The sequence below is a fragment of the Gopherus evgoodei genome, chromosome 5 (assembly GCF_007399415.2).
Source record: "Gopherus evgoodei ecotype Sinaloan lineage chromosome 5, rGopEvg1_v1.p, whole genome shotgun sequence".
NCBI classification, from domain to species: Eukaryota; Metazoa; Chordata; order Testudines; family Testudinidae; genus Gopherus; species Gopherus evgoodei.
The window spans coordinates 37,757,169-37,829,257 of NC_044326.1; positions in this window are offsets into that span (position 1 = coordinate 37,757,169).

The window sequence follows — 72,089 nt, forward strand, 5'->3', positions numbered from 1 at the left end:
TTTTACATTGAAGAATAGATTTCAACTTGCAGGCCCAGAATCTGGGTCACTAGCACCTGTGTAAATCACTGATGTCCACTGAAGACATTGCAGCTACATGATGAGATTAAAACTCACTCTACAGTTCAGGAAAAAATTTTAAAACAATATTTTTTTTTCTTATAGCTTGCACTTACATTACCTTGCTGTCCATATCTTATTCCTGCATTGTGGCACATACCATACACAGTCAACTCTCAATCAAGGTTAATCAGGAAAATGTACAGATATTTTGATATTTCAGCTTATGTTTGCATTTAGGCCCTATATCATCAACATCATCTGAAATCTGGATGATTACAAAGTGGAGAAAATTGACTATTTATGGGCAGTTTAAGACTCACTTCAAATGTAATTATAGCGTAATTATTACATTTTGCTTTCTATTCTTCCTGCTTTAAAGCACTGACATACACAAAAATACCTTCAAAATAATATTTTCCATTTTTTTTCTCTGAACCTTATTAAAGGAAAGCTGCTTGTTTCACAATAAAAAATTAACTGAATTGGCTAGTCCCAGAAGCATAAGGATAGATTATGAGAGGAATGACTTTTCAAGAAAGGGGAAACTTTAAAGTAAATTAAAGTCCTCCGCATTAAGTTTACTAGAGTAATCCAAATTACCTGGTGTTACAAGAGCTTGAAGAGTTCTATAGAAAAGATAGATCATATAATGTGAAATTATTTAAACAGATAGCTAGTTACTATAAAGAGCACCATCTAATGGCATGTAAGAATATATAGCATTGTTTAGAAATGTGTGTGTTCAAAAAATACGTTGTTATGTAGGGCAAATGGCTTCCTAATTGCAGTTTTCAACAAATAGTGTAGAGCTGCGCATACTGCTAACATTCAACAAATTAATCATAACTCAGCTACTCACTGGGAACCTTACTGTTAATAGACTGCCCCACGTTCAGAGCACCTAAGTCTTTAGAACTCTCTAATATCTTGTCCAGACCGTTATTGTGTTTGCTACAGTCAGTTGCTATATCTTTTGGAATACTCACATGATTTAATTCATGTCGGTTCATTAGCAGTGAAGGCTGTGGAGAGTTAAATGTGCAATTCCTGTTGACAACAGCAAGATTTGTACAACTTCTTTCCTGTATACCTTGCTAAAATGTGCCTTTTACGGTAAAAATTAAAATGACCATAAAAAGACAATTAGGAGAGGTGACAGGTGTTCACTTGGGGCAGCCAATTTATTTTTTTGAAAGCAAGAAGCAGGCACAGTGCTAAGTCATTCAGAGAAGATAAAAAGCTGAAGAACAGGGATGATATGGAAAATTTACTATTATGTGTGAAGGCTTTCTGGACATTTGCCATAATGTAGTTATCATCGGGGCAATGAATGGAGAACTTGACCCATATGCATTAAGGGATTATTAGAATGGCCCTTATTATCATCCAAATTACTTCACTGTGGCTCATTGCAAGAATGGGTCTTTTTTATAAATGTGAAAAATTTACATAAAGAAACTCAATTTGGCCTCATCAATATATAAAACCACTTTTTGACTTTTATATTAATCACTGAAGTAACGTGGAATAAATTGCCCAAGTATAGCTATCTATATTTTGAAGGGTTTTATTGAAAACCATATGCAGGTCTGGAAAATGTATTTGTTAAATCTGTTGACAGTCAACAGAATACTCAACAGTATATGAGACAGAAAAGAAAACATTGTTCATGATCCAAAGAGTTTACAGGCTAGCCAGATAAAACATAAGAAGAATTGTAGAATCTCAATCACGCATAGCTTTACCACTAATTTACTTGGATAGTTTTCTCTTTTGCTGATTTGAAACCTATTCAATATAATCCACAATATAGCTCAGGGACTTCCGTTCACCTATTCTCATAATAAAAGGACAAGGGGACATTCAATTAAACGTCAAGGGGGAAAATTTAAAACTGATAAACAGAAATATTTTTATATAACACTCAATTAACCTCTGGAACTCATTGCCATGCGATGGCATGAAGCCAAAATCTTAGTCGGATTCAAAAAAAGAACTAGACAATTACATTAACAGCAAGAATATCCTGAGTTATAATAGTAATTATTAAAAAAATGAAAGAGCTACTTGGCTGTAATATAATCCCCTATTCTTCAGACCATAAACCAACCTTTGATTTATGAGGCTTAGGAAGAAATATTTCTTGTGGACAGGTTAATCCATAGCTGCCATCTGAAAGGTTTCCTGCAGTTTCTTCTGAAATAGCTGGCCCTGGCAGAATACTTGACTGGTTGGATATAACAATTATCCTAGCTGTGTTATTTGTGGGGGTTGAAATGCACAGGTCTGACTGAATATGGCAATTCCCATATTTCCTATCTTGTAAGTTAGAAAAGCCTAACATTGGTTTAGTTGAGGAAAATGAGATTTGTGGATGCTGAGCAATCCCTAGGAAGTGCTGAACTCAAGGAACTAGACCATGATGAGGATGATTTTCATTAAGCACAGTGCAGTAGCATTCGGTAAATTCTGTGTCCTTAAATATAACAAAGATATCATGTGCCACAGCTTACCAGAAAACTATCTATAACTCATAGATTTCAAATCACAGTATGAAAAGCAATGTATGAACTCAATCTTTTCTTGTTGTTTAAGTCCTTAATGATGCACACTGATGCACACCCCAACCTTCTAGGAGGTCAGTAATTTTGTTTTCTTGATGTAGACTGAGAACATTGACATTGTTAAATTTCTAAATTTTTAAAATTTCTCTTCAGTAATGCTACAGTATGAGCTTCTGACTTCCCACACTCACTCTCTCATTTACAGAATTGGAGTGTACAACAATGTTAACGTGCTTATTTATTCACCAGCCATAGATTAGGTAGCCACGATCAACCAATACGAAGGAACCATAACACTATTTATTTTGTAATGCACCTTTAAATGTAAAGTGGGCCTGTGTGGGCAGGGTACTCCCTGTAATTTAGGAGTTAGTCCCAGGGGGCTCCTTTTACAAAATGAGTCTCTCATAAGTACTTTATTTTTGTACTTTCTTTGCTGTTTCCTTTAATTTACAATAAAAGGTATCCAGCCTGAAAGATATTTGCTCTTTGTCTCTGGGAAAACAGAACTCATTTAAAAAGTGATATTCTCCTATGTGGCTCGACAGTGTGTCAACAACAGTGTTTACACATCAAGGGACTAAAATAGAAAGACTCTTATTTTTTTTTCTTTAAGGCTGTTTGTCTTAGGAGGGATGTGGAAAGGAAGATCTGATGTTTTTGTGAAAAGGTTGGCTATGTGGAATATGGTTGTGAGTTTTACCAAGGCAACTAACTGCCTCAGAGGCACCTTTAGTAAACTATGGAATCAGAATTTGTGAAAAACGTTCACAGCTGCTATACTAAAAAATTGGCAGAAGCTTCTCAAGAAAAACAGCTAGCTGTGCTGCATATACCCTCTATTGTAACCCTGAATGTACCTAGGCTGGCCACATACTGGAAACAGTAACAAAGAGCATGGGATTTCTTCTGATGGTTTACATTCAATCTAAAGATCTCTAAATTGCTAAGTATTTGCCTGCTTCATTGGCTAGATTCATCAAGGATCGTTAGGATTTTAATGTACATTCCTTTCCTATTATATCTTATTCATACACCAATCTGGCCATTTTTATTCTTTACATAGTTCTCAGAAATATAATACATACCATGAAAAATATTCTGTAAATTGAAGTAGTTATTGTAAAGGTTAGTAAAATATAATACATATATATTTTTACTGTGGCTGACATGTTATATTGATATAGGAGGAAATCTGTCTATTACAGAGACAGATGGGGGAGCTCTGAGACTCTTAGTCTAACATGGTTGCAGCTACTGCTGCTGCTGCTACTGAATACTGACAATAGCTACAGTCTGGAAAGCAGAGTTTACATGCCTGAAATAAATTGTTTTGATTAGAACCTTTAGGAGAGAAAGTCATAAGGTACAGTTTTATTGACTATTTGCCAAACAGCACAGACCCATGCTCTGTAAGCTTGTTTTGCTCTTGTAAGTCAAGCACCAACTGGGTTTTTATTTTCTAAGGTTATGGACTTACAACATAATACATTATTATTTGCTCCAAATGATTACATAGATTGTATACTTGGAAAAACAATACTCTTTTAGTTTTAAATTTAATTCACCTTAGGAAAAATATTTTTAATGTTACCACGTATTTTTTCTATAATTTAAATGATTAAAAAAACAAGAATTCATTTTTTATTTTTATAGATGCTTTCAGAATCAAAGAGAAAAATATGTAAATAAACCAGATACAAAGAGAAGATAAAGGAAAGAAGAATACTAACATGGAGAGAGAACCTTTGCTAGTAACTAGCCATTTTGTCAGGGTTATATGAGAGTGGAGTCATTTCTTTTTATTTTATAGGGTGTGAATCAGTTGCTGCTATAGTCATGTCAGAATGCAGTTGCAATCAACTAAATAGAATTTAGAATGATTGCTGTGAAAGACAAAATGAGGACCTTTTTCCCTCCCAAAGCAAGATCTATATAATGCATTGCCCCTAAAGGGATCATTTATTATGATGTCCTTTTAAAAATTATGTGCAGGTACGGTTTGTCTATTTATCATTTGTCTGTTCTGGTCTAATGCATTTAAATATTTAGTTTTGTAGCTAAAACTGAGCCCATCAAATTTTCTATTATGTTTTACCCACTCTAATGATAGTGTTGTGGCTTGTTTATTGCCACTTAGTTTTTAAAATCAGCATCTTCCATTGGAGATAGCATTCAAAAAGTAAAATAAGTTTTTTTTCTAAAGTGCAATGATTTGAATGGGAATAAAAGAGGCGGGGTCATTTAACTGAATTTTCCATAAACAACAATCTATTTTCAGAATTTCCAAGGCTTGATGCAATATGAAGCTTCTGCCTCATGCCCAGTTACTTTAGCATATTGATTTATATTATTGGATGTAAAAAGCCATATTGCAAATGTTCTTTTGTATTTTATTTCCCACTGGGTTGATTCAGATTGTAGGAAGCTTGTTATTTCGATGCAAACCACTCGTACTAATGAAAAGTAGGCATCATAATACATATATACCTTTTCTTGGCTATTATAGAATTTGATTGGTATCTACATAACAAATACAGCAAAACCTATATAAGAGATCATGTTTATTAATAATATTGCTTAGTACGCATGGATCACTTTAAAGTCTGTGTGGCACTTTGGACACACAACTAATTGTGCCATCTCTCCTCACTCTGAGTAAGTCCTCAATTCCCTTGATTTCAATGCAAATACTTATTTTGTAAGGTAATCATCAAGAATAAGGGTGCCACAGTTAGGCACATAATTATTAGACAACCTCCTCTTTCAGGAGACAGCCTCAAACTCTCCCTAAAGTACTGAGTATTAGAGCTGGTCACAGAAACTTTGATGGAACCATACATCCCATTTCAACATTTTTGGGATGAAATGTTGAATTTTTTTTTAATTTTGAAAAGGCTTTTTGCTTTGTATTACGTTACAATGAAAAACACAATATAAAACAGCCAAAGTCAAAAGAGAATTGTTTCAAATGACCCTAAACTACAGTTAAAAAACATCCTTCACAGAGAGTTTTGAAATTTTTGGTGTTTGCTCCAATTCATACCTAAGCCAAATTGCAAAATCTTGAAATCCTTGTGAAACAAAACTTCCATCCTCAGTACAGCTCTACCAAGCATAATTCCCTATATATTAAAATACCATCTCTGCTAAGCAGCTGATTTTTGTCATGCACTCTGTGCTGCTGGGTATTTTACATGTGAGTGACGGCCGTGTGTGAGGCAGTTGGATGCAACATGTTCGAGGGGCTGTCTAATTTGCAGCTGTGGGTGTGAATGGCAGCTGGTGTACCTCTAGCTAGCTGTATTTCTAAAAATAGAAATGAGGACACTGACTGCATGGGCTTTAGTGTGGAGTGCACAAAACTACCTGACCTCCCGCCACTCCTGTTATGTGCAGCTGGTGCTAAAGCCCACAACACAGCATCCTTACTTCTAGTTTTTAGTGAGCTAGCTACCATACAGCTAGGTTTGGTACATCTACATAAGCTGCAAGTAACACTGTTGGCTGAAATGTAGATGTACCCATTGAAGAGACACACACACATTGGGCTGTCTCATAGAGACTGCTTTTATTCTCTTGTTGTTTTTCTAACTCTACATAAAACTAGTTCAGATTGCAAGTATGAGTTTGTAAAAGCAGCAAAGAGTCCTGTGGCACCTGATAGACTAACAGACGTTTTGGAGCATGAGCTTTCGTGGGTGAATACCCACTTCGTCAGATGCATGTAGTGGAAATTTCCAGGGGCAGGAAACACTACATGCATCCGACAAAGTGGGTATTCACCCATGAAAGCTCATGCTCCAAAATGTCTGTTAGTCTATCAGGTGCCACAGGACTCTTTGCTGCTTTTACAGATCCAGACTAACACGGCTACCCCTCTGATACTTGACAAGTATGAGTTTGTTCTTTGTATATGGGAAATGTGACACTCTGTGCCTGGAGTGGTCACTCCTGAGAGGCTGTACTGTGTTCTCTCTATCGGCCAGATCGTGCTCAGGCACAGTAGGCAGTAGATAAGTGTTATTGTGAAGCAAACACACATCATTAAGGCAACCACTTATTCCAAATATAATGCACTGCTAAGCTGGAGAGTAGCCCAGAGATGAAAAGGCCAGCTATAACGTGCCAGGAGTGAGGAGCAAAGTACATGGTCTGAATAAGGACAATGCAATCAAAGCTTTATCTAAATTGTCCAGTCATATACAAACACATTTAAGGATATGAGAGACAATGCCCTGAATTTAGGCATCATTTATTTCCCTTTCGTCTATCTTTTCCTAAAGGTAAAAAAGAGAAAGGCCATGTGACATTGCAAAACCCTCATTTCACAGTTATCAATGTACCTCTGGAGGAAGCAAAGACTGGCAATGGGAAGGAAGGGAAGTAGAGCATGAGGCATGTATCTTTGTCCTCCTGGAACATTCCCACATGCAATGACCTCAATCTCTAGCTGTTTCTCAGAGATATAATGTAGGGACAGAGAGCAAGGCAGATCTATATGCCATCTCTTACTCTAGGCTGAACTCACTGGCTCAGTCTGGCCTTGCTTATTCCACATACTTCACAATTAAGGCAGAAATATATTTTTAGCTCAGTCATGGCTACTTGCCCTGATTTTAATTTGTAACCTAGCTCCTTTTATCTAATGAGAGCAAGGTCAGGCCCTCAGTGAAGGTCTGTTTTACAGGAGTCCAGCTCTGGGCATGTCCTATATTTGTCTATTGCTTTTTAAAACTACTCCTTGAGTTTACAATGTGGCAGAAAAGGCTGGGGGTAGTGGGTTATTCCCTTACAGAAATTTAGAGCTGGATGTTTGCCACATGTGACTAGACTAGATTTCTAACTAAAGCACTCTAGTTCAGCAAATTGTGTAAATATACATGCAGACAAAATTGTACATAAGATAAACAGGGTGTGGGAGAGGCTGTGAATGATACCTATGGAAATCATGGGTCAGATTAAATGTTGCTTGACTATCAATAAACCCTGTACATTGAGTTATAAGATGCAGAGTATGGCCTTGATGATATGGAAACTGTGGGTTGCATGTCCTTAGGGTTACCAGAAGTGGCGATATTGAGATTCTTCAAATATGAGCTTGCAGATTTCCATTTGCTAGGAGGATCATTAGCTTCTCCGGACTGTGCTGGTGTTACCTGGGGTTCTTTCAACCCAAAACTCTTGTTAACTTTATTCTGTGCGAGGAGGTGTCAGGAAATAAATCAGGGGAGACACGGCCGTCCGACTGATAGATGGCTGGCACAAACAGGACAAAACAAGGGTGCTTTCACTTAAAGCTAAACTTTACTTAGACTCAAGCACTTATACAGGTCCGCAACAAGTTAGTAAAACACCTCAACCCTTGATAATTACCAAAGCTAAGTGTGGCTTTCGAGTGATACAGCAGCAGCCCGTCTACCGCTAGGGAACACAAGATGCATCCAGAGGGAGAGGTCAGTCCCGAAATGAGTCCCACCTGTCTCAAGCTTTTTCCCCTTATTTATACATTAGTAATTAAAGTAACCTTGTTAAGTAAGCAGTTTCAAGGAAGAGGTTCCTTCTGATTATTGATTAACCAAGTGTGGGTCTTTCCAGAACTTGCAGCCTTGAGACCTCAATAGACATTCCTGGAGCATATCCTACTCTTTGAAAACACATGTATCAGCAATTTTAACTCAATTCTTATCAGGAAGGACGCGGGGTCAAGCCACCCTTTCGGTGGCACCCTAAATCCCCCCTCTCCTTCTGCCTTGGTCAAGCTGAGACTTGCTTTTAACAGCTTGCTGACTAGGCTGTCTTTAACAACAAGCCACAGTGGTTTCAGGCACTTTACTGGTTTGCCAAAGTCTCCCCGTACACTGGGTACTGACAGGTGGCACGACAAGAATGCTGATCCATTGCTGCCCTTTCACAGTTCCAGAGCTCAACAGAGTTTTTAATAGAGCCATAACTCGGCATTTTGGCACCTAAGGCAAGCAAACATATTTGCGCCCCCTATCAGAGGCAAGACAGAGAGAGGACATGTGGCACCACCTGGCTTTGACAACCTCCTTTCAGAGTTCCCAAAACATCTTGGGCCACCAGCCTGATCTTGTTTGCCTCAATTCTTCACAAGAGTCACCAATAAAAGAAGACTGCTGAAAATCTAGTGCATGTCAAAAGTTATCGGCCTTCCAAAACCTGGTAAAGACCCAAACCAGGCATCAAGCTAACATCCACTACCACTGCCTTCTGTGTATTTCAAGGGATTAGAGCACCAAATAACATCAGTGGTGAAGAACATCTTGAATGTTGAGCACAAGGTTGAATCACATGCAATCAAGTACTTGCACTAACCACATTAATCAAGAACAGTTTTCAAAGAAACTTGAAAACAAGTGCTATTTTCCTTGACCTCACCTCAGTGTATGATACGGTGTGGCAAATGAGTCTACTTGTTAAAGTATCAAGAGTCCTCCCATCATGGATTACTGATGTTGTCCATCTGCTACTCTGAGTCAGATGGTTCAGGGTGCACATGGATGAGAAAACTACTGTTTGGAAAAATACAGATGAACGGGTTATCCTTGTGGTCTGTCCTAGCCCAACTTTGTTCAATCTATACATCAGTGACGTGCCACCGACCCAGTCACAGAAGTTCATCTATGCAGACAACATCTGCTGTAGGCTACAGGCTCCAGCTTTCTCTGAGTTGGCAAACATCCTGACTGATGATGCTGCAAACCTGGCTGATTTACTGCAAGACATGGCGCCTTCAGTCTAGCACCAGTAAGCACATTCCATCTCCACCATGCCAATGCTAAACGGGAACTAACCATCATAATGACAGGCCAGAGTCAGAAATATGAAGCATATTCAGTTTACTTAAGTGTGACCCTTGACTGAAAACTGACAAGCCTGCACATTATCTTATCCTTACAGTTATGCTAATTGAAGGGTTTATTCATACCCATCAACCTCACTGAGTTTTTTTAAAACTCAGACCATGATAAGGGTTCACCCAACTCATTGCAGTACTTCTACACCATGATCAAGTCACCTCTCAGTCTCCTTTTTTAATAACCTAAACACAGTGAGATTTAAATTCTCTCATTATAAGGCATTTTCTCCAGGCTTCAAATCATTTCTGTAATTTTCTCTTGCATCCTAATTGTTCAAAATCCCTTTTAAAATGTTAACACCAGAACTGGAAAGAATATTCCAGCATTTGTCACTAATGCCATATACAGCCATAAAGTCACCTCCATACTCCTACTCATTATTCCCTCCTTTGTATATCCAATAATCACATTAGCTCTTTTCCCCCAACGTATCATACTGGGAGCCCATGCTGAGCTGCTTTTTTTGCATTATGACTCCCCCACACCCACCCACATCTTTTCAGAATCATTGCTTTCCACTATTCAATTTCCCATTCTGTAGGTGTGGCTTGCATTCCTGTTGTACAATATATTGAACAGAAAAATTTCTCCCAGCACAATCTGAAAATAGGCTCCTGTAGTATAGAGATAAAGGACAGATTTTCCATAATTAGCAGCACTAGTCATTCAGAAAGTAGGTAAGCAGAGCTAATATTCCCTCCCTCCCCCCTTTCTACTCCAGAAACATTAAGTCCTGGTGACCTGCCACACTACACCTTGCTCACTCCATGTGGGGCACCATCCCCAGTGAGAGCTGAAGTCTTCCAGTATCGGCCTCTCAGAAGCAACAGCTCTCCTGGAAGGCCCTCCACCGTATCCGGAGAAGTGCATCATCATAGCCTCTGGAAACAACAGCTGCTGCATTTTACTCCCGTCTCTAATGCCATTCTCATTTGCACCCTTCCCAATTCATCTTCACAGAACTAGAGCTCTAAAGGATCAAAACCATTCCACAGGTCCTGCTGGGAAGGCTGCAACCTTCTTCTCATCCAGCACAAGATGCATCCCTAATATTAAATCCCTAATATTAAATCATTCTAGTAAATGTCTGAGAGACAGATCCAAAGCTCATCTAAGTCAATGGGAACTTCTCCATTGATTTCAAAGGACATTGGATCAGGCTGTAACAAAGAACCAAGCTTTGCTCATTTTACTTAGGGTGGAGACAATAAGAGTCAGGGACCACTATGACTAAGATGAGCAAAATTTGGCCCTGACAAAATATAATAGCATAGTACTGTAGTCAAACCATTTATTAATAGCTGGCTGTTTTTGGTGATGTCCTGCTGTTTCAATAGAGACAATTTATTTGAAAAATATCTTTTATTGTATCTTATGAGTAAATTCATTTTGTTTTAGTTTATATAAAATGTTGTTTTAATTAATGTTAATTAAAATGTGATACTGGCAAAGTCTTTAATATTTCTCTAGTGATCCTATTCAGCTGCTCTGAGGGCATAGAGAGAAATCAGATTTTTTTAATTGCTGTTTAATGTGTTTTTCATGTACAATGGAACACTCTTTTACTGAAGTACTTTTGTAGAACAATCTCATTAGCAAGTGATCTGATCCTGCAAAGTGTGCAATGCCAATCCAAAGGGCCATGCATTATGGACTAAGCACTAGGCAGGACATTGCTTTCAGAACTGCCTTTAGAAGTATAACCTGGACATTGTAATGCCCTGAAACAATATGAAACTTTTATTCTAATTCACTATATCTGTATGACTGGGTCTGTAGAATGTGTGCACAGGATAACAAAAATGCTACTGAGATACTGTAAAAGTCTAGCAAATAAATTCAATTTTAAATGCACAAAAATGCAATGTTTTGGAGCCAGATTATCTTCTCTGTTTGAGTTGTGATTGCCACTGGGAGCTACTCAGATGCCAACAGCTGCAAGGTACTATTCTGGCAGTTTTAATGGACTTGAGAATCATAAAAACATTAGAATGGCAGTACTGGATCAGTCCAATGGTCCATCTAGCCTAGTATCCTTGTCTTCTGACAGTGGCCATTACCAGATGCTTTAGAGGGAGTGAACAGAACAGGGCACTTTATCAAGTGATCGAGTGTTACACATTCATGAAATGTGCTATTTATGCCATAACTCATACATGAAAAATGTGTGATTTCTCAACAGTGTTTCTCAAACTGGGAGTCCCCACTCAAATTGGGGTTTCTAGCCTATCTTATGGGGGTTGCAGTATTACCACTCTTACATATGCATTGCCTTCTGTGATGGGGGGGCCAGAGAGCAGTGGCTGATGGCTGGGTGCCCAGATCTGAAGGCAGTGCTACCACCAGCAGCAGTGCAGAAGTAAGGGTGGCAATTTGGATGCCCACATCTGAAGGCAGTGCCGCCGCCAGCAGCAGCGCAGAAGTCAGAGTGCCATGGGATGGTATTTCCACCCTTACTTCTGTGCTGCTGGTGGTAGCTGCACTCCCTTCAGAACTGGGCGGCTGGCCAGAAACCACTGCTCTCCACTCTGCCTTCAGAGCTGGATGGACCGAGACTAGATTTCATGGGGGAGACCAGATTTCTTGACCATGATGCAATTTTCACTGCCATTAATTTGGTAGATCCCCTACCCATGACTGCTTTCTTTGCTTAAGTGCCTTTGGTGAGGGGCCTTGTTAAAGGCTTTCTGAAAGTCCAAGTACACTATACCTACTGAATCACCTTTGCCCTCACGTTTGTTGATACCCTCAAAAAGTCTAATAGATTAACAAGGCCTGATTTCCCTGTATAAAAGCAATGTCAACTCTTCCCCCAAGACATTATGTTTATCTATGAATATGATAATTCTGCTCTTTACAACAGTTTCAACCAATTTCCCTGATACTGATGTTAGGCTTATCAGCTTGTAATTGAAAGGATTGCGTCTGGAACATTTTTTTTTTTTAAATAGGCATCACATTAGCTACCCACCTGTCATCTGGCACAAAAGCTGATTTAAATGATAAGTTACATACCACAGTTAGTTTTTCTTGAAATTTCATATATGCATTCCTTCAGAACTCTAGAATGATCATCTGATCATGGTGACTTATTACTATTTAATTTATCACTTTGTTTGAAAACCTCCTCTATTGACACCTAAATTAGGGACAGTTCCTCATATCTGTAACCTAAAAAGAATGGCTCACATGTAGGAATCTCCCTCACATCCTCTGCAGTAAAGACCAAGGCAAATAATTCATTTAGTTCTCCACAACGATCTTGTTTTCATTGAGTGCTCTTTTAGCACCTTGATCATTCAGTGGCCCCAGTGACTATTTCGCAGGGTTCCTGCTTCTGCTGGACGTAAAAAAAAAAAAAATGCTGTTAATTTTTTTGCTAGTGGCTTTTCAAATTCTTTTCTAGCCTGCCAAATTATACTTTTGCACTTCAATTGCCAGAGTTTATGCTCCTTTCTATTTTCCTCAGTAGGATTTGACTTCCAATTCTTAAAAGGATCAAGACCTATATGTTCCCAAAGCAAACATATTTTGGCTCCACTTCATTCATATATATATATATATATATATAAAGCAAAACACTGGTCAGAAATTTTTATTGTAGCATTTTTTTTAATGAAAATTGGGGTTTTGAGCAAAAAAAAATAATTGTGGTAACTTTTCAGTTTGCTCAGAATTTTCCAGTGAAAACTGGGAACCAAAAAAAGGTGTTTTATTTTTTCATTTTTCTGTAAAAATGTTGGGTTAAAGGTTTGGGGGTTTGGGTTGGTTTTCATTAACATGGTATTTTGTTTTCTGAAACAAAGTTTTTTCACAAAAAAAATTAAATTTTGTTTTGATTTTTTTTTAAATGGAACATTTTTCCATTTTCATGTCAGTTTTTCATTCATGGGAAATTTTGGGATAAAACAAAAATGCTTTAGAATTTCTATGAAAAATTGGCATTTTAATGCTTTATTAAATAAATACACTATGCACTGTGTGGCTGAATCACTATTAATTATTTGTATTATTGTAGCACCTGTGAGCCCTAGTCATGGACCAAGACTCCATTATGCTAGATGCCATATAAACAGACAACAAAAAAATGCAGTTCCTGCCCCAAAGAGATTACAATTTAATTATAAAACAAGAGACCACAGATGGGGAGAGATTAATTGATAGATTGGGGGAGTACAAGGAAACAATGAGACAATGTTGGTCAGGATGATAGACAATTATCTCAGCACCATGGTGGCCTAATCACTGTCAACTGTTCTGTTGGCATCACAGCAAAGGATAGTTTTAAGATGGGATTTGAAGATGGGTAATGAGATAGCTTTGCAGATGTTTATGGAGAGCTTCTACCAAGTGCGTGGGGCAGAATGGGAGAAAGCACAAAGATTCTTGCTTGAAAATGTAACAAGCGGACAAGTGGTATCATTGGCTGATCAAAAGTGGGAGTCGACATCTCAATAGTGAATGAGAGAAGATGAGGTAGGGATACACTGTGAAGGCTTTTAAAAGTGAAACCAAATAGCTTATGTTTGATGCCATGGAGAAATGGGAGCCAGTAGAGGGATGCAAAGAGAAGGATGAGATGATCAAAGTGTCAGACTATGAAAACAGACATTGCAGAAGCATTCTGAATGGATATGAGTGAAGCAAAATTGCACTTGTTCAGGCCACCAAAGAGTGTATTTCAGTCATTCAGACACACTGTGATGAAAGTTTATCTGTGTGAATGGATAGGAAAGGCTATATTTTAGAGAGATTATGCAGAAAAAACTGGCAAGATTTAGCTAGCCTGACTATGAGGATGTTGAAGAGTAGTCTGTGTAGAAGAGGATACAAAGATTATGACTCTGAGTGAGTTGCAAGATGGTGCTGTTTTCCAGTGTAATAGAGAAAGGAGATGGGGGAAGGGAAGGTTAAAATCTCTGTCTTATCCAGGCTGAGCTTATGTCTAGACAACCACAAGAAGATGTTAAACAGACAGGCCAATATTTTAGTTTCAACAAAAAGCAGCAGGTCTGAAGTAGAGAGGTAGATTTCTGAGTCATCAGCGTAAAGACTGTAGTTTAATGTGTTTACAAATTATGTTTGCTGTGATGTTTCTTTTGTGTATTTTGAATTTAAAATATACCTGTGCATTAAAACATATTTTATTCTTTAACTTTGTTTAAAAGAGGAGGAAGAGAACTTTGACAGTACAATCAAAAATACACACTGAATATGCAATATCAGTTTAAAATAAACACTGTTGTGGACCTGATTTGACCTCACTCAGAGTCTCTTACACTGGTATAATTCCATTGATTTCAGCTGGGTTACTTTTTATTTACACTGAAATAAGAGGACAGACTCTCAGTGTTTGTATTTAAATATTTTCCCATCTGCAATATATGATTTCACATGCTGAATAGCCTTGTTTATTCTTTCCCAGCAGGTGCTGAATATTCATTAATCATGATTCTTGCCAAGACAGTTTGGCTTGTATAATTTTTAAACTAACTCACTGACCCATAAGAAGAAGTGTAATAGAAACTAATTATTGACAGATGTATGAACTCGCCACCAATATTTTACTTAGAGTATGGAGCTAGATCGGCTCTCCTTTAAATGCATGCAACCCCTTCTGAAGCCAAAGGGTTGGATTCTCTTCCTGTGTAGAGCAGGAATGATCCATTACATTCACTGTACAGGTGTAAAACAGGTGTAAGTGAGAGGAGTATATGTATTTACTGATTTAAGCAGAATTTAGTTCTATAAATATATATATATATATATCTTAAATTTTATGTGTCTTTTCTTTACCACTGGATAGGTACATTGCCTTTTAGACGTGATCATTAATAAATCCAAAATTTCTTGCATGGACTGGATAACTAGTAACTGGCAGACTTTAGCTGAATTCATATGGGAAAATGGATTTCTTTAAATAGGGACAAAAGAATCCTGCAGTATCTGCTTTTAGAGGACACCTCACTGATCCTGTTCTAATCCCAGATATAAAAGATGTACATAGTTTCCATTGCTAGGGAAAGCCATTAGTGTACGTGTGTGCTATGCACTGATCCAATGTATGCTCATGCACTTCACTCTAGATTGAAATCTCTTGTGTGCCAATTCTGCTTTGAAAGTTTTTGTTTTTTTTTGTGGAAGTATAAAAATAGTTTGTCACCACATAGCATTTAGAATCAGTTAATCTCACATCACACAGGAGAACTACCTTAATAATGGAACTAGGCAGACTTGGGGAAGGCCATTTGGGTGCAAGCTATACATACATTAAAAAAAAAATTCATTTTGTCAGGCTAATGAGGCCCTAGGATTATTACAATGAAAGTCAACTAAGGGAAATATCTAGGAACTGAAATGGCTGTTTTGGATCTGAGGGAGCTTGAAGGAGTAAATTATTACTTTTGAGGCTTGTTCTGCATACAGAACACAGGCCTCATTCCTCTTTCCCACCCTATCACTCCCAAATTCTTAGAAGTGATTCTTGTATACCACTATCTATCTAGCTATCTGCTGTACATGTCAGTCTATGTCATTTCTAAGGTACCTATCATTTCACTATAGAAGTGCCATGTCTCTTAACTGGTATCAGTGCCCAGATACTGCAGCATGTGACACTATATAACTATATACCTAGATGATAAATAAATCTTTCTTCACTGCTTCCCATTTTTCTCAATCTCTAAAGTCAATTCTAGGGGTGAAAGCATTTTTATTAAGACCTGGCTGAAGACCATAAAACTCGACAATTAAATTTGACAGACAGCATTTGACCACTTCTAATGTTAACTGAGAACAGTTTATGCTCCTCTTTTATTCTCTAATTAAGTCTCCAGTTGGACATCAAACTTGCCTAACACTCTAAAAGGATTCAAATGGAGTTTTTGATGTAGTGATGGTTTTGAGAATAATATCTTAAATGTAAGCAGCTGTTCTTCACTGCAACTGGCTAATCATTCTAGATTTTCAGAGTTTACAATACTTGTACTGGGGTGTTCCAATGGTTATAAACCAGGATTCAGTATAATAAACACACGGCCACTCCAAGTAATTTTATGCATCAGTTTTTAATCTATCTGGAAGCTACTGAAGCTCTATTCCTTTCTGTTCATACTGCTAAGAATCTGGTCCATGATTTTTGCTTCTGAACAGCTACCTTTGACATACTGATTCACCTGAAAATCCAATGAAAATCTGATCCATCAATGATCGTTTATCATTTTTACCAACCCTGAAAAAGACTGCAGTGGAGAGTCCAACAACTGCTCTACTGCCAGAAGACTAAACATGTCCAAATTAGGGGCTTAATTTTGATTTCAGATATGTGCGCACAACTGCCACTGTACTCCACTGGAGTTGCACCAGCTTGCCTGAGGGCAGAGTTTGGCCTCCTATGATTAATGTTTTCTGGCAAATTAAATTGGTTTTAAAATCATTCACTTGTTTTCTTGCTTCTAGTGATCAGATTCCTGAACGTGTCACTCGTATTGAGGAACTTTCCTCCCAGTTCTAATGCATAAAAATTGGTTGGATATCTATGTTATATGGAGTTAATTGCTACATACTTATTCATGTAAATATAATATATTAATCAGCTTATAATAATGGCACATTTTTGCCCCATTCAGTTCAATAGTGAGGTTGAGAGCAGAAAAAAACATAATAAATTAAGTTTAACAAGAAAAATACAAGGGAAAGCTCACCATGCAATATTACCAACATATCAGCCCCCTTGCAAGTTTGTATTTGATAGCATAAAAAGGGGTGTGTGACCTCCAGGACACATATTCCTTGCAGGAGCTGGGAAACATCCTCTATCCTTGGTATGCATCCATCAGCAAAATATTAAAAATAAAAAAGAATAAAGAAAACTTGTGATGAGTTACTGCTGCTCTGAGCAGCTGCTCTTGTTCACATCACAATAATTACCATGTGAAATGTATGCCAAAGTCTAGTCTTATTAAAGTCAAGAGGAGTTTCATTTACAAGGAACAGGATTTGCCTTTATGTGAACAGCCACTGGGAGCTCATTGTCAACATGGCATGGGACACAGCCATGTGGGTTGCACTGGGTGTCCTTTAGGTGAGTGGAGGCAGGCATTCTGAACATGTAAGTGCCAGAGTACGCCGTGTTTGGGCCAGATTTAATGCAGATCCTCTCGTTATGTATGGTGAGCAGTCCATGCCTGGTGTGTAATCATGGTATGACACAGGAGTATCTATAAGGGATTAATCTATATCTCTTGGCACAAGCTGCCTGACATGAGTCAGGGGTTACAGCTACACTTCTTCTGGGAACAAGCCCCCCAGCCTAGAGCTACAGAGTTGTGTTAGCGGCACTCTAAAAGTAGCTGTGTAGATGTTGCAGCTCAGGCTCAAGTGCAGGCTCTGAAGCCTGGTGAGGAAAAGAGGTGGGCTTCAGAGCCTGAGCCACAACATCAAAGCACCATTAGCATGATCCTGCTACAACATCTCTGTAGACTCAGAATCAGGATCATGCCCAAGACGTGGGCAGCCAGGCCTAAGGTTGGAGCCAAGGGGGTGGCCAGGCCTGCGGGTGTGAATGCACTTGAACCAAACCAGAGTCAAAAACTGGGGCCATGGGATATCCGTGGGTGTGGCTGGGAGTACAGCCTAAGGTCAGAGCCAATGGGCAAGCTGAAGTTACGGTCAGGAAGCAAAGCTTTGGGTAGCAGCCAGAGGTGTCAAGGATGGAAAAGGGCAGAACTGAAGCAGGGACAAGAGCAGACTGGGCAGGAGCAGGCACAGGAAACAGGATCAAGCACAGCTGTCATGTGGAATGTATTGGGCAGCCAGCATGTTCTGGCTGCTACTGGGTCAAATAGGAGCTTAGCTCCCGCCTCTCCACCACTCAGGAAGTATGGTCAATCAAGCAGCCAGTGCCAGGATCAGGTATGCCCACTGTGTTGCTAGGAGAGTGATGCTATGTAGACACACCCAAGAATACAGAAGATTAATATTCCTGTCACAAAACAGGGGTCAGTATTCACTGACTCTAGTGGCTAATGGCCTCAGCTGCAGAGGGAACCAAAGAAACTGTGGCTTCTTTGGGAATAATGCTCCATTCCACGTGCTTTTACACTGAAAAAGGACAACATGAGATGCACTAATATTTGTAGTTCATCATGTTCAATTTCCCACCTCTAACAAACAGAATCTTACAACAACAACAAAAAAACACGGACATTTTAAACAATATATCAAAGTGTGTTAATTTTCATATACATAAGAGACACAGGGAAACTGAGCACTGCTAAAGACACATTTCAGAGTGCTCATTTCATCCAATTTCAACCCACACGAAGTATGTAGAATTATAGGATCACAGGACAGGAAGGGACCTCAAGAGGTCATCTAGTCCAGTCCCTGCACTCATGGCAGGACTAAGTATTATCTATCTATTCTATGAAATATGCATTTTAAAAATGGGCATCTGATTGGTTGGTTAAGTGGATAGGTTTTCTTTATAACAATGCAGGTCCGGATTTGTTAGGCAACGTGCCCACCCTCAAATGAGTCAAATCATTATTACCTTTTCAAGAAAGAAAACATGGTAGGGAAAACATCGATAAAGCTCTTACTTCATTTCCACTAATCCAATATCTTTTTCCATTGAATTACAAAATGCTAAATGACTCATGAGAGTGAGCCATTGCAAACAGAATCTGGGTGTTCACTTTCTTATTATACAAGATGACTGTGAAAAGGTCCCAATAGGTGTAAGAAGAAAATGAAATAAGGTGATAAATAATTTATAAACTAGAGAAAACTAATCAGAACTCCTCAGTTCCCATTGTCCCTACAAAAAGTGCTCAACTACTTCTTAGGAAAGGCCAAGAGACCAATAACACAACATCTGGGATATAGATGAATTTTATTATTAAGGAAGATATTAACATTTATATAACTACACTAAAGTAGTTAATCTAAATTCTGTACAGATTTTCTAACAACCTTCCATGTCCCCTTCCTGACTGGGCTTCTTGCTCTGCAGTCCCTTTTATTACAACGATCTGCTGATCTCACTCTAGCATAGTGATGTCACCTTTGCACAATTTTTGTGCTTGCCGTGTCCTGAGTGGCTTTTTCAAGTGTCATTTCTTTTTTAAATGCTTATTTAATATTCTTACCTGAAGGACAAATTCATACATAAAGCACATGTAGTATGTTATAAATTACATAAAACCAGAATAATAACTCCACCTTTGTAACTAATTATTGTAGAACAATTTCTGACCATTAAAAATAGCACTAATCATTTTACATAATAACCTGAACAGCATGCATGACACTAATCCTAATCGTGGATACTACGTATTTACAGCAGATGTCTTTGAAAATGGTTATTATGTGAGTTAAAGATGGAAAAGACCTATTAGATCAGCCATCAAGGCTGGTCAGAATTTTTCTAAACCTTTCTTCCTTCAATGAGCTTTAGATCCAGCCCCAAGCACAATTCCACTCTTACTTAAATGTCTTCACTTATTTTGCCCTAATCCTTCTCCAGCTCTATCCAAGCTATCTTCATAACTACTCACTTTATCTTTGCCTTTCAATTGTGTTTTATTTTTAAACATTCCTTTATTTGATTTGTTTTTAAATACTCATATCACTCCACATTCAAAGCCGCAATTGAGAATGTGTTATTAGTACAGAAAAAAATGCATGTAGTGTAATAAAGCACACATTGGTTTCTAAATGACATGCCTTCTCTAACAAGGCACCATAAAAGAAGAGTTTTAACAAGTATTTTCTTTTGAAATATAAGGGTAGGGTTCAATGCATAAAGGTAATGGCCCATCTGCTAGGCAATAAAAAACAGTTTACTGGATGAGGTACTGTATAACGCTATTCTATCACCTACTAATGATCCTAATACACACTGCTTCAAAAATACTCATTTCTAGTAATATTCATCCCTGTGCGGCAGGTCAGCACAAGGGCTATGAACCACTTAAGTTCCACATACGCTGTATTCTGAAGGATCATGTGAGTCTTAAGTGATACACAGACCTTGTTCACTGCGCACAAACTGCAATTTCAGTTGCAATTCATCTTCCCCTGATCCGAAGAAACCAATCTGTTCCTCCTCTGTTATCACCAATTTGCCAAATCTAACCAAGTTGTGCAGACTATCTAACCCTCTCCAGTGCTGGGCAACTAAAATAGCATGATACAACACACAGATCAGTCTGGAACACATTAGATGTTACTTACAACTAATGCACTATGCATATGCAATACTAGAAAACAGGGAGCAGTGCATGAACACAAATTATTATAATAAAAAATGAAGCTAGAAAATTGCATCTGAGGAAGTGGGTATTCACCCACGAAAGCTCATGCTCCAAAACGTCTGTTAGTCTATAAGGTGCCACAGGATTCTTTGCTGCTTTTAGAAAATACAATAATTTCATGTAGAATAAATGTAGTCTAAATAATTTTTTGCAACTTCCTTCTCTACAGCACTCCTGCATCTATTTATTCTGTTTCCTTCCCAGCACCTGAACACAGTGTCTTTGGGACTAGGGAAAATATAAGTATATCCACTTCCAACAGCATCCCTGAGCTTTGCTATGAACAATCTACCTTAGGAAAAGTGTGTAATTTTTTTTTAAACATCAGTGAAGGCTCTACATTTTTTTTAACATAGAGTGGTGAACAGTTGTGGAAAGTAACAAAGAAGTACCTGTGTATGTTACTTCTCTGACTTTTTTGCAGCTCTTACAATCCGATTCCTCTCATCTCTGCTCCCCTCACCTGCCATGTTCCTCCATACTGCAACCCACTTTTTTGACAAAAGTGGGCATTTGTCCCATTTGCTCTTGCTGACTGATCATGTCAGCAAGAGCAAGCAGGACAAATGCCTCCTTTGGAGAAAAAAAAAATTGGGATGGTTAGGACAGGGCTTAAAAAAGGCACTGTCCTGCCAAAATGGGACGTAGGGTCACCCTACATGGAGCAGGACTCAAAAACTGAGGCTGAGAAGAGGTAAAAGGGCTGATCTCCTCCCACATCATGGTATTTAGAAATATCTGTGAAAAGAGGTCATAGTGGGGAACCCCCGCTTGCATAGTTGTGAAATGGAAGAGAATAAAAGAATAAGAATGAAAATTCTCTTTTCCAACAGCTAGAGGAGGATGTAACTTCAAATGTAGTAGTTCCCTGCTAGCCAGAAGCTAACATGAGAGAATGAAGGAACCACCAACCAGTGTTGTAGAACAGCTTCTCTGAACAGCAGCAGGGAAGAGTTTCCCATCAGACTCCCTGGTCCTTGAGGCTGATATTTCCTCTGGCTAGCAGGTTTAGTTCTCTAGCTAGCAGGTGTCTACTAAATTTGTCAACCCCACTCTGATCTGTTCCACAGGCTTCCACCTTTTTCTTCTTTATGTCCTTTTGAAACTAAATGCCTACAGGGATGCCTATGACCCCTACATCTCACATTCTCATCTACCTTGCCTTACTGAAATAACGTGCACATAAAAGAAATTGTAGGCCTGACTTGACATGAGAGGAGGCCTCATTTCTTCGGAGACAGGATTAGGGAGCTAAACAGCTCAGCAGGCTGGAAAAAGAATCTCAGTACTACCTCAGATAAGGGGGAATACCTAGGGAACCATTTACAATGGATAAGATAACAATAGATAAGATAAGTCAGGAATATAAAAATGAGATAAAGAGTAAGTTGCACATGAATAGCGTGTGGACAAAGAATGCTGTACAGAGATGCTGTACTACAAAGTAACCATGCCAATCCCAACATGTGTAATGCAATGGATAATAAATTCAGTGTAATTTGTAAATGTATATAAAGAGATTTGCTGTGTAACTTTGGATGTATGATATGCCCTGTATCTAACCCCTGCACTTAAGCCTAATCAACTCCAGTTACTTAACAGAATGCTAATAAAAAAAAATCCTCAGTGATGAGTTCAAAGTCAAGCTTATTTCTTGGGAACTGAGGGAATAATGGGTTTAATGTTACTAAATGAATAAGATTCAAAAGCCATCTCAACAGAAATCTAACAAAATTGTGGAAACAAGTCTAAAGTTTAACACCACTATTCAATCACATTGGTTATTGTTGTTCTACTTCTCCTCTCATAATTTTCTGTACATTGTCTACAGTGTTTGTAAGCTCTTTGGGAAAGAGCCACTGAATGCAGTGCAATGTCAGGAAAACTTTAGATGTACTGAGGATCCAGTAGAAAGTTGTGTTGTCACAGCTAAAATCTACCCTTTTACAGCACATAAGCAGTTTCCCTTCTTAGCTTGTTTTAATATCACCACTTAAGAGTTTACAGTTTTAAAAATCAAGATTAAACTTTTGTAAACATTTTTTATGAACAGGGAACTGAATCTATCAAGTAACAGATTTAAATGACTGAAGTTAGTAGTCAGAGCACTTAAATGCACACCAACTAAATTGAAACGTTCTCCTGTAAATGGAAGGAATAAACTCTTCAACTTCAGGGTGAGTGAACAAGACTGACTGTATAACAAGCCTGAGCACAGCAGGAGCCTCTCTTGTATCTTCAGACAGGTTGGAATAATCATACAGTACTCATTTAGGAGCTGAATTTCCTACATAGAAGTGATTTTGGTCATTAGGCCCTAGGCTTAGAGTATAAAGTCACCAAAAGGCCACAGAGCCAGCTAAAAGCACTCTGCATGACTCTGAGAATATGTAAGACAGATTGCTTTCTATATCAGTAAAGTGACACTAAAGTGATTCAGTATCAGACTCAAAATAGCATTGCAGGAGAAAATTTTGCACTTACTTACATTTTGTTATTGATTTCGATAGTTACTTTACCAGATTTGAGATGCACACTTAAAATGTCATAGAAGTAAGTCTGATTAAAATAAATTATCCTTATTTTTCCTTCCAGTGGAATTAATTATAAATACTCCTCTTTTACTGCTACTTGACAAACACCGAGCAGTAATAAACCAGTTACAAAGAGCTACAGATTCTTCAGTCACATCATGAATGTGCCTTTCTGACTACCTGCGTACACACATACGCTTTCCTTGTTAGTAGATCTGCCAGACAGGATAGGCAATTCTTTGAGTATTTCCAAATTGTTCACATTATGTACAGGAGAAAAAAGCTTATCAAAAATATTGAGATATTAGCTGTTCATTATTACTCTGATTTGCTAATGATTTAAATAGTTAGAAAGTAACTTTCTATTATCATGCAAGTGATTTATTTCATAGCATGGATAGCATTGTAGAATTACCATTACTGAGTATGCCTCTAAATTCAGTATTTACCATCCCATGTACTGACAGTGCAACAATTGAGGCATTTCCCCTTTCCACAAATAACAAAGAAGAATGGGAAAACGTTGATAATACTGCCCTCTATAAGTGGTCCACACAGTTTTAAGACACTTGTTTTAAGAGGGCTGGGAGGAGCAGCCTTGTTTGGAAAGGGTTAAATTGGAACACTGGCTACTGGTAGGGAGATAATCAGGAAGCTAGGAACAGGACAGATGTTGATGGTGTTTGCTACAGCAAACAGGAATTTCTTTAAGTCACCCCCATCAGCTCCACAAAAGCACAAAGAAGTTAGCATAACCTGCAGCTCTATTATTAATTATTATTAACTTCCCTATGGAGCACCCAGAGGCAGTAAAAGCTTGCTTTGAATGGGGGAAGGAGTCATAGAAGAAGTGAGATGAGTGCTCTGCCTGGGGAGCTTCTGTGCTGGGGGAGCTGGCTCAAAGCTGGGAACAGGACGATGCTGTACTTACCAGAATGTGTAGCAGAACAAGGAGAGAGGGCAGAAACAGATCAGCCTCCAACATTTCCATTATAGGAGGACTAGCTTCTGCTGCCCTCCAAGTTCTGCTGCCCCAGGAGGCTCTCCATGCTGGGGCACCCACCTTTACAGGGGCTTCCAGAGACTGCTTACTGTCTCTTCAGCGGCTCTATTTTAAAAACTGTATATTTTTCTGTTTTGCAGTGATCCACTAGGTACAGTCATAACAAGTGATTCAGACATAATTCCACAGAGATTAAGGCCAGAAGGGACCATCTAGTTTGGCCTCCTGTGTCTCTCAGGTCATTAAATTTCACCCATTTTCTGCTCTGTTGAGACCAAAAACTCAGGAGATTGAACTTGAGTGTGCAACACGCAGAGACCAAGACATAACTAGTGCCTGAGGCTCCTGCAATGGCAGGGAATTGATTAGATGGGATTTGCCCAGATGAAAGGAAGGGCAGCAAACCCAAGGTCTCTATCAATCTGACCTGGTGGAAAGTCCTTCCCAACCCCCAAATCTGGTGATTATTCACCCCTGAACATGTGAGCAAGACACACAGTCAGGCATCTAAGAGGATCCTTTGTACCATGTCAGAACACGATTGCATTCAGTTCAGTGTCTCATCTCCAACTGTGCCAAACTGCTGATGCTTCATAAGAAGGCAAAAGCCAACAAAGACAGAATACATCTGACCATTGTGCAACAGGGGAAAAAAAATTCTGCCTGACCATGCAGGCAAATGGCTAAAGCCCTGAAGCTGATTATTTGTTTACAGCCATTGTCCTAATGCAGAGCTGCAAGTATTATAACTATATTGAAAGCAATTCAGACCTTCCAACTCTCTCCATGGCCCAAGAAGGAAGGGAAAGAACAGAGGATTCATTAATTCACAGAATCTAATGTCAGACGGGATCATTATTTCAGTTACAAGGAGTGAAGCTGATTGCAGGGTAAGTTCAACAAGTGGAACTTTAATGAACCCTGCGGACTGCTCTGTCCACGTGGCTGGGTTGCTTACACTTATCTGGTGACTCCACAATAAGACTTCCTCCAAGGAACATGGGCCCTCTGACTTCAGTTCTACTGATCATGATACATCTTCCTTATTTTACAATTTTTGTTAAAAAAAAGAAGCCCCAATCCTGCTCTGCCTTCTATCCCTTTGGCTAACGATTACTAGCACATAGCCAAGTTGGAATCTTTTTGTACCACAGATTCAGCGTTCCATAGCCTTTGAAGTAGGTCGCCTCTGGTGTGATCTTCTGTTAAGGAGACCAAATTATCTGTCTCCCTGTCACTTGTCTCCAAGTGTAGCAAACTCTCTCTCAATGGCTTGGCCTCCCAATGGTTCTCTGTCTCTATGCACTGTGATTATTTACTGTAGGCTTTCTCTGTGTATTCACCTTGTATGCCCTGTGTACCACTGCACCTCTCATGACTACTTTAGTTCACTCCTTCTGGTGTCTCACTAATGGTTGGATCCTCACAAGAGTGCCTGTCTCCAGGGACAGTAGGTTCCTGAATGACCTGTCATACTGTAGTGCAGGGATTGGCAACCTTTCAGAAGTGCTATGCCGAGTCTTCATTTATTCACTATAATTTAAGGTTTTGCGTACCAGTAATACATTTTAATGTTTTTAGAAGATCTTCTTCTATAAGTCTATAATATATAACTAAACTATTGTTGTCTGTAAAGTAACTAAGGTTTTTAAATGTTTAAGAAGCTTCACTTAAAACAAACCGGTGGCCAGGACCTGGGCAATGTGAGTGCCACTGAAAATCGGCTTGTGTGCCGCCTTCGGCATGCGTGCCATAGGTTGCCTACCCCTGCTCTAGTGCTTGCTTTCTCTGATTGTTGGCTAGTTCCAGCCCTCTAGCTCCAACTGATCTTTCTTCATTGGTAGGGTTTTGATCCTTTATCCCATCAGTGCCTGCATTAGATTGTTTTGGCACCCCTGTGATGGGGTATTCCTGTCTGCCAAAAATGGTAGCTAGGCATCTGAACCAGAAGAAACATTCTTGTGTAACAGTCTTTTAGCTATTTTCACCCATGATTTCACCTTACCATTGCTCTGTGGGTGGGCTGGATTGGAGATGTGATGGTCAAACTTCCATTTGCATTCAGGTTCCCTGAATTGGCAACTTGAAGTCCATTGTCAGTGAATGCAGTATCTCATGAAGTGGCTTCAGTTTGCCAATCACTGACAAGCTTTTTGTATCAGGAAGGGCATTGACCTCCAAAAATATGAGTGGAAGCCCACTATAATTAAGTACTTTTTTTTTAAGGTAACTAAGTCCGCTCTCACCCTCTCCTGTAGGCAGCTCATGTGGTCTCTTTCTGATGAGGGCTATCATGTGATGGACAGGTTTTAACTTCTTCAAATAATGGAGTTGAATATTAATACCTGGCCAAAAAACATACCCTTAAGTCAATCTCAGACAGCTGTCAATGCCCATGTGTGAGGCATGTATTTGTTGCATGGTAACCTTACATAACTAAGTAGAGACAACAGTTCTCTGACCTCAGAATATGATTCAATCATGCACACTCAGCTAATCTTTAATTTGAAATGTGAGTCTGTTCCTCCTAGTACTTGGCTTTTGTTTTCTAGATAGGCTGCTAGTATTGTTCTCTTGCATGATTATAGTTGGCTGTCCTTTTCTGTACCCTCTTTGATTTCCATCAGCTTCACAGTTGAAACCGGAGGATTTAATCCATGAACAAGCTGCACTATGTCCTGTTCTCTTTCCCCTAACTTACTGATTCTGGGTATGTATGCCCAGCTAACACCAGTATTGAACTGAACAATATCTGATCTCTACTTTGTAGCACTGCATGCAGGGCCGGCTCCAGGCACCAGCTAAGGAAACAGGTGCTGGGGCGCCAACACAAAGGAGTGGCACTTTGTCCACTATTGGGGCAGCATGTCTGGGTCTTCAGTGGGAATTTGACAGTGGGTCCTTCAGTCCCTCTCTTCCTCTTTGATCTGCCACCCCAATAGCCCCATCTGCCACTGAAGGCTGGAGTGGCACACCTGAGCTGCTGCTGAAGTGTCACCAATAGGAGTTTTATTTTTCTTCGCTGGTTGAGGCGGCAGAAAACCTGGCCCTGGCCCTGACTGCAGGACATCAACGTGCAACAATCTTTTTGGAGAACTGAGAAGGGCTTTTGCCATGACTGTGTCTAGATGTTTGTGTCTGGTTAAAATGCCTTAACATGGGATGTCTGACTTAAATGGTCAGAGCCCAGAGTAGAGTCATGGTCAAGAGTCATGCAGGAAGTCAGCGTAGAAGTTAGAAAAGACATCACGGGTTAAACAAGAATAGAGATTAGGAATAGAGACACAAGGTAACAGGAACAAGGAGCAGAGACAAGGTGAGGAGGCGGGAGGTGTCATAACTCTAGTCCCAGATTTGGACCTTAGCGTCCAAAATATGGGGGTTAGCATGAAAACCTCCAAGCTTAGTTACCAGCTTGGACCTGGTACTTGCTGCCACCACCCAAAAAATTAGAGTGTTTTGGGGCACTCTGGTCCCCCTGAAAAACCTTCCCTGGGGACCCCAAGACCCAAATCCCTTGAGTCTCACAACAAAGGGAAATAATCCTTTTTCCCTTCCCCCCTCCAGGTGCTCCTGGAGAGATACACAGACACAAGCTCTGTGAATCCAAACAGAGTGACTCCCCATCTCCGTCCCAGTCCTGGAAACAAAAGCACTTTCCTCTTCACCCAGAGGGAATGCAAAATCAGGCTAGCAAATCCAACCCACACAGATCTCCCTCTGACTCCTTCCTCCCACCAATTCCCTGGTGAGTACAGACTCAACTTCCCTGAAGTTTCCCAGTAAAGAAAACTCCAACAGGTCTTAAAAGAAAGCTTTATATAAAAAAGAAAGAAAATACATAAAAATGTCTCTCTGTATTAAGGTAACATATACAGGGTCAATTTCTTAAAAGAATATTGAATAAACAGCCTTATTCAAAAAGAATACAAATCAAAGCACTCCAGCACTTATATTCATGCAAATACCAAAGAAAAGAAACCATATAACTTACTATCTGATCTCTTTGTCCTTACACTTAGAAACAGAAGATTAGAAAGCAGAAACTACTTCTCCAAAACTCAGAGAAAGCAGGCAGACAGAAAACAAAGACTCAGACACAAAATTCCCTCCACCCAAAGTTGAAAAAATCCGGTTTCCTGATTGGTCCTCTGGTCAGGTGCTTCAGGTGAAAGAGACATTAACCCTTAGCTATCTGTTTATGACAGGAGGTCTCAGAGGTCTGGTCAAGTGACTACTTTCCTCAGACAAGGGATGTGATGGGAACAAGAAGCTTTATGCTATGGGGCATCCAATCAGCTATTGGCTGCTAGTCAGTTGATCCTGATGCATCAACAAGTGTAGCCCTATTTTCAAGTTATATGCTGCAGGTTCATTGCCTGGCCTTGCATAATGGTGGCACAGAAAGTGTAGCTTTCACTTAGCAGCCTTTAGGCTAGGTTTGAGACCCATGGCACCTAAGGCTATTACAGGGTGGCCATAGGTGTACTGATGGAATCATTATGGTCCAAATACCACATCCAGAACCTTCCCCCACCCTTATTTGGGAATATCCCTTTTAATTCTCCAGTTGTGCTGGCATAAGAGACCAGTTGCTACTGCAAAAGAGCTACACCCAATCTTTTGGATGTATTACACTGTAGTGTCAGTGATTTTCCTGGTTGATAGTATTTCCTGACACAGGGGGCATTCATTATCATTTGTTTCAGAGTATTAAGGTTTGCTGTTGGGGATCTGTCCAGTCCCACTCAACCTACTGCAACCAGGTATGGAAAGAAAAAAATGATCATTCCTACAAAGTGCTCTAACCCTTTCACATCTGGAATTGGCACGTCTGTGCCTGCTTTCAGTGCCTCTGCTGTGAGCAGATTGTAACGATCTTGTGATTCATTAAATAACAAATCAATGAATGAGAAAGGAATAAATCTTTAATAAAACAAACTGAAGAGTTTCTGTGGTGAGCTGCTGCACCTAGCCATGCGGTGTTTCCAACTCCTGCCTACAGAGCATATCTCCAAAGCCTACATTCATAATACTGTGCCTTATGAGTCTCTAAATTATAATCTGCTACAAACATATCTCTACATCTTTCCTCTTCAAGAAAAACAAATTAACTCTTATATAAACACACATATATAAATAGCTAACAACTATCTAATAACACATGCATTGAACTCTGAACCCATGTAGTATATTTCCATAAAACAATGTGTCAATTCCCTATAGACTAGAGGTTACCAGCATATCACTCTTGAATGAGTCTTTTCCACCCTCTTTCCTCAAATACCCCTTCTCCAGGCAGGTTAGCAAGTCACTATGAGTCTTTCTGGACATTTAATCTCCTCCTCTGGTCTTCTCAGTATCAGCTTTTCATTAGTGTGAGTTGTTCTCTTGTCCTTGACAGTTTCTCTTTTGTGCATTGATGATAAAGGATCAGGTGGGAAATGCCACAGTCCACATCTATTGTCAATGTGTTGGAACTTTCTGGGATTACTCATGGATCCCTTTGAATATGTCAAAATGTGTCTCCCTGGTTGATTTGGACTACATAAGACCTTGGATGCAGCTATTCTTTAATGGTACCTCTTTGAGCCCAAGTATTAGAGGTGTGATTCCTCAAGCACACTATCAACTGGATTAAGAGATGGGAGATCACAGATCCTTTAGTCAAAATAATATTTATACTCCCATTTCTGATTTTCTTCCATATAGTTTCGTTGTTATGAGATTTCAGTAGGTTATCAGTAATTGGTAAATTAGATCAGATCCTTCTTCCCATTAACAGCTGAGTTGAAGAAGAGCCATTCTCCATGGGTGTACTTTGGTAAACCAGTAACACTGTATACAAATCACCCCACTGTGAAAAGTCTTTTTCATAAGGTTCTTTACTGTCAGTCAAGATCTTTCCAAAAGTTCATTTGATTGTGGGGGTAATTTGGATTTGATGCTTTGTGATGAAAATCCCAATCTATGGCAAATTGCCTAAACTCTGCACTGGAAAATTTCAGCCATTATTGCTAAAGACTTCATCTGGAATTTCATGTCTGGAGAAGAGTCCCTTCATGCTGGCTATCACCGACTTACTATTAGTACTGCACAGTGTGAAAATTTCTTGATACAGAGAATAATCATCTGTGATTTTTAATTAATCCTTTGATTGTCAGATAAATAAATCAGTGCCTACCTTCTCATAAGGCCATTATGGAACTGGATAAGGTCTCAGTGGCTCTGTCTGTTGGCATGGCTTGTATTTCAAGCATGAAATGCAGTTTCCTACCACATTAGTAATGTTGTGATTGATCCACAGCCAATACAGCATCTCTTGTGTTCTTCTCAATTCCTAAATGGCCCTTTTGGATCTTCTCTATCATTTCTTTTCAGAGACTCATTGGAATTACAACCTTACTGCCCTCGAAAATCACCCCATCTATCATGGTAAGTTCATGTTTGCAAGCAACCCAACCCTTGAGACAGGTCATACTATTCTTGAAAGAGTGCCTCATAGCCAGGTTCGGTATGATCTTGCAGTGAGAGCATCTGTTTTACCAAATTGAGCTTCTCATGTGCAGCCAGGCCTAAAATTGGTGTCACCTTCTTTGGCAATAGAATGAAAGGGAGCCTGTACATGGTGTTTTTATGGTTGATGCTAACAGTGCTCCTCCCCTTCACTGGTTTTTTTTTTCTAGAATAACCAGTTACCCCGTATATACTTGATCATAAGCCGGTTTGTTTATAAGCCAACCCCTCCAAGATGGATAAGTAAAAATGGAAATGTCTTATAACCCATTCATAAGCTGACCCTATAATTCAGGGATTAGCAAACTTTGGCTCCCGGGCCATCAGGATAAGCCGCTGGTGGGTCAAGATGGTTTGTTTACCTCAAGCATCTGCAGGCACGGAAGTAAACCTAAGTAAACAAATTTTCCCAGTGCTCCAGCTGCTTACCCTGATGGGCCGGGACAGCAACTAATGGGGAAATTTGGGGGGGGGGAGAAGCTGGGAGTCAGGGGAGTAACCCCTGTGACCACCCCCCAGATGACCCCACACCTAGCCCAGGACCCCCACACTCTCCCCATCCCATTCCATCCCATCCCTTCCCACCTTATCTGGGAAGGGGCAGGGGAGGATGTCTCTGGCCAAGCTGGAGCTGCTTTGGCAGACCAGGCAGCATGACCGCAGCCTGCTCCAGTGGGCTAGGCAGCACCGCTGCAGCCTGCCAGCCCCGGAGCTGCAGCTGCTTCGGAGGCTAGGGGGAGAACAGTGTGGCCAAAAGCGGAGAGACTCTGGCCCTGCCTCTTCCCTTTTGGCTCTGCTGGCTGTGCTGCCTCTTCTTGCTCCCTCTGTTTGGGGGGAGGGGCTGTGTCCCACCTCTCCCTCTCTATACCAGTTCATAAGCCGACCCCCTTATCTGGTGGTTCCCTTTTTTACTAAAAAAAATAGGCTTATGAATGAGTATATATGGTGTACGTTTATTTTTGTTTGTCCCAGTTTTGGTTTTATTTTCAGTCTCTCAGTCATGTTCAGACAGAATATTAACCTGCGCTCCTGTGTCCAGTTTCAATGGAATAATTGTTCCATTTACTGTCATAGGCAGTATCCAGTTCTTCTCGTCAAGCTTGGAAGATCCCAATAGGTCTACGAAAAACTCCTCAACCAGATTTTCTTTAATTGAATGCACTTGAATTTTCTGCATTTGGCTTCTGTGGTATTTTGCAAAATAATTATTTTTCCACATTTATGGCAGATTCCCAAAGGCAACATATTATGTGGGGCCATGCTGTGACCCACACCTTCCATACCTGGTCTTCTGTCTAGTAGTGGTTTTCACAGTGAGTGGTTCCACTTTCTGATTTAATCTATTCTGGCTATATTCTTTAGTACATGGATAACCCCTTCTGATGAATTAAGCTTTTGGCTTATGCTTTCACAGTCTCTTCTGCCCTGCATATTTGAAGAGCTCTTTCTAAAGTTAAATCTCTTTCACAGAGCAATCTCTCTCTTAACACATTTTCTTTAATGTCACAAGTGATTCTGTCTCTGACCAGAGACTGCCAACTCACTCAAGTCACAGGTTTTACTGAGTTTTCTTAATTCGGTGACATATTGCTGTAGGTTATCATCAGTTTTTTTGCATGCATGTAAAAAAATTGGATCTCTCAAAGGTTTTCATGATTTTTTGGCATGCCATGATCAGCAAATTGAGTAAGTATCAGAGGGTAGCCGTGTTAGTCTGGATCTGTAAAAGCAGCAAAGAATCCTGTGGCACCTTATAGACTAACAGACAGTCTGTTAGTCTATAAGGTGCCACAAATTGAGTAAGTATTTTATTTAACTTCATGCTTTCACCTTCTTCAAACTTAAAGTTATTATAAATATCCAATGCTTCCTCTCCAACAACATACAAAAATAATTTATTTCACTTTATCATTTCTCTCCCTGGCCCCATTTCTGTCTGAATTTTTTCCAGTTCTCTGCACCATTGCCTGACAATTGCAAACTGGAAAGAGGTTGCAACACATCAATTTTTGGCTTTTTTCCTTTCTTAAGTTAGTCAAGCTATTATTATGCCCACCAAATACATGCAAAAGTCTCTCTGCCTGGTGCTCCATGTGCTTCTGTGGTGCCTCCATTTATCTGTTTTCAGTTGCAAACACAGGCAGGAGCTAACTTCAAAATGACTGCAGTTTTCTTCTCATTCAGCACTTCTGACTCCATGTAACAATCTTGGGATTCATTAAATAACAAACTAGTGAATGAAAAGGAATTGAACTTTAATAAAACAAACTGGAGACCTTAGATAGTGGCATCTTTTCAATACCTGGTTCAATGATTTTGGATCTATGTAGATGTATAGTTTACCTGAGGACTTCCTTAAAACCACAATGCTGTTTACCCAGGCTTATTAGCCGCTATAGGTGCAATGCTCCCCCTTCTTTGCAGAGTTTTTAACTGGATAATGTAGTGCCACTGGAATTTTACTTAATGACAAGCAAACAAGTTCCATTGTGAGTCCTACTTCCAGCTTTCCTTCAAGGCACCTGTTGAGTTTGAAAGCATCCCCATATGCTTCTGAAATTGTCTCCATTTTCTACGGGACTCCCCCTTTTGCTTTTTTCCACTACTGCTATAAAATTCTCAGTTTGCACTTGATCAGATTTAGGATTTGTAGGACATCTTGTCCAAGAGGCATCTGTGGTGCTTACCATCCTTCACCAGAACTTTCAGATGGTATTGTCTGTCATTCTTCAGGTGAACTACTTTGAGGTCATATTTTATATGTTCTTCATTATGCTATCATTGTACATTACTAGATTGTGCCTGCTCTTTGCAGTGGGTGTGTTCAAGACCAATACTCCAAGGAATCTCTTTGCAGGAGGCCCTGCTATCCAGCTGACGGTGCATGGTGTTTCTGTATTAGCATTGTGGCATGCACAGAGGTTGATATTTTCCCTTTTTGCTTTCCTGACAGCCTGAACCTGAAGTGCTTCTAAACTCAAATAGAGAATCAAGATATAAAAGAATCACAGAAGATTAGGGTTGGAAGAGACCTCAGGAGGTCATCTAGTCCAACCCCCTGCTCAATAGTATCATCACTGTCTGATATGACCCTGCTCCCCCAGTACAAGTCTGAATGAATTTTTCTCTGGTCTTCCACACCCTGCTAAAATTGTTCCACTTTCAACATTCTTTGAAATGCATCCTAGTGCTGGGCACTTTTTCAGCCACTCATGTTGTCTCCCACAGTAAGAATCATTTAGAGAATCAATCAGAGATTCTCACTGTGGGTATGGAACCCTGACCCCCCACTCTCCTTTGCTGTTGTCTCACTTTGTGAACTTCTACAGGTGTTGTGCCTCCTTGAGCTTCTATCCCTTCTCCTGAGGATTCTGCTGCACTCCTCTGTCTAATGTTAGATCGCTTTCCCAGAGCCACTCCAAAAGCTGGTGATTCCAAATGCATCAGACTATCTTGTCCTGAAGTAAGGAATCTGTCAAGTCCCCAGAATTGCATGTAGTTTCCAGTGTGTATAAGGCAGTAACATAGGGGATCTCTCCCTTCTCCTTCAGATTGCTCTCTAATGGAAAAGCACTGTTGCTGCACCATTTAGTTCTGCTTTGGAAAACAATAGTTCATGGAGGCTTCTAGGACTGCTGTAAGAGTTGAGGCAGTGGGGAGCTTCAGAGTGGTGCAGCTCTGTCTGCCTTGTTCTTCAATAAGTTAAAAGTTTTACTCGCCTACTGTCATCCTCCTGCATGGGCAGCTCTGTGGAGAGCTCAGATTCATCACTCCACTGGCTCCATCACTGGGCTAGGTGTGTCTGCTAAATCCAGGGCTCAGGGGGACTTCAGACTGAGTTCTACGGCTTATACTACCAGCTGCTGCCTGCAGAGAACTTACCACTCAGAGGCTGCCACCATATTTCATTTGCAAAGAGTCAAATGCAATGCAGGTTGTACTGAAGAAGTATAACTTTATTAAACTCTGCACTGCTTTATCCATATGGTTGCATGGTTTCCAGCCTGACTCCTCCTATTCCCTGTTCCATTGTTGTCTCATTAATAATAATAACTAATAATAGTGCCACCAGGAAACAATGGGACCTCTGTTCTACTGACCATGATACAGAGATAACCGTGCAGCCCAGCTCCCACTGCTACACATACAGGCAATAGAATCCCAGAAACTGGATTCAAGAATATTTTCTAAAAGATAACTAATCATGCTTTAAAGACTCCAAATGGTGGTGACCCACCACCTCCTCTGGTAAGTTGTTTCAATGTATAATTATTTTTATTACTGGGAAATTGCATATTATTTCGAGGTTGGATTTGTCTATCTTCAATTTCTAATTGTTACGCTTTTGACAGCAAGATGGAAAATCCTCCCCTCATCCCTGATATGTGAGTCAAATGTCAGTACCTATTCTCGGTGATCAAGTCACCTCTAAACCTTCTCTTTGATAAGATGAAAGAGTCAGTCTCTTTAAGACTTACATCCATAAGGATATCCAGCTCCTGGATTATTTTTTGGCTCTCCTTTGATCTCTCTAATATTGCCTCATCTTTCCTTAAGTGTGGACACCAAGCTGTACATAGTATTCTAGTAGTGGTTTTCTCAGTGCTATGTAAAGAGGCAATATCACTTTCTTGCTTCTCCTTGATATTCCCAATTTTATACAACCCAGGATCATATTAGTCCTTTTTGCCATAGCATTGCACCGAGAATTCAGGTTGAGGTGGCTATTGTGGTGTATTAAATTAGAAACACTCACTTTAAATTACAAAGGTTTTCCTGGTCCTGCTTGTAGGCTCTGAGGGAAACAGTGTGATCTGGGTCCTGTTGGGCAGTCCAAAGAAAGTCAGCCTAGAGGAAGGTAGGTTGGGTTGTGCCTCTTTGCCTTAGGAGCATACTGTGACTTTGTGTTTCACTGTTTTGTGTTAGGGCTTTGGAAACAAACTAGTGTTTTGCTGCAACTCTCCAGAAAGAGTATGTATGTCTTTCTTCTCTCTCTCTACCCATATGTCATGAACATAACAGATTTATGATGAACTAAGTTCCTCTCTGAGTCACTGCTTTCCTCCACATTACAGGCTACCTAAACAGACTTTGAGTCATCTGAAAACTATACTTGTAAAGATATGTGAGTACACTCTGTCTGCAAACTTTCCTGGGAGTATGAGGTTGCAGCTTCAGGATCCTATTTACTTACATTGTGCTTTTGCCACAAGATCAGCTACTGCAGTTCTCTTCACCGATACAGAGCTCCAGTGATGTCAGGAACAAATTCCTGCTCCTGCAGTCAGCATGATTGCAGTTTCTCCTCGAAAGAGGACATGGGATGAATTTTATTTAACATAAATAGATTCCCGTCTAGGTTTGCCAACTGTTCCTTATTACAAGAGATAGCCCTTATTTTTTTCATCTCTGAATGATCAAAGGTTGCTTCAAAAAGCAGCAGGAAATACCCCTGGAGAATGTAGATGAATACTGCTTTATTAATGATGATAATACTATCAGGAGGAGGGATGGAGTGAGGGGTGCTAAGAAAACTGTACTTCAAAAATAAGGAACTATGCTGGCAACCCTATTCCCATTCCAAGCTCTGAGTACCTGTGAGACATTGCACTCCATAATGTTTTATGAAGATATGCTTATAAGTGTGAATATGATGTAACTGGAATATGCTTCATTCAAAAGGTCTCTTGTAAGATATAATTACAAAGGATGAACACACTCAGTAAATCATAAGCTATTTGCTTGCATGTATTATTTCTAGGTCTGGAGTTAGGAGAATAAGATGTAAACTTGTATTACTGATGTAAACATATTAAGCGGAAGCCATTAAGGGTGCTTCAGAATTTATGACCTGAAAATGGCTTTGTTTATTTGCAAACCTTCTTGGGCCAGCCCTGGAAGAATGAAAGCTGGGATCTCACAGGACATGTGAACATGCCACTTGATACTGGAATCATCTTAAATCTGGTCATTTTCCCATTTAGAAGGAGGTGTGGGGCCCCAGAGACACACAAGATTCCAGCCTTGTGCCAAAGCTATAAAAGTGGGTGGGACAGAACATAGGGGACTTCCAGTCATGAGAAAACCCCTAGTTTCCACCTAAGATGTCTGCTGAAACTAAAAGACTGTACCAGGGGAAAGGGTCCAGACTAGGAAGGAGTCTAGTCTGTGAAAGACACTTATTGGAACATCTCAGAGGGTGAGATTTTATCTCTAAGCAGTTTCTTAATGTATTAGGCTTAGACTTGCATGCTTTTGCTTCGTGACTTACTTTCTTCCACTGTTTTTACTTGAAAACTACTTGAATTCTGCTTTTTATACTTAAATAACATTACTTTTATTTATTAATGAACCCAAAGTGTTTAATACCTAGGGGAGCAAACAACTGTGCATATCTCTCTATCAGTGTTAGAGAGGGCAGACATTTTATGAGTTTACACTATATAAGCTTTATGCAGAGTAAAATGGATTTATTTGGGGTTTGGATCCTGCTGGGTGTCTGGGTGCTGGAGATAGGAGACATGCTGATCAGTTTTTAGTTAAAGTCTGCAGCTGTGGGGGCATGGACCAGACCTTGGGTCTGGGTTGCAGCAGGCTAGCATGTCTGGCTCAACAAGACAGGGTTATGAAGTCCTGTGCTATCGGGGAAAACAGGCTCGGGGTAATTTCAGCATGTCAGGTAACAGTCCCAATGGGGTCTCTATGATCAAACCCGTCATGACTCATATACACATCAGTAGCCCATACTAGCAAACTATTCATATACTAGATTGTACAGATTTTTCAGTTCATTCTTGCCAATGGACACTTACATATCAGCAAAATAAAAATGAAATAAAATCCATTCCAAAAAGTAGATTCCTCAATCTCCCCTCTTCTGAAAATCCATAGAGAAAAGATGAGCTTTGTAGTATGTTTGGAAGGTTGATGAAGACAAGTGCTTGTAAAACCAGTGCTCAGTCCAAAACCCATTCAAATCCCTTGAAAACAATCCCACTGACTCAGAGGCCAATTGGGAAGTGAACTCCAAAGTTGTGAATCCCTCATTCAGAATGTCCTGTCCATGATGGAGGAGATATAAATACTGCTTTCTTGGGCAGACAACTCCCCCCTCCCCCATCCATTTTGTTAATAAATGCTTTTGGGTGGAAATTACATGATGTTCTATATAGGGCACAATAGTTTGTCCTGTATTTCTCTTCAAAACGTCAGCTTTAATACTGATCATTCATTTGTGATAAAAGCTGTTGACATCTAAACCAAAGAAGAAAGGTAGAATGGTGTTCCTAGTACTGCTTCAAAATTTAACCACCTTCATTTTTTTTTAAAAAAAAAACGAAGCTTCAAAAATGCCAAGAGCACATTTAAACACTTTTTTATTTTGTGACAGACATTTTACAGAGCTCCAGTAATAAATGAAAAACTCCTGTTTCTATGAGCATGGAATAAAATTTACTATCCTACTGAGAACTCTATTGAATTTGTCATCAACCTGCTGCAGTACTTAAGTGTCAAGCTCAAATACTTCGGGGATATATTTTTTTTTCAAAAAAGGTCTGATCATGTAACTTGTTCCTTCCAATTGCTCCTCAGATGTAAACAAGCAAATATATTTGCTTTCACCTCATCCTAATTATTTACATCCTGTAAATAATATGCATACATACAAACAAATACTGCACATGGATTAATAAGCATACCTGGAGGTTTGTGGGGGTAAATCTTTGTTAATTTTTACTTCTTAAATGTTTTTAATGCTGGAAAAAATTTGCTCCTATAGTTTTCAATGACATGTTGCTTGCTCTATAACAGAGAGGGATCTTTTTACCTTTTTAAGGAAGTACAGCAGAAATAAGTTAAATGTGCTAAAACCATTATGGAGCCCTTGACATTCACACCCTGAAGTGTTATAAAATTAATAGGCATATTTTGGTTTGGAAATTACTAAAGATATGCATATACAAGTAAATCATTCTTTAGACTGTAAGCTGTTTGGGGCAGAAGCTATCTTTTTTGACCTAGCATAATGAGATGTGGTCCATGACTAGAGCTCCTAAACACTACAATAATAGAAATGATAAATAATAATCGTCCTGCAATGCAGACAGTAGCTATGACATCTTAGTCCAGGCCCTGATACATGGAGACACTGGGCAGCACAAGCTGAGTTTAGGGAATCTGGATATCAGAAACCTGAATAAAGAATCCCCTTTATACATATTATAGCTGAGTTTGTCTTTTCTGCACCACAAATCCAAAACCAAGTTTTGTATAAAAAGGATTTTGTTTCCAGTAAGTAGGAGAGAGACAGGTATATGGTAATTTGCTGAATCATGTAACAATTATTATTATGCCTGTATCATGTGCCTATGCTCTTATATGTGAGTATTCACATATATGCAACTTCCCTACTGTGCCCTTGGGGCAGCATAGCCACACATTGTCCCTTGATATGGGCTGAGAATTCAGTCCAATTCATAGACAGTGAGTTTAACTCTTTTTGAGGGGTCATCTCTTATTATGTGTGTGTACAGTGCCTTGCACAGTAGTACTTTGATTTCTGTTGTGATCATTAGGAGTTATATCGATATGAAGAAAAAGAAGCAGCAGCAAAAGAAACTCTGACTACTTTTTGCTTTTATAGCATCTCTCACCCAGCATTTTAATAACACCAATTAATAAAGATTCACAATGCCCAAGAATTAACCCCAAATGTTAGATTGGGGATCTTGAGCATCCAGAAGTTGCCCAATCACATCAGTGAGAAAAGTAGGACAAGAGGCCATTTTGTCCTACTTCCATTCCTTTGATTTAACCACTTGATACTTCCTCTTTTAAAAACCAATTGAATATTTGAAATTGACAGTAAATAGGGGTTTCCCCACAGTAGTGTGTGTTCTCTCCACTAAGAGAAAGTGTTTTGTATGTCTCACTCAGGAAAATGTAAAAGGCTTTCAATTTGATCAAAAGTAACATTTTTTCAAAGTAGCATTTTCCACTTTTGAAGGGTTTAGTTAATTATTTCCTCTTCCTTGCTCAGCAAAATCCTCCCCATGTCCTCACTCTCATATTTTCTGTGTATTTTGTCATTTCATGGTACTGTAGCACTGGGCTGTCAGGAAGGCTGCTGCTGTGTATAAAACTTTATAATTACTTCACAGTCTGGTGTAGTGGCCTTTGTTCTTCGTTTTTAAACACAAACAAAAAACCTAAACATTTTTGCCCAGTGAGAAAGGGAACGGAATGAAACTCACTGCCAGAGTTACAGTACATTTTACCCATTGATCGCTAAAATTGAAGCTATACTTCTCTATGTATGGAGCTTATAAGAGGGAGAAGCTTCTAATGGAAATCACTCCAGTGACATTTATCAATGCAGCATGGGTCTGATCCAAAGTTAACTGATGTCAGTGTAAAGACTCCCTGATGTGGGTAACCCAGTCCTTTATAAATAAATAAATTAAATAAATAAATAAAATCAGGCACCATAAAGATGTCTCAAAGTTGGACACCAAAAAACAAAGGCACACAAAATCATTAGTTACTTTTGAAAATCTTGATGTCAAAGGTCATGTCTCAAGGTCACTCCCTTGAGGTAAAGGCAGCTGCCTCACTAATCTCATACAACATTCCTCAAACAACAGCAGTCCTATAGTCGGTCCAATCCTAGGGCATAGCCCTCCAGCTGTACCTCTTAGCAAGTTGACCCCTTCTGTCTGAAGAGAGGGGAGGGGAGGGAGGAAGATTCCAAACAGTCTGAACAAAAAGCAAATAGTTCCCACATCCACAAGGAGCCAGCCTCCTTTCCTCTCTCATATAGAGGAGGGGAAACAGTTTTTCAGGCTCTGCGGGAAGTCTCAGCTCCACCCTCCTACATGGCTAAAGGCCAATAGTTTGGGGGATTTTAACAACAGAAACAAACCAGTCCCTCTTCTTCTCAGAAGCCTCAGGTTGCTGGTGCTCTCAGTCTGTTCCTCAGCAAATAACCCAATATCCTCCTCTGGAAGCTATAGCTCAGATGTTTCACTGTAGCACAGCAAATGGCTGAGTTCCTCCCTTTGAAGGGCCTCACAGGTGCAGTGGGTTGGAACTGATTGTGACCACAGGTGTGTTTTAAACCCTTCTTGGCTAGAGTGTGGTTTATCTGCCCCATGACACTTGGCCTTAGTTTTCCTTTTCAAGGGTTTAAAAACAAAGCAATAATGAGAACAACATTTTAAAAATGTTATCCCAAAGACAGTGTATAGGCTTCAAATCACCAAGGAGGAAAAGTGATGTTTTAAAAACATGCAGAAGTGATATTAAAGTACAACCATTTAAAAAAGATACATATTCTTTCCTCCCCAATACTCCTCACATGGCTACAGATTAAATGATAAAGTCACAGTCAAGGAAAAGATAAATGGCTAGTGACAGGATTTATCATGTCAGCTAACTGGCTGTGTTGAAACCTCTCATCTTTTTTCTTTTTTTAATTTAAGAAGCTTGAAAAGGATTGTTTTTCCACTGCTTTCTGCCATAGAAACACAATCTAGTCTGTGAAGAACAGTCAGGGAAAATAGATGTGACAAGGGGGCCTCAGGCCTGACCAAATTAACAGCACAGTTGGATCCTTTACGTGTTCTAAGAACACTGGATGACACATTGCATATGTACGGTATCTTGATACCCCCTTCGTAGGGCACAAAGTAAATTCTACAGCTCTATTTTTGGATACCTTCCAAGAAGAGAAGTGTACTGGGGGGAGCTCTGTGGCAGTGATAGACGGAAGTATTTCTACATAGGAAAACTACACTAGCTAAAAGTAAGAGGTTTTCAAATAATTAGCAAGTTCAAATGATTTCTGTAAGAGAGAGACACTGGTAAATGACGACTCAATTTTCCCTTTACTGTGAGCAGCACTGGAGGATGCTGGATTAAAATATTATAAAATTTCTCATTCTGTTTTGTGTAGATCATGATTTATGATTAATTTGAATGTTAATCCCAAAATAAACCATTGCTGAAGAAGAACTATTTGCTTTTTTGGAAAGAAATGGCTTAGTGATCTAAAACTTGAGTATAAAATTTTTAGACCCTGTGGAACACAAGTTCAAACTCTGTCAGTATTGATTTAGTCTCCTGAGGCAGATAAATTATATATTATGTAGTGGTGACAAGAGACCTGTGATACAAGACTGAGCTTGCCACCTTCTCTTTATGGACATTAAGGAGTCCATGCCTTTTTAAAAAAAAAATAAAAAAAATGAGGTTTTCCTTCAGTATTTTTGGCAAAAATTTCTGGGACCTAGTTGAAAATGTTAGAGTCAAATTTAAGCACAAGCCCTCACTCAAATAAAATACAGAAAGAAAATTTCAAATTCTATAACCATTTTCATGATTATTTCCTTTTACTAAAGGAATAAACTATACACATACACTGCTATACAAGGGCTTATTCTTTAGTGGTGCTAAATGCCATGAGTCCCACTGCGGCTCAGTGGTTGTAGGATTATTATTCGAAATGTATTGAGAAAAATTGCATAATTTGGGATTAAAAAGCAGATTGAGGATGATTTATTAGGACATACTCACACTTATTATGAACCCTGTTTAGAAATAACCATCAACCTTCTTATTTAATCCTTCTTAACAGTGCTTCTCACCTTTCAGTATCAGATGCAGAAGCAAGAATGGGGAGTAATCGTTGTTTTTTCTGTTTTTAAAAAATAGCAAAAATAATATTTATACTAGCAGCAAAGAATCCTGTGGCACCTTATAGACTAACAGATGTTTTGGAGCATGAGCTTTCGTGGGTGAATACCCACTTCCTCAGATGCATGTAGTGGAAATTTCCAGGGGCAGGTATATATATGCTAGCAAGCAAGCTAGAGATAATGAGGTTAGTTCAATCAGGGAGGATGAGGCCCGGTTCTAGCAGTTGAGGTGTGAAAACCAAGAGAGGAGAAACTGGTTCTGTAGTTGGCAAGCCATTCACAGTCTTTGTTCTATCCTGAGCTGATGGTGTCAAATTTGCAGATGAACTGAAGCTCAGGAGTTTCTCTTTGAAGTCTGGTCCTGAAGTTTTTTTTGCTGCAGGATGGCCACCTTAAGGTCTGCTATAGTGTGGCCAGGGAGGTTGAAGTGCTCTCCTACAGATTTTTGTATATTGCCATTCCTAATGTCTGATTTGTGTCCATTTATCCTTTTCTGTAGAGACTGTCCAGTTTGGCCGATGTACATAGCAGAGGGGCATTGCTGGCATATGATGGCGTATATTACATTGGTGGATGTGCAGGTGAATGAACCAGTGATGGTGTGGCTGATCTGGTTTGATGGTCTCATCCTCCCTGATTGAACTGACCTCGTTATCTCTAGCTTGCTTGCTAGCATATATATACCTGCCCCTGGAAATTTCCACTACATGCATCTGAGGAAGTGGGTATTCACCCATGAAAGCTCATGCTCCAAAACGTCTGTTAGTCTATAAGGTGCCACAGGATTCTTTGCTGCTTTTACAGATCCAGACTAACACGGCTACCCCTCTAATATTTATACTGTTACTCCTTCTTTTGACACCTGTTTCATTCCTCTGTTGAGTTTTAGCAGACATCCAGGACCTTGTAAATCAGCTTCCCAATCAAGGAGAAATTTGTGACATGGAGTCTAGGTATATTATAAACGGAACTTTGTTTTATTTACACATATACATCAGTCCTAGAACCGTAATGGTTAAACAGCATTCAGACAAACTGTTCTCCAGGAAATTTAGCGCACTCCACAAGTATTGATTCTACCTGGAAGCAAGGCAGAGAGCAAACGCTTCTGCTACTTGCTGTGATGTTGTGCAGTCTATATGGTTTTATAAAAATACAGTAACTGAATATGCTTCATGCAGAAGGTCTCTTGTAAGGTATTATTGCAAAGCTTATAATCTAGTGAGTGTGATCATTCTATTTGTATAAATGTACCACTCTTGTATCTGGGACTAGAAATATGAAATATAACTCTGAAGGCCTATTGTAATTATGCAAAGTGTGGGCCATTAATGGTGGTTTGGCATCTTAATGGCTCCCATCAACCAGAACAATTGGCTGGGGCTTTCTTTGCAAGCAAGCCTTCCTGTGAGTCAGGCTGGGAGGAATGAAGGCTTGGGGTCTTATAGTGACATGTAATCATGTCACCTGAACTGGAATCCATCTTTAACCTGATGCTTTTCCAGTGAGCGGGGGTGGAAACCCAGAGAGAGAGAAAGGATTCCTGCCTTACGCAAAAGATATATAAAGGGGTGGAAGAGAACAAAGTGGGGAGAGCCATCATGAAGAATCCCCTAGCTACTACCTGAGCTGGAACAAAAGCTATACCAGGGGAAAGAATTGTGCCCAGGCTTGGAAGGTGTCCAGTCTGAAAAAAAAACTTACTGAAGCATCTCTGAGGATGAGATTATCTGTATTCAGTTTGATTAGACATAGATTTGTGCATTTTATTTTATTTTGCTTGGTGACTTACTTTGTTCTGTCTGTTAATACTTGGAACCACTTAAATCCTACTTTCTGTATTTAATAAAATCATTTTTTACTTATTAATTAACTCAGAGTATGTATTAATACCTGGGGGAGCAAACAACTGTGCATATCTCTCTATCAGTTATAGAGGGCAAACAATTTATGAGTTTACCTGAATAAGCTTTATATGGGGTAAAATGGATTTATTTGGGTTTAGACCCTATTGGGAGTTGGGCATCTGAGAGCTAAAGACAAGCACACTTCTGTTAGCTGCTTTCAGGTAAACCTCCAGTTTTGGGTTTTTGTTGGAGCAGACGGAAGTGTCTGGCTCAGCAACACAGGGTGCTGGAGTCCTGAGCTGGCATGGAAAACAGGAGCAGAGGTTATCCTGACATGTCAGTTGGCAGCTCCCAGGGGGGTTTCTTTGATCCAACCCGTCACACTCACAACCCCCCAGCCCCTCAAAAATATAAAAGAATACTGCCTGGACAAGATACGAATGACACAGAATGTCTTCCCAGGACTGAACATTTGCTTGCATATGAAGAAAAAGAACTTTGGAGACTATGTGTAACAGCATCACCTGTTGATGTCTGCCATAACAATACACAGATGCAGAGACTTTTTATTTTCTCACGTGATAGTGAATTTTGACCCAAACTCTGGGATACTTTTAAGGTCAAACACCTACAGACATTGATAAACTAAAAGTCAGAAAGGTTGTCTAGCAGCATAAAATGTATTCAAAATTTGTAAGGTTACTGAATAGTTCCTAACCATTTCTTCCACCTTCTTAATTTAAATATAACAATACTTTTGCAAATATAAACAAAAAAGGCAAATTTGGTAGTATGTAAAATAAGAATTGTTCTATTTGATCAGATCTATAGTCCATCAGTGTCCTGGCTCTGAAAGTTACTAGGGCCACATTCTTCAGAGAATGATGTCAACCTTCCCATAACTGACAATTATAGAATAACACACCTATGTAGAACCTTATTCCTCATATTAGTGGTTGGCTTATGTCCTGAAGCATGAAGGTTTATCTAATTTTTGTGCAATCTAATATGACTACAGATTATATTATTCATGAAAATATGGAACTCATTTTTGAACTTTACTAATTGCTTTTCTTCAATAACACCTTGTGGCTTCAAATTCTGAAGTTAATTATGTTCTGGGTGAAAAAAATATTTCCTATTATGCTATGTATGTTTGTGGTATATCCTTTGTGAGATGAAGTGACCAACTCCTAACATACCTAAGACAAGATTCAAAGTGATGGTCTGACACATAAATTAATGGTAATGGTATAATAATATTTTAAGTATTATCCTCTATCCCTTTGTTAATATAGCATAATACCTCCTTTGCTTTTTTGCCTACCACTCTGCATTATGAAAACAACTGTTCAGAATTATCCATTCTCTTTCCCAACCTTAGTAGTAAACCATTTAAAACCTAAACACCCCATATGTATAGGTAGATCAAATTGTTCCTTTGTATGTACATTACCATGAATTTGTCTACAAGGGATTTCACCTGCTATTACGAATTGTCAAGTTTTGTTAGGTTCATATGAAGTTCCTTACAATGCTTCTCACCCGCTGCTCATCAGGACAGGGAAGAGAAAGGCTGGTCTTACTGGTAGAGAGATGTCTCCTGGAGCACTTACGTGAGGGGAAGAAGGTGGAACTCACACCTTTCCCTGGGATGAAGGTCACTGCTTCCCATATCTTTTCATTGGCTGATTTGAAGGAGCTGAAAGAGATGACTGGCTCTCTCTGCCCCCTCCCTCCTATCCTTAATTCCTTCTAATGCCTGTGACCAGTATCTCAAGCCTGGTCTATACTTGTTTTGCAGATAAAAGTCAGCTTTCATCGACAAAACAGTGGAAGTATACATATTGAAATCCTTCTCCTGCTGATGTAATTCTCCTGCTTCCCCATCATAATAAAAACACCTCGATGATAGGCATAGGGGGTTTTGTGATGAAATATAGAGCAACACAGCATCAGTGTAGATACTGCACTTGGTTATGTAGCCCTAATTGGCTTACAGGAGGTGTCTCACAATCCCCATCCTGACCGATCTGGTCTTCTTCTTTCACATGGCTGGTGTAGAGCAGCAACTACAATTTTACCTGACGTTGATAGAGCCAAATGGCTACATCAGGAGTAGCAGAATTCATTGCAGTAATGCCTCCTTCATATTTATAAACTGAACAGTAGGTAGTGATATGTATGATGGTCTGTCACGGGGAACCACACTCACACACTGGGGAGTCCTTGATTTTCCATTTGTGCATTAGATGTCTGGATCTACCATGGTTGGTTCAGATTCAGGTCAAAGTTGACTAAGACGATCGTGGCAGGTCCAACCCAGGAACCTTCTGTGTGGAATCTGGCACAGGTGCTTAACTTTTTAAGTCTTGTTTAGCCCAATCTGTTTTCTAAGCCTCCTTCTGATTGTAACTTGATTGCATGAGGCTAAACGAATGTTCCCAGAAAGGCTTGTGAGACTTAAGATATTGCAGGGGAGGGCGGGAGGAGTGTTGTCAAAGCCTTGGTAGATAGGAAGACATCTGTTTTTCTGGATTAACTGAGTTTCATGGAATGTCACAATGATTCGGCCTATCAGTGTGGGAACAATGTTAGACAGAATAGGTAGCCTTGCTGTTGGAGTTGATTTAAGGGTTCCCAAGATGCACCACATCACTGTATTCAGCTGTATATCCGCAAGTGGCATTTGACTATATCTGCTCCATACCAGTGCACAATATTCAGCTACTGAATATACAAGTGCTATTGCAGATGTTCGCAACACTGATGTTGATGCACTTCAGGTTGTACCTGCTAGTTTCTGGATTATATTGGCTCTTGTTTTTTATCATTTCAGCTACTTTCCCAAGATTTTCAGGGAAAGTGAGGGTGTAATAGAGTTTCACTCAGAGATACATTAGAGTATAATCCAAGTGTTGTACATTTTTACCATAGAAAGCTACTTTCAGTGGTTTTGGTACTCCTATTATCAAGATGAAATGTGCTTACAATTGTTTTTCCAGGGTTTGGTTTGAGCCTCCATTTCCAGAAGTATTGTTCCATAGTCTGGAGGTCCTCAGTTAATGCTTTGCCAGTGTCATGGGGGTTTGATGCTCGGATTGTCATGGTAAGGTCACCTGTATATCCAAATTTTCATGATTTAGTTGGAGGCATGTCACTTATTTAAATATTAAAAAGTGTTGATGCAAGTACAGAGCCTTGTGGTAGCCTGTTGTTTATGATATTGAGTGAGCTGGTCTTATTACCCAGGTACACCCATAGGCATCTGTTACTCAGCACTGTCCACAGCAGGCAAAGTGTTTGGCAGCAAGGTATAATTTTAGCAAGTTTCAGCCTTGGGCCCTTAATCCATTCTTAACTGCACTGAAGGTACACAGGTATGCATCCCTCCCTGTTTAAAGGCCAGAGAATTTTTGAAATTCTTCCTGTTTAATCAGCGTGCACAATTCACACAGCATCTTCCCAGCTGACCATGCTGGCTTTCCACAGCAGACACACTCCTGCGTGGAGTACACCAAAGCTTTTGGATCTGCTGGGTCTATGGGGAGAGGAGGCTGTGCGGTTGCAGGTTTACTCCAGCCATAGGAATTTTGATACCTATGGGCTGATTGCTAGTGGTACTGAGGAGAAGGATCATGAAAGGGACATGCAGCAGTGCCATACTAGGGTCAAGGAGGTTAGGCAGGTGTACCAGAAGGCAAGGGAGGCCAATCATCGCTTTGGTGCAGTGTCAAAGGCACGCCACTTCTACAAGGAGCTGCAGGTCATCCTCGGTGGCAACCCCACCTCCACCAAGAAAAGCCCCGTGGATACTTCAGGGGGATTGGAAGGAATGACCAGTTGACTTAACTCCAAGGATGAAGTTATGGATGAGGAAGTGGAGTTGGAGGATAACGTGGAGCACATGACAGAGCTGTATGGCAGTGTGGCGAGTCAGGACCTCTTTTTGATTCTAGAGGGGTCTATCCAGTTCCTGCACTCTGGCTGTGGCACACATGATGCAGGAGACGGGAGCTCTGGTAAATACTCACTTTGCTTTGATACTGCACGATGAGAGGAGATTAAACTCTTGTGTTCTTTGTTATGTGGTAGAGGAGGGATAAGGGCAGAAATTAACAACAGAGCCTTTGCAGCTATGCAGTGAGAGCCCAGAAGAAATGTTTGTTTTCTGACCGGGGATGTCTCAGGAATCTTCTATAGAGATCTCTAGGAAACTTTTCTGTAGGTACTCAGCAATCCTCTGCTAAAATCCCTTGGCAGAGCTGCTTTTTTCCCCCCCTTACTGTAGGAAACTTTGCTGTTCCACCCAGTAATTATTTCTGCTGTGACCAGAGCAGCACACAGACAAGCAGCATATGGAACTGGTCTGAAGCTACACACATGCAGGAGGTGCATGCTTGCATCATGGGTTACCCTTAGGAGTGATTACCCTAGCCTGTGGAAAAGGGTACCAATATTCAGAATAGTCTCCCTAGGCGCTTGTAGTAACCCCCTTCTCAAACCATCCAGACCTTATTTCTCTTCTTGCCAATTCCCCTTTCCTTCTCCCTCCTAGTGAACTCACCATATTTGGGACTCACACTGAGATGTGTGCTAGCCAAGGGACAGGGAGAAAGAGGAGTGTGTAACTTTTTTGTGATTCATGACTGTGAGCTCACTCATGATACTGTCTCTGTTCATTGTTTCTTTAGCTTCTGCAGATATGCCCTTGAGGACCCACTCCTCTACACTGTCAGAGCGCCTCCATCAGATAAGGCAGTGAACCAGGAGGAGAAAGGAGGATATGTTTTGTGAAGTGCTGCAGTCAACAGATACAACACATAGTGAAACAGGAGCATGGAGGGAATCAATTAAAGAAAAATGCAGTCTGGATAGCCTGAAAAGGAGAGAGGGCAGCTCCTGGAGCGCTGAAGTCCCTCATTAAGCTGCAGTTTGAGCACATCCATGCACAACTCCTGCTGCAGCTAATACAGAACTCCATTCCATACCACTCCAAACCCCTCCACCACATTTCTCCTATGTCCCCTGTCCCAAAAGTACCCATGCACTCCATGCCTAGGAATTACCCACAGCTGTGAGCCATAACCAAGAGACTATTCCTCATTGCCATGTCCCCTGTTTGACTGAAAATTTGTGTTTTGTTCTGTTATTAAACTTGAGTCTTTATTTGTGTGTCATACATGTGTCAGTTTGTACTAATATTCAAACATAGTGTTTATAGGCAGGAATATTTGCTTAGTATAATTAATGCTCAGGAAGAAAGCACTACAGGGGTCATTCAAGGCAGCAAGTAAATACTGCCTGGCTGAATGCATCACATAAAGACAAATTACTGGGAATCATTATCAAAATGCTCTTTCAAAGTCTTCCTGATTCAAATGGCCACCTGCTGTGCTCCTCTAATTGCTTTGGTATCTGGCTGCTCAAAATCAACAGCCAGCCGATCAACCTCAGTGCTCCACCTCTGGGGAAACTGTTCCACTTTCACTTCACAAATATTATGCAGAATACAACAGGCCACAATGAGCATAGGAATAGTGTCCCCACTGAGGTCTAACACTGCCAAAAAGACAGCTCCAGCACCCTTTTAATGGGCCAAAGGCACATTCACAGTCATTCTGCACCTGCTGAAGCACTCCCTGCTGCTGCCTAGGTTGAAGCACTCCTTGCTGCTGCCTAGGTTCCCGGTGTAAAGCTTCAGGAGCCACAGAAGCAAGGTGTAGTTGGGGTCTCACAGCATCACTATGGGCATTTCCACATCCCCCACTGGAATCTTCTAGTCTGGAAAGAAAGTCTCGGCGTGTTCCTAAAGATCCATAAATCATACACCTTCCCTGACCACTCCACATTGATGTCAGTGAAGCAGCCCTGATGATCCACCAGCACCTGCAAGACCATGGAGACCATTGTACTCCAGTGCAAGATGGTCAAGGGCCAAAATTGGGATACGGGTGCCATCTATCACCCCATTGTGGGTAGGGAATCCCATTGCCTCAGAGTTATCAATTATTTTCTGCACATTACCAAGAGTCACAGTTCTTTAAAGCAAGAGGCAATTAATAGCCCTGCACACTTGCATCACTGCTGCCCCCAGGGTGGATTTTCCAACCCCAAACTGATTTGCGACTGATCAGTAGCAGTCTGGAGTTGCGAGCTTCTACACAGCGACCACCGCTTGCTTTTCAACAGTGAGGGAAGTTCTCATTCTGGTCTCCTTGTGCCACAATGCTCGGGCAAGCTCTACACACAGTTCCAGGAAGGTGTATTTGAACAAAAGAAAGTTCTGCAGCCCCTGCATACATCCCATACATGTATCACAATGTGACCCCACCAATCTGTGCTTGTTTCCCTAGCCCAGTACTGACGGTTCATTGTGAGCAGCTGCTCCGTGAATGCCAGCAGCAATCTTAAATTATTTCTTTCAATGGCACACAGCAAGGCAGCCAACTCTGATTCACTCTCTGTTTTGCAGCTCATGAAATACTGCAAGACCAGTGGCATTGTGTTCATAATGCTTATCACCAGAATGGCCAGCAGTTCAGGATCCATACTTTTAGGAAGAGATGGCAGGCATACAGTTTACAAGGGCTGTTGAAAAATGGCACAAGATCAAGTTGGAAGCCCAGCAGCTGAAGGTAACGAGTTGCACAGTGGTTTACTCAGATTCAAAAGGGGTACCTGAACCATCAAGTATGAGGAGGTAGCCATGTTAGTCTGTATCCACAAAAACAACAAGGATTCCAGTGGCACCTTAAAGATTTATTTGGGCATAAGCTTTCGTGGGTAAAAAAACACTTCTGATCCATAGAGTTAGGGAAGTCAAGCTAGCTACTTTATTCCCTTCTATTATTGGCTACGGAAACTGAGATGCCTTAAAACTGTGCACCCTGATAAACCATCTGTGATATGGGGTAGACTTTGACTTGATATTGGATACGTGAGGAAGGTATTTTTGGATGTCATCTTCTGTCTCCATCATAACTGCAGTTTTCTAAGGCTAACCTCAAGATTCATTTATCATATTAGCAGAAGTTGGATTTTTGTGTGTCTGGATTTGCTGTTAGAATAATATCCATTAAGACTTGGATTATCAGACAAAATTGGGTCCAGAAAATAGATTTAACTTTAGTCAGGCTTCGTGTGTTAAATATCTATTATATTTGGTAGTTGCGTCAGCTGTCAATAAAGCTAGTGTTTAAACTCCAGTAAGGACTGACAATTGACAGCAAGCAAACAAAATAAAAAAGATGGAGTTCTATATTGGATCAAACATATACATGCTTTCAGACAGGCACTCGTTTCCTACATACTTATTCAGGTACTGTATGTATGGACATACAGCATGGAATCACAGAGCTTTCACTCACTGGCATCTCATTGGGAACTAAAGATGGTTCTGTTAAAAGTGTAGGCATTATTTCCAGTCTGAATTTGTTGAGCTTTAACTTCCAGCCATTGGATGGTCTTACACCTTTCTCTGTTAGATTGAAGAGTCCCATATCAAATATTTGTTCCTCATATTGGTACTTATAGACTGTAATCAAGTCATCTCTTAATTTTCTCTTTGTTAAGCTAAATGGATTGAACAACTTGAGTCTATCATTATAAGGCACGTTTTCTAATCCTTTTATCAGTCTTGTGGCTCTTCCCTAAACCCTCTCCAATTTATCAACATCCTTCTTGAACTGTGGGCATCAGGACTGGACACGCTACTCGAGCAGTGGCTAATTAGCCATTGGAACAATTTACCCAGGGTCATGATAGAGTCTCCATCACTATCAATTTTAAGATCAAAGTTGGATGTTTTTCCTAAAAGCTATGCTCTAGGAATTTTTTCACAGAAGTTCTATGGCCTGTGTTATATGGGAGGTCAGACGAGATGATCACAGTAATCCCGTCTCGCTTCAGAAAATGGCAGTATGCCAACATAGGGACCAATCCTGAAAGATGCTAGGGCAGACCATGAATGGTCAAGCAAAAATATGGCAGTCATGCAAAGCCTAGTGAAATGACAATAGGTATGTTAGCACAACATAATTGGCTCATTGGATGTATACTAATATTCTTTGTCTTACTCAAGTTGGAAGTCAGATTAAAAAAACAAATGAATAACAGTCAATCTCCCCAAATTCTTCAAAATTGCTAGGTTCAGACAGACAATTTGTCTGTACTACTTTCTGTTTCATCCCATTTCCTTTGGCAGTAGGAATTTACTCCCCATTGTGTTTGGCTGTACACTATACCTTTTCAAAGGAGCACTGTGTGCTTTATCCCTTTTCATGTTCAATTATGCTGCTATCGGTTCTTACTGCAAACCCACTGCATGTGCTTTCTCTCTCTCCCTTGAGATTGAATGACTATCTTCCTCCTCAGTGGCAGAAATGTGATACACTGTTTGAGATTCACTATGAGGAGTACTTTTTTTAAAAAAAAATTATCTCAGCATTGTATCAGCAGGATATTATATTAAAAACAACAAACACAAAAGCCAACCAACCAACCACAGGTTCTCAAAAGGGCAGTAGTAGTTCTAAGTACCAACAAAAGGCTAGCTTATGCCTTTAGAAATAGCCCAGAGCAAGATGTGATATGAAAGGTTCATCCTTCCAGGAGTAGTCTCAAGAGACTTTTAGCCTTAGAGACTCCCCCCACCCCACCCCCCGGAAAGTCATAATTCCTGTTGCTCCAAAGGATAGTATTTTGCAACTGGCTGTTACTTCCATAAAGTTATGACACAGGCTCAGCTGTCCACCTGCTTCAAAGTGGAATATTTGACACATAGCACTCACATACTTCCATGTACCCACACAATCCAAGGTTCAGGGAGCCTGTATAGAAATATAAAAGGGAAGTAGTGAGTGTGTAGGTCAAGTTAAATATAGCCCAAAAACATCTTAGGACTAGATTCTGCCACTCTTTCTCCTTCTGAGTAGTTACTTATTCCATACATCTTTATATTAGTTTCAGTGGCGCTGGCTGTGGATTAAGATATTACTCAATGTAAGTAAGGAGAGAATCTGGGTGCTATTTCCTACACTAATCTGCATCTGTGCCAATGCATGTATTGTATTTTCTCAAATGCTAGGGACAGTACTTTCCAGAGCATGACAATTCCATTTCACTGCAGCTTTCAAGGTTTCAAAATTGGTTTTCATTCCGCATTGGAACAAAATCAAAATCTTTCCAACATTTTTGTGAAAACAAGATTGTGTCAAAAAGTTTGTTTTCAGATCAAAACCTGAGCTGTTTAATGTGGGAAGCTATGTGTCTATAGCCTGGTGATTAAGGCCCTCATGTGGGCTGTAGAAGATGGAGATTCAAGTCCCTGCTCTGCCTGCTTCAGAGCTGGGATTTTTCCATCCCAAATAACTGAATCAGGCAGAGCAGGAAAGTGTCCTAATCATCTGGCTGTGGAGCATCAAAAAGTCTATTTCTCTCTCTCAAAACATTGTGGAAAGTGATATATTTGTGTGAAACATTTCATCTTTGACAAAAATGTTCTTACTGGCTTTAGAATGCAGTATGATGTACAATGTAGTTTGACACAGTAGTTCAAAAAAAGTTCAGTTAACATGTTTTTTCCCCACAAGGAATTTACCAATTGTAAACAAACCCTGGTGCAAAGGAGAGAAGGGATCTCCGATCCACTTCAAATTCAGTGATTGCGGAAGATGGACTAAATTAGTGTTTGTTTATTGTTTTCTGTTATTTCATGTGTGCTATTAATTTTGGATCTGATCATTCCAGTCTTAGTAACACTGAGTAGTACCAAATATAATGTCTTTAGTTTCAGTGGGGTTACTTGTGGAATAAAATTCTCCTCAGTGTGGATACAGGAGGCAGAAATGGGTCTTACTTTCTTTGTACTGAAATATAATTTGGTAAATAACTTTATATGGCTGCTGTTTCTGAGCCCTCCAGAAAACAAGCTGTAAATCATGAGATTTTCAAAGGTTGCAAAATTGTACACAAAGAATATTATACTATGGGCATAAAGCTAAACAATTTAATGTTATACATCGGAATTTGCTGGAACAACAGAAAACGTGTCCCCCAAACTAAAGAAAGGTAAATATCTAACATGGTTGTTTTGGTTTAAGCCTAAGGATACACCATCAATGGGGAGTTGATCTTCTGAAGATCCCACATGGGGCCTATGTGTATCTGTAAGCTTTTAAATATATTTGAAAATTTTGCCCTTAAAAATCTAAATCACATTGAGAGCCAGTTCCTGTGTCTTTTGAAAATGGGACTTAATTATTTTTGAAAATTGTACCCATAGTTATCTTCTTCCTTCATGTTTCTCCTCCCACACAAGACACAAGTGCTCATATGTAAATACTTAATACTTAGTTTTTCAGGAGTGCTACTGTACTACAATTTGCCACAGTAAAAGTGAAGTTGCATGAACCAATCAGAGATCTTTAATATTGTGCTCATCTGACTGGGTAGCAAATTACACAAGATGTGCTCCGTTTTAGCTACCTGTTGTCATCTCTGTTGACTGACAACTGTGCAGTACTGTAGAGAAGGGAGAGAAAGAAACTACATTCTCAGCAGTTAAAACAAAGAAATTTATAACTACATTCCTGTAAAATGGGAAAACAAAGATGGCCCACAAAGCATCAACCGTAAGAAATCTCCTCACTTATGTTCTTACCTTGAGGTAAGAAACAATCTCATTGAATTATGTCTTCCAAGATGCTGTAGTATATCCTATCACAGAGGCTGATCTCTATGATGTATTCTCATCCTGGCCTATATTTCTATCTCTATGGCTCTAATGGGCTGCAATACTTACAACAAAATGTTTAAATTTTTAAAAATAAAAGTTGCTGTCCAGCATAAACAATTTGACAAAAACAAATCCCTTCATCTGAATCAGGTAAAATTTAGACATACTAATATTCTTCTGGACTTTCAAAATGGAGGGACAAATCAGGGAAATCAGGATGTATCTTGAATCCTCACATCTAGAGGCTGTCGGTAACACTAGACTTTTTTCTTTAAATTTTCTCTCTATTGCTACCACTGGTGCATTTCCAGCAACAACAAAGGCAAGGGCTGGTGCTGAATGGGCTCTGAAGGCCATTTCAAGTGCTTCAGACAGTGCAGGTGTTGTACTCTTCTATCAATCCCATGACACTGACCCTCCTCCCCGGTGGCCACCACTGAGCAGATTTAGAGAATACATGGGTTAAAATTCAGATAGCTGATCTATACTAAAACTCTCAATGTTGCTACTGGTGAGAGTGACAGTAGTCTTTGATAAAATAGTGTAATATTGATAAGGCCACAAAGCCAGTTTTCTTCGCAAAGGAAGAAATGCTCAGATCAGTACTACAGGGCATGTGATGGCCAGGGGAATTACTTTAAAAGTTCATCCACATTTTCCAGTGAAAGTCCAATCAAATAACACCAAAATATACCAAATTACCCACTTGTAGTGCTGAGATACTCAATGCAGAATGCTACACATACCAGTCTAGTTAATACAATCAAGTTTTGGAACCAGATAGAAGATTGTGCCTTCTTGGTATTTTATTGCCAAAGTCACTAATGTAATAGCAGAGATGTTAGTATTAGTCATTTTCAGGATTTCATAGAAACTGGTCTGCTTACAACCAAAATATTATAAAACTCAGATTTTATTTTAATTTTTGGATGGGAAAAAGAAAAACCTGAACCTCAATTACTGGCAGCTGAAGGGAGAACAGTAGACAGTAAAACTGACATTTCAACTAGTCACAGTACATGTAATGCATATCTGTAACTGACAGCTCATTGAGTTACATGTAATTATTGATGATTAGATAAGTCATGTCTTCTTCCACATCACAAACGAAAAAAATGGCGACATACTGCAGAGTCTTTCGAGAGCATGTTCTTTCACGAATTAAGGTATTTCCAAAGCAAAACTTTACAGTTATTAGCATAGCTGGCAAAGTTAATGTCATGAGAGATAAATGGATCCATATAAACAAACTGAAATCGAGCATGATTATCAGACTAATGGATCTGACAATTCCAAAGATTTTCAACTTTCCGTGTTCTCTGTTTTGGAGGAGCAAGTGGATATTATCTTTATCGATTAAGTAAACGTGCATCATAACCCATGGAGGATAAGTCTATATCATTTACTCACGCCTGCTAATCTGAGAGTGTGATGCAGTAGGTACTGTCTGTGTGGGGAGAGGGAGAGCAGGGGAGGACTTTAGGGGATGGACGATGCCAGGTCCTGTAACCTGAGCTAGGTAAGGGAGGGGAAAGGTCTGGGAAAGTTCTTAATGTTTTCTCTGAATACTTTGTTGGTGCCTCAGTGTCCCCTATGCAGTTCTTAAGTATCTGGCAGAGCAAAGGGCCAGTGCACCTAAATGCCTGACACTCTGTCTCTTAGCAACTGATGGCCTGGGCCCCTCCTCTGCAAAGGTGCCAGCTGAAGGTGTTGGAGACAAAGGGATCAGGTGACCTCCTGGCCCAGGAAAGGGGCTGAGGAGAGAGGAGGGGCTGGGAGGGGTTGTTAGTCTGGAGCTGGCTGGGGTCAAGGGTGGAGGGCAGACCTGGGGGTCTGGCTCACTGCCCACCCGAATGGACCCAGCCGAGGGGTCCGGTTCGCTGTATCTACAAGCTCTGTTTTAGACCCTGTTCCTGTCATCGAATAAACCTCTGTGTTACTGGCTGGCTGAGAGTCACGTCTGACTGCAAAGTGGGGGTGAAGAACCTGGTGGCTTCCCCAGGACCCCGCTGGGGTGGACTCGCTGTGGGAAGCACACGGAGTGGCAGAGGATGCTGAATGCTCCAAGGAGAGACCCAGGAGGTGAAGATGTGTGAGCTTCTTGCCCTGAACAAGTCTGCTCCAAGGGAGAGGAGGCTCCCCAAAGTCCTTACTGGCTTGGTGGGGAGCAGTTCCAGAGCATCGCCCGGTGACTCCGTGACAACTGGTGGCAGCGGCGGGACGTACTGCACCCCGTGAATGGCGCTGCTTGCAGTAAGTGACTGGGGAGCAGTAAAACAAAGGAGGGATAATGAGGACCAGGCATGCTGAAGGCTCAGAGAGGGACGGTTTCAGGGGGCAGTTAACCTCTGGGAGTGTGTGACCAGCGAGAAGGACTGTTGGAGTAACAGGGTCCCCCTGAGGACTGCAGCCAGCAGTCTCAGGGGCGGAGGAGCTTGCCGCTCGACCCTGGGAGAGAGAAGGATTTTTGCTGTAGCAGGGTTCCCCGGGGGATTGCAGGAGCAGTCCCAGGGGCGGAGGAGTCTGCAGCTTGACCCTGGCAAAGAGGTGGTGACCACGAGAAGGGTTGGCACACCAGGGGTTCTTCCTGGAAACAATGGGGGAGCCAAGAGCACACAGGCCTGTGAGTCCAGAGCCACTTGGGAACGGTGAAGTGATGGCCTATCACCATCTCCTTAAGAAGGACATTGTGATCCTGTGCACAAAGAGAGGGTTACGCATGGGGAAATTCAACAAGGCACAGTTAATCGTGCAGCTGGAGGAGGAGGACCACTCTGAGGAACAGATTCCTGGCCCAGATGGGGCTACAAGAGGATCTGAGAGCAGCTGGAGCATCAGCCAGGCATCCCCGGGAGTCTGGTCCCCAATCAGACGAGGGTCTTCACGATTGGGTTCCCGATCAGGAGATTGGAGACAGATGGGATGGGAGCAGAGCCCGAGAGAGCAAAAGGACCATGAGAGAGAGCAAGAGCCCGAGGAAAAGCTGCAGGAGAAGCAACAGCAGCGTGGACTGGTGATGGTGGAGCAGAGAGACATAGGGGGCTGCCCAGGGGTCAGTGGGGAAACATGCCTGTAGGGGCGAGACCCTGGGACAGAGAGAACTGTGGTGGTGCAGCCCCAGATGCTGAGGGACTGTGGGACCTGGGTAAAGTTCCCTGGGGTGAAGCCCTCGCCCTGACTGTCTCCCCATGGGACAGGATCCAGGCCCCGCTCCTGTAACGGCCGAGGGTTTGAATTCAAATCCAGGGAACCAATTGGCTAGGATGGAAATGGTCAGTGAAAATGCAAATGACCTGGCTGGCAGGGGGGAGGGGCTGCTGGGCTCAGGATACCCGCCTACCTGTAACCAGCCCCCTGGGGCTGAGTGGGAGGGAGAGATGCTCCCCGCCCCCCTGCTCACCAGAGAGGGGGCTCACGCTGGCTCTGATGCTGGGACCAGAGCAGAGAGCTCGCTGCCTGCCTCCACTGGGACAGCAAGTGCAGTGCTGAGCACGGGGGGAGCTGAGACCCCAGCTGAGTGGGGGGACACCCAGGCAGGGCAGGTCAGCTGCCAAACAGGTTTGCCTGGTCCAGACGTGCTGCTGGGAAGTGATTGCACAGCAGGGAGGGAGCTACCAGGGACAGGGCTCAGGGGGGCTGTGACCCCAGGTCCAGCCAGCGAGAGGGAGCAGGTCCCACTCCCTGCCCCAACTGCTGAATCCCAGACCGAGCTGCAGAGGGATCCCTCCTTGGAGAAGCTGAGGGAACTTGCTGGCCACAGCGCTGCAAACCCCCTTGGGGAAGGCTGCAGGGACAGAGTCCTGCAGGAGAAGGGATTCCTGTACCGGGAATGGGCTCCCCAAGAGGAAGTAGAACTGGGGGGAATCGGGAGGCAGCTGGTGGTACCCCAGGAATCCACAGGGTTCTTCCCGTTCGAGCTGCTGGATGGGAGGAGAGTGAGGGGACCCCTGGACCTGAAGAGGGAGGATTGGATGGAGAAGGGGGAAGACCCCCGGGGGGAACTCTTCACTGAGGTGGGAGCCAATCTCCCCATCAGGTGTTTCCCATTCAGAGTCACTGGGAAAGCAACCCAGATCCTGGAGAGAGAAGTCAGGAACACGCTGGCTTTAGATGGGATCCAGCCGTTTTACAGCCCATGGGCCTCACCCATGGGGCTGATCCCCAAGGGAGACAGGATGATCTGGTTTTATGGGGGCTATCAAAAGCTTAAAGCCATCATGGTGTCCGATGCCGACCCCATGCCTAGGCCTGGGGAGATTCTAGACAAGCAGAGGGTGGTGGAGAACTTGGCCCTGGCAGACACTGATAACATGTGCATCTTTAGCCAGACCTGGGAGGAACAGGTGTCCCAGCTGAAGAGGGGGCTGGGCTGCCTCAAGGAGGTGGGACTGACGTTAAAAGCTGGAAAGCGTAAGGGGGGACAGCAGAGGTGTTGTGTCTGGGCCACAAAGTGGGAAGTGGCTGCCCAAGCCCAGAGCTGGCCAAGGCCAAGATGGGGGCTCTTAACCAAGAGAGCCTGAATTGCAGCCCAGAGTGCTGGGAGAAAACCCCGTCCCAGTTTGAACCCCAGGGGGGAGGGATAGCTCAGTGGTTTGAGCATTGGCCTGCTAAACCCAGGGTTGTGAGTTCAATCCTTGAGGGGGCCACTGAGGGATTTGGGGATTGGTCCTGCTTTGAGCAGGGGGTTGGACTAGATGATCTCTTGAGGTCCCTTCCAACCCTAATAATCTATGATTCTATGATAATGGGGATAGCAAAAGGGTTCAAGCCGCATAAACCTTCTCACCTGCGACTGCCATCAAGCACACCCAACCGAAGGGAGGCCATGAGACTGGACTGTCCTGGTGTAACTCACACCAAGGAATGGGAGAGATGCTGGGGCATCCATGGGAATGTTGGTGGGTTTGAACTTCCCCAGGTCACTGGCTCAAGTGACCTCGCTCAGTTTGGTCTCGAAGGGGGGAGAGATGTGACGAACTGGGAAAGCTCTTAATGTTTTCTCTGAATACTTTGTTGGTGCCTCAGTGTCCCCTATGCAGTTCTTAAGTATCTGGCAGAGCAAAGGGCCAGTGCACCTAAATGCCTGACACTCTGTCTCTTAGCAACTGATGGCCTGGGCCCCTCCTCTGCAAAAGTGCCAGCTGAAGGTGTTGGAGACAAAGGGATCAGGTGACCTGCTGGCCCAGGAAAGGGGCTGAGGAGAGAGGAGGGGCTGAGAGGGGTTGTTAGTCTGGAGCTGGCTGGGGTCAAGGGTGGAGGGCAGACCTGGGGGTCTGGCTCACTGCCCACCCGAATGGACCCAGCCGAGGGGTCCGGTTCGCTGTATCTACAAGCTCTGTTTTAGACCCTGTTCCTGTCATCGAATAAACCTCTGTGTTACTGGCTGGCTGAGAGTCACGTCTGACTGCAAAGTGGGGGTGCAGAACCCAGTGGCTTCCCCAGGACCCTGCTGGGGTGGATTCACTGTGGGAAGCACACGGAGGGGCAGAGGATGCTGAATGCTCCAAGGAGAGACCCAGGAGGTGAAGACGTGTGAGCTTCTTGCCCTGAACAAGTCTGCTCCAAGGGAGAGGAGGCTCCCCAAAGTCCTGACTGGCTTGGTGGAGAGCAGTTCCAGAGCATCGCCCGGTGACTGAAGGGCTGGTGCACTAGGGGTCCCCCTGGAAACCGTGGGGAGCAGCGAGCACCCCGGCCTGTGAGTGGTCAGCAGGAAGATGTATGCCAAGTGGCACAAGTGTGACCTGGTGGAGCTGTGCAAGCAGAGGGGGCTGCACCCAGGGAGGCTCAGCAAGGACCAGCTGATTGCCCAGCTGGAGCAGGGAGACTGCATGAATGAACGGAGCCCTGTCTCTGAGGGAAGCAGCCGGGCAGATGCAGCGCAGGCACCAGTGTCTGTCCCCGCTGGGAGTGGTCAGCCGGCGGATGAGGGCTTCCCGAGACCCCCCCTTCCTAGGCCTAGGGGAAGGGCGGGGAGGAGCCCAGTGTATACCGAGGGCACCGTAACACCTCCGGCCAGCAGGGGATCCGCCCAGCGAAGCCCACCCCCCAGCAGGGCAACACTCCCGGCAACACTCGGCATCCGTGGAGCGGACGCGGCTGGAATATGAAAGGGAGAAGCTCGAGTTAAAGAGGCAAAAGCTGGAGGAGAAGGCGAAACAGCGTGAACATGAGCGGGAGGAGAAGGAGAAACAGCGTAAACATGAACTGGAGCTGACCCGGCTGGCGAGCAGTGGGGCCCTGGCTGCAGTGAGTGAGGGGGGACCCAAGCCTACAAAGAGCTTTGATAAGCACTTGCTGCCCCGGCGTAAGGAGTGGGAGGACATAGATACCTTCCTGACGGCCTTTGAGAATGCCTGCGAGCTGCACAGGGTTGACCCTGCAGACAGGATCGCAGTTCTCACTCCCTTACTGGACTCCACAGCCGTGGAGGTGTACAGCCGACTGAAAGGGGCGGAGGCAGGGGACTACGAACTGTTCAAACAGGCCCTGCTCCACGAGTTTGGGCTGACTCCTGAGATGTACCGGAAAAAGTTCCGGAGCCAGCATAAAACCCGTGAGGTCACATACCTACAACTGGTCAACCGGGCGCAGGGGTATGCCCGCAAGTGGACAGCTGGGGCCCAAACTAAAGAGGACCTGCTTGACCTATTCATACTGGAGCACCTGTACGAGCAGTGCCCGTCTGACTTGAGGCTGTGGTTGATGGACCAGAAGCCGGAGAACCCACAGCACGCAGGCCAGCTGGCCGACCAATTTGTGGACAGTCGGGCAGGGGATGGCAGGGAGGAGCCTCGAAGGAGCAAGCCTGCCTCAACGCAGAGAGAGAGTCATCATGGGACCTCCCAGCATGGTCCTATGGAGAACCCCCCCAAAAGGGGAACATCCAGCGGCAGGTCCCTCCGACCCACTCAAGGGGACCCACAAGACATGGGCTGCTATCGCTGTGGCCAACGAGGTCACATACGGGCCCAGTGCCCCAAGCTCAGGGACAGACCAAGCAGACCCAACCCGCAGAGGGTGGACTGGGTAAAAACCCAATCGGAGGAGGGGCTACATTCCCAGGAAAGGGGGGCTGGCAACATACCAACTGTGGATGCTCCAGGCTCCGGGTTTTTGGTTTACCGGGTGGGCGCGGGGCTGCCCCTCCAGAAGGAGTGCATTGTTTCCCTGGAGGTAGATGGGAGGAAGGTCACTGGGTACTGGGACACGGGCGCAGAAGTGACGTTGGCCCGGCCCGAGGTAGTGGCCTCAGATCGGATGGTGCCTGACACCTACCTGACCCTGATGGGCATGGGCGGGACCCCATTCAAGGTGCCCGTGGCAAGGGTACACCTGAAATGGGGGGCCAAGGAGGGCCCCAAGGATGTGGGGGTACACCGATATTTGCCCACTGACGTGTTAATGGGAGGGGACCTCGAGGACTGGCCTAGTAACACCCAGAGTGCCCTGGTCATGACTCATAGTCAGAGTCGGCAAAGGGCACTGCACCCTGACAACGGGGAAGGTACTCGACTCGAGGTGCAGGACCCTAACCCAGGAAGCGGGGAATGCCCAGGGGCACGGTGCAGAGAGGCTGCGGCCTCAGACCCAGCCAGCAAGAGAGAGACGGTCCCCATCCCTGTCCCAGCTGCTGAGTTCCAGGCCGAGTTGCAGAAAGATCCCTCCTTGCGGAAGCACCGGGACCGGGCTGACCTTAGTGCGGTACAGACCATGAGGAGAGGTTGCAAGGAGAGGTTCCTGTGGGAGAAGGGGTTCCTGTACCGAGAATGGGCTGCCCCAGGGGAAGTAGAGTCATGGGGGATAAGGAGGCAGCTGGTGGTTCCCCAGAAGTTTCGTCACAAGCTGCTATACCTGGCCCATGACATCCCTCTCGCAGGGCACCAGGGAATCCGACGCACCAGGCAGAGGCTGCTACAGAACTTTTACTGGCCTGGGGTCTTTACCCATGTCCGACAGTACTGTCAATCCTGTGACCCCTGCCAGAGGGTTGGGAAGGCCCGGGACAAGGGCGGCTTTGAGGCCTTTACCCATCATAGAAGAACCTTTCCAGAAGGTGGCCATGGACATAGTGGGACCCCTCAGCAAGATGACCCGGTCAGGGAAGAAATACATCCTGGTGGTGGTGGATTTTGCCACTCGCTACCCCGAGGCGGTGGCCTTGTCCTCTATCGAAGCCGACACAGTGGCAGATGCGCTGCTGACAATTTTCAGCCAGGTGGGGTTCCCCAAGGAGGTCTTAACGGAGCAGGGGTCCAACTTCATGTCGGCCCTGCTCCGGTCCTTATGGCAGAAATGTGGGGTCCAGCACAACTGGGCCTCAGCGTATCACCCCCAGTCCAACGGGCTGGTAGAAAGGTCCAATGGGACGCTGAAGATGATGCTAAAAACATTTATGAACCAGCATCCGCAGGACTGGGACAAGTACTTACCTCATCTGCTGTTCGCGTACAGGGAGGTGCCCCAGGAATCTACCGGGTTTTCACCTTTCGAACTGTTGTATGGAAGGCAGGTAAGGGGGCCCCTAGACCTGATGAGGGACGAATGGGAGGGGAAGGCCTCTCCCGAGGGAGAGTCAGTTTTGGAGTATGTCCTGACCTTCCGGGAAAGACTGGCTGAGCTCATGGGCCTGGCCAGGGAGAATCTGGCCCGAGCCCAGAGGAGGCAGAAGGTCTGGTATGACCGCATGGCACGGGCCCGTGCCTTCACCACTGGAGATCAGGTGATGGTTCTCATCCCCGTGAGGAGAAACAAACTCCAGGCCGCCTGGGAAGGGCCCTTCAAGGTTATCAAGCAACTGAATGAGGTAAACTATGTGGTGGAGCTGTCAAACCGGGCACATCACCGTCGGGTATACCATGTGAACATGATGAAACCATACTATGACAGGGGGAATGTGGTGTTGGCCGTGTGTGGACATTGGGAGGGGCAGGGAGATGACCCCTTAGTAGATCTATTCCCTGGGACCAAAGCTGGTTCCCCCCTGGAGGCGATTCCCCTCTCTGATCAGCTGACCCCGGGCCAGCATGCTGAGATCAGAGGGGTGCTGCATCTATACCGACAGCTGTTTTCCAACCAGCCTGGACGCACTAATTTGACTGTCCACTGGGTGGAGACCAGGTCACATCCCCCTATAAGATGCTCCCCTTATCGGGTCACTGATAAAACTGCCCAGGATCTTGAAAGAGAGGTCAGGGACATGCTGGCTTTGGGGGTCATCCAGCCGTCTTCCAGCCTTCTTGGGAACCAGTGGTGCTGGTTCCCAAGAAGGATGGGTCAATCCGGTTCTGTGTGGACTATCGAAAGCTCAGTGCCATCACCGTATCTGATGCCTACCCTATGCCCAGGCCTGACGAGCTCCTAGACAAGCTGGGAGGTGCTCGGTACCTCACCACTATGGATCTTACCAAAGGCTACTGGCAAGTGCCGCTGGACGCAGATGCCGGCTGAAATCGGCCTTTATCACCCCTCTGGGGCTCTATGAGTTTCTGACCCTGCCCTTCGGCCTCAAGGGAGCACCGGCCACCTTCCAGCGCCTGGTGGATCAGCTACTGAGGGGGATGGAGAGTTTTGCCATGGCATATATTGACGACATCTGCATCTTCAGCCAGACCTGGGAGGACCACATGTCCCAGGTTAAACAAGTCCTGGACCGACTCCGAAAGGCTGGGTTAACAGTAAAGGCTGAGAAGTGCAAGGTGGGGATGGCTGAAGTATCTTACCTGGGCCATCGGGTGGGGAGCGGCTGCCTGAAGCCGGAACCAGCCAAGGTGGAGGTAATTAGAGACTGGCCTGCCCCCCAAACCAAAAAGCAGGTCCAGGCCTTTATTGGGATGGCGGGGTACTATCGAAGGTTCGTGCCCCACTTTAGTGCCATAGCCGGCCCCATCACTGAACTGTGCAAAAAGGGGAAGCCAGACAAGGTGATCTGGACTGAGCAGTGCCAGGAGGCTTTCCGGGCGCTGAAGGAGGGTCTGGTTAGTGGCCCAGTTCTGGCAAACCCAGATTTTGACAAACCCTTTATGGTGTTCACAGATGCCTCAGACACGGGACTGGGGGCAGTGTTAATGCAGGAAGATGAGAAGGGGGAGAGACACCCCATCGTGTACCTGAGTAAGAAGCTGCTACCCCGGGAACAAAGCTATGCAGCCATCGAGAAGGAATGCCTGGCCATGGTGTGGGCCCTTAAGAAGCTAGAGCCATATCTCTTTGGGCGACACTTCACCGTGTACACCGACCACTCTCCCCTGACCTGGCTGCACCAGATGAAAGGAGCCAACGCCAAGCTCCTGAGGTGGAGCCTGCTCCTGCAGGACTATGACATGGACGTGGTCCATGTGAAGGGAAGTGCCAACCTGACAGCGGATGCGTTGTCCCGGAGAGGGGACCCTGAACTTCCCCAGGTCACTTGGCAGAGTGACCCCGCTCAGTTCAGTCTCGAAGGGGGGAGAGATGTGATGCAGTAGGTACTGTCTGTGTGGGGAGTGGGAGAGCAGGGGAGGACTTTAGGGGATGGACGATGCCAGGGCCTGTAACCTGAGCTAGGTAAGGGAGGGGAAAGGTCAACACCTTTGCCCGGGAAGGGGACAAAGGAAGGGAGTGGCAGGAGGGGAGCAGTTTGAGTTTGGGCTTGGGGCTGTGTGGGCGGAATTCAGGGTATCCTAGCTAGGATCCAAGCACCCTGAAAGCCCAGAAGGACTCGGTGGAGGGGTCCTGACTCTGCCTGCAAGCTGTGCTGTAACCTGTGTTCCTGTTGTCCAATAAACTTTCTGTTTTACTGGCTGGCTAAGAGTCACTGTGGGGCCCAGGAAGAGCGGTGCAGGGCCGGACTCCCCCACACTCCGTGACAGAGTTTTGGTCAAAAATATTTATTTCTTTGCATTGATCCCAGAGATTCCTGAGGTGAACACAAATTTTATTGATCAGGTTCCCATAGTATTTTTAAGATAAATTATTCCTTAGTTTCAGCAGGAACAAAATACTCAACTGGAGTAGAAAGTCATTGGAGCCACTTGCAGAAGTTAACGAAGAATTCCACAGCAGATAACTCAGTGTTAAGAATATTTCTAGGACTCACATTTGGTTACAGCAGTCCATGAATGTTCCAGTATAACATTGCTAAAGGCTGATGCTGAATGTGTACCCAAAGATGGTAAAGGAACAGTAAAAACAAAAAGAAATGACACAAGTTTTCCATGCAGCTTGGAGATGAGAGGCAACTTGTAACCAAAAGGAATGGATTTTGAATGGCTACTTTGCCTCTGCCTGTTTCCTTTCTCTGACATGACTTGCCCATGAAAGTAAGGAAAGTGCTAGGAGAATTGACAAGCTAAAAACAGGGATGGAGACTAAAACCAGGGATGGTTGGACCCCAGATACTGGGCAGCAAGACTTTCATCTGTCCAACCTTGAGGAAATTTTCTAGTGACTCTTTAGTATTCTCTGTGAAGCCCACCCAGAGCTAAAGGCCCTCCCCCTCAACCAAGGTAATGGCCTGAGTGCACCCAGGCCACAGCTGAACGCTAGGGACAATAAATGAAAAGACTGGGGTGAGAAGGTCATAGGGTGAAAGTCAGGGAACCAGAAGGGGACAATGAGCAGAGAACCCCTGACACTGTGCACTGCTCCTCAAAAGCTTCTAAGTAGTCACTGGACAGTGCCCAATGAAACTGTGCCAGGAGGTACAGCTGAACAAGGGAACAGAAATAGGCACCAAAATACCCATTTTGTCCAACTTTCTCCTAGTGGTATGATGGATGCTCATCTCTGCCAGCCCCAGGAGGAGCTTGATGAGGCAACCACATGACTTTGTGGGATCATGGATGGGATGTGCACGGATCAGGAGGTGCAGGGGAAAACACTTATACTGAAGTGGGAAACATCTTAGATAAAAACAACAACAAAGAAAACAAACAAACAAACAAAAACATTAATTGGCTGCAGCAGCTACTAGTAGATACTCTTAACAGTGAAAGTGCTGATATATTGCCATATTAGAGTAGAATATGGTGTTCCTCAAGCACTCTTCAGGCCAAAGGAATTTAACATGTATAAGGTCACAAAGACAGAAGACCAAGAGATTATACTGATGATAGACTGGAATTTGAAAGTAAAGTCTGAAAATGATTTTAATAGGAAAGTGTTCTGTGAAAAAAATCTGGAATTTATAGTGATACACAATGGCTCCACAATGCTTAAAGTATTGTTTATTACCTCACAATTCTTGTTTAAATTGACTGTGGACTGAAACTTGATACAAATTTCAGCCCAAGTATGACATATTTCACATTAAATTGTTCTCACTGATTTTAATGAAGTACAAAATAATCTGTACTCATTTCTGATACATTTCTAGTGTCTGGTAACTAAAAAACATTTGGGCTCAATCCTGCACTCCTAGGATGATTAAGGAATAGGATGAAAGTTTTGCAGTAAGACTGTGTCTGGCCCACTCTGTGAGGGGTTGTGGAGCCCTTTGAGCACCATGTGTAGTGGCCGGGAATGAATGACTGCACTTCCTGTGCTCCAGGAAGTGCAGGTGTTGTACCCTCCTATCAAACTCAAGGCACTCTTTCTGCTCCATGCTGGCTAGAAGTGCTGGCTGGACATGAGAAGTTTGCCAGTTACACCTGTGTTTAGGATGTGGGGGATGTGATGTTAGCTTTGCATACTGAAGAAGTCTAGAATGGATTGCTCACTGCCACATTCAATGAAAGGCTGTACCTAATCAGCACGACTCAGTCCTATGCCTGTAAACGTAGATGGTAATAGACTGTGAGTATGAAGCATTACATTACTAAAAATAATGAAATGAAAAGCAATCAGTTTAGCTCAGCAATTAATTTAGCTTATGAACATTTTAGAGCATGGTGGGAATAGTCCTATTGAAGGAGAAAAAATAAAATAAATTGAAGTTAAAACATCTATTTTGTGAGCATCTATTCCCTTCATAACTGTTGTTATATTTTGTCTAATGCCTAATTGATTGCTATATATTGGTGAGCTCTTAGCCTTTGAAAATTATTTAGTCATTTGCTGGCTCTGTTCATTGTTAAGATGGTAGAAAAGGGCTTCCTATTTTTTTCCTGCAGTTTAAGGAACAGCTCTTCCTGACCTTTGTTTAGGGTGAGCACAGTGGGGGCTTCTCCCATATCCCCCTGGGAAAGTCGCCGACTCCTTTGAAGGTACACAGGTTGGAGGAGGGAATGGTGAAGGCAACCTTTCCCTAACCCCACCCCTGAACAGAAGCTAGAGCAGTTACAGTTCATGATCTCAGAGAAGTCATGGACTGCTCCTCTCTGCATTCCAGGGGCAAAAGCTATCAGAAGGTCAAGTAAGGGGTGAGGGTGGGGGGGAAAGGGAGGCAGTGCTATGAGCCTACTTCCGTCTTCTGCACCAAGCTACAGTGTGCCAACTGCAATGGGAGGGAGGGGGAGGAAGAAATGAGGCACAGCCTGAGTACACACTTCACACACTAGCGAAGTTGACACAGGGGCTTTTTTCCCTTGTTACCTCTTCAGTCTTCCTAAAATTTTCTGAGTTTGAGACGTAACATCCTAAAGTCTGAGTAATCCCCCACATCCATAGAGTTATCCAGCCACAAGCACAGAAAATGTCATCTGTGCCCTTGAGCTGACTGAATAAGGCACTATTATAATCCCCCACCCCCAAAAGATGTTCTTTATAAACTGCTGAACACCTGGACAATGTACACAACCTCATAATCAAACCTGGATAGAGAGTTGGTATATTCGTTTTAAAGCTGGTAATAGGCATCTTCAAACTCCAGAAGGGATCCTCCGAGAATTAAAAAGGTTCTGGCAGTCACCCTTTCATTTCAAATGCAACATCCTCCAGTACTGTAGGGTATTTGCTCTTTATTTCTCAAAAAAAATTATTGAGTTAACAGTCCTCAGACTTACTGCAGCAGCCTAATCCTAAAAGGAAAATGTGTACCTTCTGGTTTTAATTTCAGAGACACACACATTGGCCTAACCTATGCTAGAATTTTCAGTCCAGTTGTACTGTTTTGTTTCCAGATTAACAGCTGATAACACATTTGTAAATATTCATACTGATACTTCAAAATTTTTTGCTCCAGGAACAAATGTTTGTTTCCCATTGTGGTTCACCTGAGTTCATAAGTCATATGGTATTGTTTGTGTTCCACATCAGACAGCTTATGCTGCATAGGCGTTGTCCACATTAGCACTTTTGTCAGCAAGACTTTTGTCTGTTAGAGGTGTGAAAAAGCATACCTCTGCCCAACCAAAGTTTCACTAACGAAAGTGCCAGTGTGGACAACACTGTGTCTCCCACCAACATAGGTACTGCCACTCATTGGGGTTGGTTTAATTCACCTGCCTGAGAGATGGTATCTAGGTTGAGTGGTTGTTCAGGCGTGTGGATTTTTTACACGTATGAGGGCTTGTCTTCACTACTGGGGTAAGTCTACCTAAATTACGCTACTCCAGCAATGTGACTAACGTAGCTGGAGTTGATCTAGCTTAGGTCTACTTACCCTGGGGTCTTCACTGTGCTGAGTTGATGGGAGACACTCTCCGGTCAACTTACCTTACTCTTCTCAGGGAGCTGGAGTACTGGAGTTGACCAGACAGTGCTCTGCCATCGATTTACCAGACCCACTAAATTGACACCTGCTGCATCGATTGTAGCAGCATTGATCTCCCTGAGAGTGAAGACAAGCCCTGAGTGGTACCAGTAGATCCACCTAACTTTTTAGCATAGATCTGGCTAAACCACCACAGCTGGCATTTCAATTGTTGCAACTGAATATACAATTCAAAATTCACTTTCAGCAAATATTTGAAATTAAAATGAACTTTTGACAAGTATTTGTACAGTAAAACTCAACCACTCCATTGTTTTCCTTCTGCAAATATGACAGAGTTGTGAATGTGACTGATCATAATTCTCTTTAAAAATTCAACCAAATATTCATGAACATTTTGTCCACTCTTCCCTCAGCTCTAGTGTTTACATCCTTCAAACATCTGCAGATTCTTGCCTTGTCCTCACCTAGATGGTTCTCAAACTTTTGTACAGGTGACCTCTTTTACACAGTGAGCCTCTGAGTGTGATGATCCCCCTTACAAATTAAAAACACTTTTTAGATATTTAACACCATTATAAATGCTGGAGGCAAAGTAGGGTTTGGGGTGGAGGTTGACAGCTTGCGACCCCCCATGTAGTAACCTTGTGACTTCTTGAGGGGTCCTGACCCCCAGTTTGAGAATCCCTGGGCTAGATGGAAAGCCCATTCAAATCAGTGCCAAAATTCCCATTCCCTTCAATAGATTATGAGTCAAGGCCAACAGTTCCCAGTTCAGCAAGATGTTTAAGTGCATGCCTAACTTTAAACACACAAATAGTCCCACTGACTTCAAGAAGGCCACTCAAATGCTTAGAGTTAGACACACATTAAGTCCCTTGCTGAATCAGACCATAATTAGCCTATTGATTTCAATGGAAAGTCTCACATTGACTTCCATGGTCTTTGGAACAGGACTTTATTGCATAGTAGAAGTTGTAAAAAAGTGTCAACACAATGTTTTCTATAAAAAAAAAAAGGCTATTTTATTGAAACAAAATGTTTCATGGAAACATCGGTTTCAACAAAATTTTCCTCAGGTCCAGGTCAAAACTAGGGAGACTGACTGACTATACATCATGCTTGTTAGTGTACTTACCTGGGATGTGAGAGACCCAGTTTCAGGTCCCTGCCTGATTTAGGGAAGGAAATTGAAGTTGTGTCTCCCATATCCCCAGCCAAGTGGTCTCTATCGTATCCTTTTTTTTGGTCAAAAATGTCAAGAGGTCTCATTTTCATGCTACGTTAAAACAAAAACAAATTTTGATACCTCAACATGTTTTGTGAAACTAAATTGTGGTTTTCTGGCCAGCCTTATTGCAGAGGCAAAATATAACTATAACTGTAGATACAGGTGAAGTTCTGTAGTGATAGCTAAACTCCTTATTGTGGAATCATGGACAATCCCCGCAAGCTATTGCCTCCACTGCTGCAGCATCCCCTACGGTCAGGCTGTGGCATTGCAGAGGTCCTTTGCCTCCAGTGCTTTCCTATTCCCGCTGTTCTGCATCTTCCATGACCTAGTCTTTTGGCCAGGGCACCTTTCAGTTTGGACCCCTTCCAAGGTAACCAAACCTGTCTGGTCTCAGTAGTCCTTGCCACTTTCCTGTGACTTATATTGGTGCTCCTGTGTGGGATTGGTAGGGCCTATCCTCTCCTGTGGGTTCCAGCCCAAGGACCTTGTGATTAGCAGCTATGGTACATTTCTGACAATCCCTTACTAGATCCTTGGGCTATTTCCTACCTTTCCCTGCTTCCAGGCATCTATCTTGGAGCTGCATTCTCCAATCCCCTCACTCTAGAGCTTAGTCTCTCCTGCAGTTTTTCCTGGCCTTGTGCCAAGGAGTTTTCCCCAGGTGTTTCTTAGTCACTTTAGCAACTGTCTGGCCACTCTAGCAACCTTCACCTTTACAACCCTGCCTTTCACAGCCAATGCCAGGTATGAGGTCCATTCAGTAGCTTTATACTCTCAGTTGTTCCTTATTACCCCTGCACTCCTTCCTTTATAGGAACCACACAGTCTGTCTGACCCCAGCTGGATCTATTCCTTAATTAGTTCTCTCTCCTGGAGGTGTCATAGAATGGTCTAAGTGTCTTCTCAGACTCCATGTTAATCCTGTTTTTGCAATATAGAGCATATGATTCATCACAACCCTCCTGACCAAAGGCTTCCTAGTGCCATGTCCCATCATAATTGCTAATGTGCTTCCATTTTCTGTCTTGTCCTATCCCCACCATCTCGTTTTTTCCTCCTGTGGTATTTTTTTTTCCTTTTTATGTCTCTCTCCCCATCTGATCTCCATCCTTCCATATCTCTC